The sequence below is a fragment of the Triticum dicoccoides genome, chromosome 1B (assembly GCF_002162155.2).
Source record: "Triticum dicoccoides isolate Atlit2015 ecotype Zavitan chromosome 1B, WEW_v2.0, whole genome shotgun sequence".
In the NCBI taxonomy this organism is placed as follows: Eukaryota; Viridiplantae; Streptophyta; class Magnoliopsida; order Poales; family Poaceae; genus Triticum; species Triticum dicoccoides.
Window position 1 is genome coordinate 708,647,175 of NC_041381.1, and position 72,089 is coordinate 708,719,263.

At 45.7% G+C, this 72,089-nt stretch overlaps 2 protein-coding genes across 2 annotated transcripts; one reads left to right on the top strand and one right to left on the bottom strand.

Moving 5' to 3' along the window:
• Positions 1–29,315: 29,315 nt before the first annotated feature.
• Positions 29,316–34,035, top strand: LOC119349864 (serine/threonine-protein kinase GRIK1-like). The gene is made up of 11 exons (XM_037617958.1): positions 29,316–29,778; positions 30,115–30,192; positions 30,311–30,355; positions 30,436–30,510; positions 31,086–31,173; positions 31,300–31,415; positions 32,466–32,561; positions 32,860–32,926; positions 33,250–33,365; positions 33,444–33,522; positions 33,630–34,035. Exons 1-11 carry the CDS (start codon positions 29,407–29,409, stop codon positions 33,767–33,769), a joined length of 1,272 nt encoding a protein of 423 aa, XP_037473855.1. The 5' UTR covers positions 29,316–29,406; the 3' UTR covers positions 33,770–34,035.
• Positions 34,036–34,481: 446 nt separating this feature from the next.
• LOC119349865 (ELF3-like protein 2) lies at positions 34,482–38,926 on the bottom strand. Its single transcript, XM_037617959.1, has 4 exons — positions 38,307–38,926; positions 36,619–37,571; positions 36,011–36,062; positions 34,482–35,900 (listed from the first exon to the last, which is right to left on the bottom strand). The coding sequence occupies exons 1-4, from the start codon at positions 38,556–38,558 to the stop codon at positions 34,848–34,850; spliced, it is 2,310 nt and encodes a 769-aa protein (XP_037473856.1). The 5' UTR covers positions 38,559–38,926; the 3' UTR covers positions 34,482–34,847.
• Between the last annotated feature and the right edge of the window lie 33,163 nt (positions 38,927–72,089).

The following is a 72,089-nucleotide window of genomic DNA, read 5'->3' on the forward strand; positions in this document are numbered from 1 at the left end:
ATTATGTATGCCATGCTGTGTACCAGACCTGATGTAAACCTTGCCGTGAGTTTGGTAGGAAGGTACCAAAGTAATCCCGGCAAGGAACACTGGACAGCGGTCAAGAATATCCTGAAGTACCTGAAAAGGACAAAGGACATGTTTCTCGTTTATGGAGGTGACGAAGAGCTCGTCGTAAAGGGTTACGTCGACGCTAGCTTCGACACAGATCTGGATGACTCTAAGTCACAAACCGGATACGTGTATATGTTGAATGGTGGAGCAGTAAGCTGGTGCAGCTGCAAGCAGAGCGTCGTGGCGGGATCTACATGTGAAGCGGAGTACATGGCAGCCTCGGAGGCAGTGCATGAAGCAATATGGATGAAGGAGTTCATCACCGACCTAGGAGTCATACCCAATGCGTCGGGGCCGATCAAACTCTTCTGTGACAACACTGGAGCTATTGCCCTTGCCAAGGAGCCCAGGTTTCACAAGAAGACCAGGCACATCAAGCATCGTTTCAACTCCATCCGTGAAAATGTTCAAGATGGAGACATAGATATTTGCAAAGTACATACGGATCTGAATGTCGCAGATCCGTTGACTAAACCTCTTCCGCGAGCAAAACATGATCAACACCAGAACTCTATGGGTGTTCGATTCATCACAATGTAACTAGATTATTGACTCTAGTGCAAGTGGGAGACTGTTGGAAATATGCCCTAGAGGCAATAATAAAAGGATTATTATTATATTTCCTTGTTCATGATAATTGTATTTTATTCATGCTATAATTGTATTATCCGGAAATCATAATACACGTGTGAATACATAGACCACAATACGTCCCTAGTAAGCCTCTAGTTGACTAGCTCGTTGGTCAACAGATAGTCATGGTTTCCTGACTATGGACATTAGATGTCGTTGACAATAGGATCACATCATTAGGAGAATGATGTGATGGACAAGACCCAATCCTAAGCATAGCACAAGATCGTGTAGTTTGTTTTGCTAGAGCTTTTCCAATGTCAAGTATCTTTTCCTTAGACCATGAGATCGTGTAACTCCGGATACCGTAGGAGTGCTTTGGGTGTACCAAACGTTACAACGTAACTGGGTGACTGCACTACAGGTATCTCCGAAAGTGTCTGTTGGGTTGACACGGATCGAGACAGGGATTTGTCACTCCGTATTACGGATAGGTATCACTGGGCCCACTCGGTAGTGCATCATCATAATGAGCTCAAAGTGACCAAGTGTCTGGTCACGGGATCATGCATTACGGTACGAGTAAAGTGACTTGCCGGTAATGAGACTGAACGAGGTATTGGGATACCGACGATCGAGTCTCGGGCAAGTAACATACCGACTGACAAAGGGAATAGTATACGGGGTTGCTTGAATCCTCGACATCGTGGTTCATCCGATGAGATCATCGAGGAGTATGTGGGAGCCAACATGGGTATCCAGATCCCGCTGTTGGTTATTGACCGGAGAGCCGTCTCGGTCATGTCTACATGTCTTCCGAACCCGTAGGGTCTACACACTTAAGGTTCGGTGATGCTAGGGTTGTATGAATATGAGTATGCAGCAAACCGAATGTTGTTCGGAGTCCCGGATGAGATCCCGGATGTCACGAGGAGTTCCGGAATGGTCTGGAGGTAAAGAATTATATATAGGAAGTGTTGTTTCGGTCATCGGGAAAGTTTCGGGGTCACCCGGTATTGTACCGGGACCACCGGAAGGGTCCCGGGGGTCCACCGGGTGGGGCCACCTATCCCGGAGGGCCCCGTGGGCTGAAGTGGGAGGGGAACAGCCCCTAGTGGGCTGGTGCGCCTACCCTTGGCCCCCCCTGCGCCTAGGGTTGGAAACCCTAGGTGGGGGGGCGCACCACTTGCCTTGGGGGCACTCCAACCCCCCTGGCCGCCGCCCCCTTCGGAGATTGCATCTCCCAGGGCCGGCGCCCCCCCCCCCTGGGGGCCTACATAAAGGAGGGCAAGGGGAAGGGCAGCCGCACCCTATGCATTGGCGCCTCCCTCCCCCTGCTACACCTCGTCCTCCTCCCGCGGCAGCTTGGCGAAGCCCTGCCGGAGTTCTGCTGCATCCACCACCACGCCGTTGTGCTGCTGGATCATCATCAACCTCTCCTTCCCCCTTGCTGGATCAAGAAGGAGGAGACGTCGCCCGTTCCGTACATGTGTTGAACGCGGAGGTGCTGTCCGTTCAGCACTTGGTCATCGGTGATTTGAATCACGGCGAGTACGACTCCATCATCACCGTTCCCTTGAACGCTTCCGCGCGCGATCTACAAGTGGTATGTAGATGCAATCTCTCTCCCATGACTCGTTGCTTAGATGAACTCATAGATGGATCTTGGTGAAACCGTAGGAAAAATTTTAATTTTCTGCAACGTTCCCCAACAGTTATCAAAACTGATTTTGTGGCTCTGGTGAAAGACTTTGAAGAAGGCAAACTAGATCTTTATCGTCTTAATTTTGCTTTGATTGTGCTTATCCCTAAAGAACCTAGTGCTAAAGATATGAAGAAATTTAGACCTATTAGTCTGAGTAATTGTGGAGTTATTTTTTTCGAAAGCTATGACAAACAGGGTTTGCCCTATGAGTCACAGGCTCATTTTCTTGAATCAAACAACCTTTATCAAAGGGACGTACATATTAGAGAGCGTAGTGATGGCGCATGAAGTTATTCATGAGGTTAAGAGATCTAACACTCAGGTTCTAGTGCTTAAACTAGACTATAAAAAGGCATATGACAGAGTTAGCTGGGAATTCTTGTTTGATATGTTGCATTCGAGAGGTTTCGGGAACAACTGGATTTCTTGGATTAAAACTACTTTACTTCAAAGCAAGTTTAGTGTGCGTATCAATGATACGGTGGGTGATGTCTACTACACAACCTTCTTCTTATAGACGTTGTTGGGCCTGCAAGTGCACAGGTTTGTAGGACAGTAGCAAATTTCCCTCAAGTGGATGACCTAAGGTTTATCAATCCGTAGGAGGCGTAGGATGAAGATGGTCTCTCTCAAACAACCCTGCAACCAAATAACAAAGAGTCTCTTGTGTCCCCAACACACCCAATACAATGGTAAATTGTATAGGTGCACTAGTTCGGCGAAGAGATGGTGATACAAGTGCAATATGGATGGTAGATAAAGGTATTTGTAATCTGAAATTATAAAAACAGCAAGGTATCAAGCGATAAAAGTGAGCGTAAACGCTATTGCAATGGTAGGAAACAAGGCATAGGGTTCATACTTTCACTAGTGCAAGTTCTCTCAACAATAATAACATAGATAGATCATATAACAATCCCTCAACATGCAACAAAGAGTCACTCCAAAGACACTAATAGCGGAGAACAAATGAAGATACTATGGTAGGGTATGAAACCACCTCAAAGTTATTCTTTCGGATCAATCTACTCAAGAGTTCGTACTAGAATAACACCTTAAGACACAAATCAACCAAAACCCTAATGTCACCTAGATACTCCATTGTCACCTCAAGTATCCGTGGGCATGATTATACGATATACATCACACAATCTCAGATTCATCTACTCAACCAACACAAAGTACTTCAAAGAGTGCCCCAAAGTTTCTACCGGAGAGTCAAGAACGTGTGCCAACCCCTATGCATAGGTTCATGGGCGGAACCCACAAGTTGGTCACCAAAACATACATCAAGAGGCACATGATATCCCATTGTCACCACAGATAAGCACGGCAAGACATACATCAAGTGTTCTCATAAAAGACTCAATCTGATAAGATAACTTCAAAGGGGAAACCCAATCCATTACAAGAGAGTAGAGGGGGAGAAACATCATAAGATCCAACTACAATAGCAAAGCTCAGGATACATCAAGATCGTGCCATAGAGGGAACACAAGAGAGAACACGAGAGAGAGAGAGAGAGAGAGAGAGAGAGAGAGAGAGAGATCAAACACATAGCTACTGGTACATACCCTCAGCCTCGAGGGTGAACTACTCCCTCCTCGTCATAGAGAGCGCCAGGATGATGAAGATGGCCACCGTTGAGGGATCCCCCCCTCTGGCAGGGTGCCGGAACAGGGTCCTGGTTGGATTTTGGTGGCAACAGAGGCTTGCAGCGGCGGAACTCCCGATCTATCTTGATATTTGATGTTTTTAGGGTACGTAGGCTTATATAGGCGAAAGAAGTCGGTCGGGAGGTGCTCGAGGGGCCCAGGAGACAGGGGGCGCGCCCAGTAGGGGGGCGCCCCCCTATCTCTTAAACTCCAAGTCTCCAGGATGATATTCTTCCCAAAAATAACGTTGCCGAAGGTTTCATTCCATTTGGACTCCGTTTGATATTCCTTTTCTTCGAAATACTGAAACAGGCAATAAAACAGCAATATGGGCTGGGCCTCCGGTTAATAGGTTAGTCCCAAAAGTAATATAAAAGTGTATAATAAAGCCCATAATCATTCAAAATAGATAATATAATAGCATGGAACAATCAAAAATTATAGATACGTTGGAGACGTATCAAGCATCCCCAAGCTTAATTCCTGCTCGTCCTCGAGTAGGTAAATGATAAAAACAGAATTTTTGATGTGGAATGCTACCTAGCATAATTATCAATGTAATTTCTCTTTATTGTGGCATGAATGTTCAGATCCAAGTGATTCAAAATAAAAGTTCATATTGACAAAAGAAATAGCAATACCTCAATCATACTAATAAAAGCAATCATGTCTTCTCAAAATAACATGGCTAAATAAAGTTCATCCCTACAAAATCATATAGTTAGGCTATGCTTCATTTTCGTCACACAAAGATGTTCCCAACTTCTATACCCCTGATGACAAGCCAAGCAATTGTTTCGTAGTTAAATAATCTCAAACTTTTTCAATCTTCACGCAATACATGAGCGTGAGCCATGGATATAGCACTATGGGTGAAATAGAATAATGATTGGGGATTATGTGGAGAAGACAAAAAGGAGAAAGTCTCACATTGACGAGGATAATCAACGGGCTATGGAGATGCCCATCAATTGATGTCAACATGAGGAGTAGGGATTGCCATGCAACGGATGCACTAGAGCTATAAATGAATGAAAGCTCAACAAAAGAAAACTAGTGGGTGTGCATCCAACTTGCTTGCTCACGAAGACCTAGGACATTTGAGGAAGCCCATCGTAGGAATATACAAGCCAAGTTCTATAATGAAAAATTCCCACTAGTATATGAAAGTGAGAACTTATGAGACTCTCTACATGAAAACATGGTGCTACTTTGAAGCACAATATATGAGACTCAATAAAGAACAAGGTGCTACTTTGAAGCACAAGTGTGGAAAAAGAGATAGTAGCATTGCCCTTTTATTTATTTATTTTCTTTTTTCTCTTTTTTTTCTTTTTCTTTTTTTTTCTTTTTTTCTCTTTGGCCTTTTTTGGCCTTTTTTTTGGGGCAATGCTCTAATAATGATGATCATCACACTTCTATTGATTACAACACATGAATTACAACTCGAAACTAGAACAAGATATGACTCTATATGAATGCCTCCGGCAGCGTACCGGGATGGTGCAATGAATCAAGAGTGACATCTATAAAAAAATTATGCATGGTGGCTTTGCCACAAATACGATGTCGACTACATGATCATGCAATGGCAGTATGACAAAAGTAATGTATGTCATGATGATGAACGGAACGGTGGAAAGTTGCATGGCAATATATCTCGGAATGGCTATGGAAATGCCATAAATAGGTAGGTATGGTGGCTGTTTTGAGGAAGATATAAGGAGGTTTATGTGTGATAGAGCGTATCATATCACGGGGTTTGGATGCACCCGCGAAGTTTGCACCAACTCTCAACGTGAGAAAGGGCAATGCATGGTACTGAAGAGGCTAGCAATGATGGAAAGGTAAAAGTGCGTATAATCCATGGACTCAACATTAGTCAAAAGAACTCATATACTTATTGCAAAAAATTAGAAGTCGTCAAAAACCAAGCACTACGCGCATGCTCCTAGGGGGATAGATTGGTAGGAAAAGACCATCGCTCGTCCCCGACCGCCACTCATAAGGATGCACAAGCCAGGTACACTTCATGCTTCAAATTTGTTACACAACTTTAACCATACGTGCATGCTACGGCACTTGCTAACTTCAACACAAGCATTCTTTAAATTCATAATCACCCAACTAGCATGACTTTAATATCACTACCTCCCTATCTCAAAACAATTATCAAGTATCAAATTGATCATAGCATCCAATTCACTTCTATGATAGTTTTCATTCAAATTACCATGCTGTTTAAGACTCTCAAAATAATATAAGTGAAGCATGAGAGTTCATTAATTTCTACAAAATAAAACCACCGCCGTGCTCTAAAAAGATATAAGTGAAGTACTAGAGCAAACGACAAACTACTCCGAAAGATATAAGTGAAGATCAATGAGTAGCTAAATAATTGTGTAACTATGTGAAGACACTCTCTCATTAAAGAATTTCAGATCTTGGTAATTTATTCAAACAGCAATCAAAGCAAAACAAAATGACATTGCAAGGATAGCACAACTCATGTGAAGAAGCAAAAATTTAGGCTCAACCGATACTAACCGATAGTTGTTGAAGAAGAAAGGTGGGATGCCTACCGGGGCATCCCCAAGCTTAGATGCTTGAGACTTCTTGGAATATTATCTTGGGGTGCCTTGGGAATCCCCAAGCTTGAGCTTTTGTGTCTCCTTAATTCCTTTCATATCACGGTTTCTCTTTTTATCAAAAGCTTCATCCACACCAAACTCAACAAGAACTCGTGAGATAGGTTAGTATAAAACAATGCAAAACCTTATCATTTTCTACTGTAACAAATTACTAACATTATTATTCAACATTGAATACTAAATGTCTCTGCATATTTAATACTCCCATCCTAAAATAGAATCATTAAACAAGCAAACATATGCAAACAATGCAACCATAACAGCAATCTGCCAAAACAGTACAGTTTGTAAAGAATGCAAGATTCATCATACTTACCTAACTCCAAAAATTATAAGAAAAATATTACGCTGTAATAGATTTATCAGAGATCATTATGCAAAAATATTCAACGTTATATCACTCTCTGACTTTTCTAGGGAATTTTTGCAACAGCGGTAAACTTACTGTTTTCGAACAGCAACATGTATACTGGCAAAATAAGCATGGTAAAGGCTATCCTTGACATTTTTATTGAAAATAAAGATGCAAAACATTATTCTAAATAACATCAAGCAAATACTAACAAAATAAAATGACGCTCCAAGCAAAACACATATCATGTGGCGAATAAAAATATAGCTCCAAGTAAAGTTACCGATGAACAAAGACGAAAGAGGGGGTGCCTTCCGGGGCATCCCCAAGCTTAGGCTCTTGGTTGTCCTTGGATATTACCTTGGGGTGCCTTGGGCATCCCCAATCTTAGGCTCTTGACACTCCTTATTCCATAGTCCATCGAATCTTTTACCCAAAACTTGAAAACTTCAACCACACAAAACTCAAAACTAAACTCGTAAGCTCCGTTAGTATAAGAAAATAAATCACCACTTAGGGTACTGTAATTAACTCATTATAAATTCATATTGGTGTTAAACCTACTGTATTCCAACTTCTCTATGGTCAATACTCTTACATACTAGCCATAGATGCATCAAAATAAGCAAACAACACACGAAAGGCAGAATCTGTCAAAAGCAGAACAGTCTGTAGTAATCTGTATCAAACGTATACTTCTGGAACCCCAAAAATTATGAAATAAATTGGTGGACCTGAGGATTTTGTCTATTAATCATCTTCAAAAATAATCAACCTAAAATCACTCTTCAGTAAAAAAATGGCAGCTAATCTTGTGAGCGCTAAAGTTTCTGTTTTTTACAGCAAGATCATAAAGACTTCACCCAAGTCTTCCCAAAGGTTCTACTTGGCACTTTATTGAAACAAAAGCTGTAAAACATGATTACTACAAGAGCATAATCATGTGTACACACAAAAACAGTAAGGGTAAATATTGGGTTGTCTCCCAACAAGCGCTTTTCTTAAAGGCCTTTCTAGCTAGGCATGATGATGGCAATGATGCTCACATAAAAGATAAGAATTGAAACATAACGGGAGCATCATGAAGCATATGACTAGCACATTTAAGTCTAACCCAATTCCTATGCATAGGGATTTTGTGAGCAAACAACTTATGGGAACAATAATCAACTAGCATAGGAAAGTAAAACAAGCATAACTTCACAATTTTAAGCACATAGAGAGGAAACTTGATATTATTGCAATTCCTACAAGCATATGTTCCTCCATCATAATAATTTTCAGTAGCATCATGAATGAATTCAACAATATAACCAGCACCTAAAGCATTCTTTTCATGATCTACAAGCATAGAAAATTTACTATTCTCCACATAAGCAAAAAAATTCTCATGAATAGTAGTGGGAGCAAACTCAACAAAATAATTATCATGTGAGGCATAATCCAATTGAAAACTAAAATCATCATGACAAGTTTCATGGTTATCATTATTCCTAATAGCATACAAGTCATCACAATAATCATCATAGATAGCAACTTTGTTCTCATAATCAATTGGGACCTCTTCCGAAATAGTGGATTCATCACTAAATAAAGTTGACACTCTTCCAAATCCACTTTCATATTCATCACAATAAGATTCAATATCCTCCAAAATAGTGGGATCAATACTACCTAAAGTTGACACTCTTCCAAACCCACTTTCATCAATATAATCATCATAAGTAGGAGGCATGCTATCATCAAAATAAATTTGCTCATCAAAAATTGGGGGACAAAAAATATCATCCTCATCAAACATAGCTTCCCCAAGCTTGTGGCTTTGCATATCATTAGCATCATGGATATTCAATGAATTCATACTAACAACATTGCAATCATGCTCATCATTCAAAGATTTAGTGTCAAACATTCTATAGATTTCTTCTTCTAGCACTTGAGCACAATTTTCCTTTTCATCATACTCACGAAAGATATTAGAAAGACGAAGCGTATGAGACAAACTCAACTCCATTTTTTTTGTAGTTTTCTCTTATAAATTAAACTAGTAATAAAACAAGAAACAAAAAGATTCGATTGCAAGATCTAAAGATATACCTTCAAGCACTCACCTCCCCAGCAACGGCGCCAGAAAAGACCTTAGTTGACGGGGTGTGAGTGCCGTTTACCTAGCCTCCCCGGCAACGGCGCCAGAAAAGAGCTTGATGTCTACTACACAACCTTCTTCTTGTAGACGTTGTTGGGCCTGCAAGTGCACAGGTTTGTAGGACAGTAGCAAATTTCCCTCAAGTGGATGACCTAAGGTTTATCAATCCGTAGGAGGCGTAGGATGAAGATGGTCTCTCTCAAACAACCCTGCAACCAAATAACAAAGAGTCTCTTGTGTCCCCAACACACCCAATACAATGGTAAATTGTATAGGTGCACTAGTTCGGCGAAGAGATGGTGATACAAGTGCAATATGGATGGTAGATAAAGGTATTTGTAATCTGAAATTATAAAAACAGCAAGGTATCAAGCGATAAAAGTGAGCGTAAACGCTATTGCAATGGTAGGAAACAAGGCATAGGGTTCATACTTTCACTAGTGCAAGTTCTCTCAACAATAATAACATAGATAGATCATATAACAATCCCTCAACATGCAACAAAGAGTCACTCCAAAGACACTAATAGCGGAGAACAAACAAAGATACTATGGTAGGGTATGAAACCACCTCAAAGTTATTCTTTCGGATCAATCTACTCAAGAGTTCGTACTAGAATAACACCTTAAGACACAAATCAACCAAAACCCTAATGTCACCTAGATACTCCATTGTCACCTCAAGTATCCGTGGGCATGATTATACGATATGCATCACACAATCTCAGATTCATCTATTCAACCAACACAAAGTACTTCAAAGAGTGCCCCAAAGTTTCTACCGGAGAGTCAAGAACGTGTGCCAACCCCTATGCATAGGTTCATGGGCAGAACTCGCAAGTTGGTCACCAAAACATACATCAAGTGGCACATGATATCCCATTGTCACCACAGATAAGCACGGCAAGACATACATCAAGTGTTCTCATAAAAGACTCAATCCGATAAGATAACTTCAAAGGGGAAACTCAATCCATTACAAGAGAGTAGAGGGGGAGAAACATCATAAGATCCAACTACAATAGCAAAGCTCGGCATACATCAAGATCGTGCCATAGAGGGAACACAAGAGAGAACATGAGAGAGAGAGAGAGAGATCAAACACATAGCTACTAGTACATAACCTCAGCCTCGAGGGTGAACTACTCCCTCCTCGTCATAGAGAGCACCGGGATGATGAAGATGGCCACCGTTGAGGGATCCCCCCTCCGGCAGGGTGCCGGAAAAGGGTCCTGATTGGTTTTTGGTGGCTACAGAGGCTTGTGGCGGCGGAACTCCCGATCTATCTTGATATTCGATGTTTTTAGGGTACGTAGGCTTATATAGGAGAAAGAAGTCGGTCCGGAGATGCTCGAGGGGCCCACGAGACAGGGGGGCGCGCCCAGTAGGGGGGGCACGCCCCCTATCTCCTGGCCTCCTCGAGGATCTTCTGACGTAAACTCCAAGTCTCCAGGATGATATTCTTCCCAAAAATAACGCTGCCGAAGGTTTCATTCCGTTTCGACTCCATTTGATATTCCTTTTCTTCGAAATACTGAAACAGGCAATAAAACAGCAATATGGGCTGGGCCTCCGGTTAATAGGTTAGTCCCAAAAGTAATATAAAAGTGTATAATAAAGCCCATAATCATTCAAAACAGATAATATAATAGCATGGAACAATCAAAAATTATAGATACGTTGGAGACGTATCAGTGGGCCCTCATTTTTTAGCTGGGAAAGGGCTCAAACAAGGAGATCCTCACTCTCCGCTGCTTTGTAACTTGGTTGCTGACGTTTTTTTCTAAAATGCTTCATAAAGCTGCTAGTCAATGATTGATTTCGGTGCTTCTGCCTCAGGCTATACCCGGGGGTGTTGTTAGCTTGCAATACGCTGACCACACCATCTAGTTTCTAGAAAACTTAGTTGACAAAGCCAGAAATTTTAAATGGCTCTTGTCATGCTTTGAGAATCTTTCAAGTATGAAAATCAATTTCCATAAGAGTGATCTTCTTACAATTAATGTGGAGGAGGATGTGGCACAGGAATTTGCACAAATTTTCTGCTGCAAATTGGGAGATTTTCCCATTAGTTATGTGCCTGAATTATTAGTATTCCTGCATACTTGATGTCCATGATCAAATTCCCCAAGTGGGCCATTAATGCTATTAACTCCCAAATGGCTCATTTTTTCTAGGGAGACATGGATAATCATCATAAGTATCACTTGGCTAGTTGGGGTATTGTCGTGGAATTAACACGTCCGATGTCCTCGTGAAAGGACTTAGTCGTGGAGCCATCGCAACGGGTTAGCTTAGAGTGGTTAAACCGGACAAAGGACACGAGAGTTTTATACTAGTTCGGCCCCTTACGATGAAGGTAAAGCCTACATCTAGTTGTGATGGAATTATTGGGGTCTCAATTGCCAGGGAGCAAACACGCTATGCCTGGCTCTCGAGATGTTGTTTCTTGTCCCTGAACCGCCATCGGGTCGTCCCTATATATACACAGGTTGACACCCGGCCGGTTTACAGAGTCCCGAGGCCGTCTCATACAAGTGTCCGGCTCGGTCTCTCCCTTCCTAAGTTACAATACAAGTTATACAACTATGGCAGTTTACCACTATGGGCCCTATCCGCCGTTGGGCTCTGGGCCTCTAAGCTTTATCAGTAAAGTGCCATCTTCTTTGTCTTCATGGCCTTCAGTATGGTTGAGTGTGAACCGGCCCCTCCTGGGTGGATACTCGGTAGTTATATCCCCAACATTAGGCCCCAAATTGATTTGAACCTGTTCATGTCAATCTTCAATACTTAGAAAAATTCCGTGAACACCTTCTTTCGATTATCGTAAACTGCCATGATGCCTTCTCCCTGTAAACTTTGATAAACCGCCATGACGTCATCTTCTGAAAGCTGCAGTGAATCGTCATGACATCATCTCTGTATAAAAAGATTGTAAAGATTCCCTTCATTAATTATCTTCCAAAGATCGAGGTGACAGCTGCGCCTCATTTTACCGCTTTGGCTCCTCGATTCTCACACTCGCCTTCTTTATCCATTTGCCTTATAAATAGGCTCCTGGGTCTTTTACTTTTCCCCTTCCGCGCTTCTTCTTCTTCTTCCTCTCATTGCTTAAGCCCGACAGCTCCACCACCGCCGTCTCCCTTGAAGCTCTGCCTCATCCCCGGCCGCTGCATCAACCTGAAACGCACCAGAGATTCACGGCTCTCCTCCGCCGCTCCTGGGAATTCAGTAAGCCCTTTTCTCTCAACCCTAGATCTGCACTAGGGTTTCAGTACTTGGCTGTGTTCATCGGTGCTCGTCCAAGCTTTATTACTTCACCCTTATTTTCTTTACTGCCTTGTTGAATCCAGACCAATCTGGCTTTTCCCTCCTGCGGCCAAAGCTACAATCTTATTTTGCCTCACCGTAGTATCTTTAGAACCACGAACAAATCCATCTGGATCCTCTTTACTCTGCTGTCGCCATTTTTAGGGTTCAGAAAATTTCCTTTACTAGGCCACGGTAGATCTAAAATTATAGCATCATCTTGTGAAACCTGTTTCTTCAGCACTTAACGAATTTCAGCTCTGCTGCTTCCAATATAGGCGGTTTAACTTTGTAGAAAATCATAATCTGCCTGGTACCATTAGCCCTTACTTAAACCACCATCTTGAGTTGAGTAGAAGTATCCGGTTTAACTTGAATATATGCTTTAATTAAATCCCCCGGTTTTACACCAGTTTATGCACATCAATCTTGAACCGTAAACCGGCTTTTGCACCTCTTTTACAGTTTGTCTTCTGAAATGGCCAAACAATTCGCCTCTTGCAACTGGGTTCCTTCCCGGATCACAGAAACGCAACTCAATGGATATGTTCTCACCGGCGCTTTGGCCAAGAAGGACGTCCTTCATTGGCGAGTCCCTGGCCCTGAATGCCCTCCTGTACCTCAAGATTGAGAAGTGGTTGTATTTATGCAGCATCTAGACCGGGGGTTTAGCCCTCCCGGATCAAAGTTTTTCCGGGATGTACTTGCTAGCTTCCAACTCCATCCTTGAGACATTGGACCAAACTCTGTGTCCAACATATGCAATTTTCAAGTGTTCTGCGAAGTTTACCTTCAAGAAGAACCAACTGTTGAGCTCTTCCGAGACTTCTTCCACTTAAACCGCCGAACTGAATTCTCTGACGGCCCCAATACTGAACTTGGCGGAGTGTCGATTCAGAAGAGGAAGGAAGTCAATTTCCCACATGCCAAACATCACAGCCACCCTAAAGACTGGATTCAAACATGGTTCTATTGTCAAAACACCACACCTGCTGATGAAAACCCACTGTCGGGTTACCGTGCTCACCGGCTTAGTAATGGCCATCCACTGCCTCAACGGCTCACTGCTAAAGAACGACAGACTTATGCACCTCAACTTGCCAAGCTCCGGGCTTTCCTAGCAAATGGCTTAACCGGCATTGACCTCGTTCGTTGCTGGGTTTCATGGGGTATCCTGCCTTTAAGACGCCGCACGAGGTTGATGCATGAGTATACCGGGGACATCAAGGACCCTCAACGGTACAATGAAATAGAGATAACTGATGATGAAGTCATTGAGTCTGTCAAGAAGATGCTGGACGAACCCATCGCTGAATGCAGTAAAACCTTTTACCCCTCCAACAAACCGCCAGGCGTAAGAATTTATCCTTCTGTTTTTGTAATCCGTCTACTCTTTAGCTTTTTCCTAACAACCTTTTGTTTATCTGTACAGGCCAGAGACCCATTCTGGAAGAGAAAAACGCAAGACAAACCGGCCAAGGCTCAAGATAAACCGGCGAGGGCTCTTCGTGCCAAGAGCAAGGTCACAAAGAGGCCTGCCAAGAAGAAAACCGCCGAGTCCTCTGATCCGCCAAAAGACGTTGATGAGTCAGAACAAGAGGTAGAACTTGACTCCCTTGGTTCATTTTTCGTACACCTTATTGACAATGATTATTTCCAGGATGATGCGGAAGCCAGCCGTGCTGATCATATAGAGGTAATCTCCCTTTCCTCCGATTCAGAACATGTGCCAGTTCAAAAACTTCGCCGTGTAGTTCGGATAGTAAAATACTCTCACCCTCTTGCTCATTTGGATCCACAATTTTCTTTGAAGACAAAGCAACATGAAGGTCGTCGCACAACCCGGCATAGCGGCCAACAGGTCTTCTTCCGGTTTACCGGATACACCAACTCGGAAGCGTCGTCCAGAGGTTTCTTGTTTTTCCAATAAATCTTATCCTTTGGTGGGTTGCTTCCGATATCCGCTTAATCCGTCTAATTCGAATTACCAGGTGACTTCCAATTCTTCATCTGGTGATTCATCAACCACCCAAATGCCTCCTCTCAAAACCGTCCGTGGGTAAGTAGACTGAATTTTTAGTTTATCCTTCTTGCGCCTGATATATGATACTAACATTTGCTTGTTATTTTGCAGTGCCAAAGGCCGGCTCAGCAAGAAAGCAAGAACAGATGCTTCTGCAGAGGATGTTGAACCGGAGAAGATCCAGAAGATGCTGGTGGGAATACTGACACTACTGTGGATGATCTTATGCCTCAAGATCAAGATACTTATGTTGATCCGCCGGAAGTTAACCCGGCTAGTCCTCATGTTGATCCGCCCAGCCCAGCCAGGGATACTGTCAATCTGCCAAGCCCGTCAAAAGGTGGCGATGATGATGTTATTATCACCAGTACTGGTCACACCGCCCCTGGCAACCCGGTTGCCTTATCAAAGCATACTGCCAAGGAAGAGTTTGCTGCTATGGGCAAGGGAAAAGGAAAGACAGATCTGTCCAGCTACGTTAACCTTACTGCCCAGGAGCTTCATTCCGGATTCCTAAACAGCCTATACACAAGCCGGGATCATGACGCCGGTCTGGTGAACATGATGAAGGAGCGCTATGAGGTAATCTTCGAAACATGTTAAACTGTCTTGTTCTGTATACCAACTCCATTGTAGCCCCCAAGGGCCGGTTTATCTCTTGAAGATAAAACGGGACTTTTAAGATCAAGAATACTTCAACTGAGTAGTCCCCAAGGGCCGGTTTACCTTATCAAGATGAACCGGGACTTTTTGTTAAACATTGTGTCCTGATTGATTGCCTTCACCTTTGATTTGACTGATCAATTAGGCATTAGCCCCAAATGCCAAGCTTAATACTTGTATTGAGCCTTGGGACTTTAAAATATCCGTTTTAAGAAACAATCTACATTAGCCCCCAAGTGCCAAGTGTATAACTTGTTATGTGCTTGGGACTTTGAGAGAAATATTAACAGCTTCATCATCTGACTTTTGCAGGCCGATATAAACACCAAAGATTCCCAAATCGCCGATCTTCAAGAAAATATCAAGTCCCAGCAGGCAGAGACCTCTAAAGCCAAAGATGAACTAAAGGGCGCTTTGACAGCCATGGAACAATTGAAGGATGGTTTCAAGAATGAACGTGCCAGCTGGGAAACTGAAAAGGCTGCTTTGTTGAAGCGGGCTGAAGACGCCGAGGCAGCTCTTAAACCGGTAGTAGAAGAGTTAACTGGGCTAAAGCATCAAGTGAATGCTATGACCTCTGCGATATTTGGTAAGTACTTTGTAATAACCTGTCTGAAGTATCTTCGAATTTGCCGGTTTAACATTAAATTCTTAAACCGTTGCAGGTAGTCGCATTGCTCATCTGGGCACAGATATGCGGATAAAGTTGAAGGCAGTCTATACGTTGATTGAGCAACTGTATACTAGTGCACAACGAGTCATCTGTGCGGCTTCGTACAACAAACCGGCACCAATTTTGATCAAGGATACTTTGGCCAGGCTATCAATGACTCCTGCTCAGATAGAGGAGGTGAAGCGATCTGCTGCTAGGGCGGGCGCGTTATCAGCGCTGACTCGTGCTAAAGCTTGGATAGCCGACCTTGATCCGGTTGATATCGCAAAGGGTTATCCTGGTGAACAGGCAAACGGGTCAACATTTGATAGTGAAGCCCTTAAAGCTCTGACAAAGGAGATGCGCCCACTGGCAAGCCAATTGGCTGAAGAGGCTAACTTGTCCACTCATCAGTCCTTCTATGATGCAGATAACAGACGGGTTGATGATGTTGTTAAAGAAGTGCGGAATCTCATCCCGCCAATCCATAAGCACACCTATGCCCCTGACGTTGAACCGTCCAATCTTATAAGTGAAGAAGCTGTCTTACAGGCTTTAACCTGGATTGACTAGACCACCATTGACTTCCAGCCACTAGGTGGAGAGGAGGAGGTTGAACCGACGCCAGAGGATCCATCAACGTCACGTCAACCTGGTGCCAAGTCTTAATCCAGCATCTGGCTTGATTTTCACAAACTGTTCTGTGTGAAGAACAATCATTATTTTGGGCCTCAAAGCGCCTTGTAATAGGCTAGTTTTAATCCTTTGATCTGCTGCACTGATACATGACTTTGTGTGATCCGCCATGATATATACTGTGCTTGCTTATATACTTTGATAATTTCATGCGATCCTTATGTCTGCATAAAAAGAATTGTCCTGGCGGTTTACCGCCGGACGGGTCATAATGCCCAATACAAAGCCCGGTTGATTACCAAGGCTGAATAAATATCAAAAGATGAAACAGATCATACATGTGATATTAAATCACTTACTTGGTTTACCAACTTTGATTGTAGTAAGGGTAAGAAACCAAATCTTGAGTATTGATAACTCCCACCATGCAGTGCTAGTGTATATGATAAGCCATACCGGGTTATGATAAACACGGGATGATCATGCTGGCGACATGTAGTCAAAACTAGTCCGGGTTGTTTAAACACTGGTTTGATAATAAATGTGGTCTAACAACTTGTAGCTGAAAGCCAAGCCGGGTTAACAAACACCGGGTTATTAGGATGACTGAAAGCCATGCCGGGTCAATAAACACCGGTTCAACATAAACTTTATCAAAGGGTTAAAACTTGGCAAAAGCAAATAAAAACCATGTAGTCGAGGCTTTTCAAGGGCTGCCAGGCCCAAATTCAAGGCTTTTCATGGGCTGCCAGGCCGCTGAGTTAAACCATTTTGCAAAGCCTTTTAAGATGGACCTCCAACTAACCAATCGTCGTTTTAACTTTGACAAGTTCAGGGTCTGTATAAGATTGACTTGTCAAACGTTCGGCGGATCGTGCCAGGATTACCTGGATAGGAGTGGCTTACTTGATGAAGGCAGGTTAACCCGGGGTTTTAGGTGAATACACCAGGCTTCCAAGCCGTGCTTGATAGCATATTACAAGGGTCCTTTCAAACTCTTTGTTGCAGTGCACAAAGAGCCCCCAAGTAATGTTGTGAACTGTGCTCAATGGGTGCCTATGTTTGAGATGTCCATAGCATCCAGACTCTCTTTGGCCCCTTGGGTGTGAAGCTCCCAAGCTACATTGTGGCATGATAGCCGGTTTAACAGGCAGAACTCCGCTTTGTCAGCTGAAGCCCCCATGTCACCAAAAGATATTTGAAGAAAACGGCAGAGGCCCTGCTTATAGCAAGGATGCCGGTTTATTATATTGATCATAAATATATACATTGTCAAAATATGTACATAAGAGAAGCCTATGGCTCAGGTGTAATAAGGCCGAAGGAGAGCTATGTTCCACGGTCGCCGGGTCTCCTCCTCAGATTTGCGTGAGTCTGTGTGCTCTCGAACATCAATGAGGTAGTATGATTCGTTGTGTAGATTCTTACTGACCACAAAGGGCCCTTCCCAAGGTGGGGATAACTTGTGCATATCGGTCTGATCCTGGATGAGCCGGAGCACCAAGTCGCCTTCTTGAAAGGTTCTTGTTTTAGCCCGGTGGCTGTGATAACGCCATAAGTCTTGTTGATAAACCGCCGAACGAGCCAAAGCCATGTCCCGCTTCTCATCTAACAGGTCCAGTGCCTCCTGGCATGCTTGCTCATTGTCCGCTTCAACATAATTAGCAACCCGGGGCGAATCATGACGAATATCACTTGGGAGGACCGCCTCTGCCCCGTAAACCATGAAGAAAGGTGTGTAACCCGTTGATCTGTTGGGGGTGGTGTTGATGCTCCATAACACAGAAGGTAATTCTTCCACCCAACAACCCGGCGTCCGCTTTAAAGGAACCATGAGCCAGGGCTTGATACCCTTCAAGATTTCTTGATTAGCTCTCTCAGCTTGACCATTAGACTGGGGGTGAGCCACGGATGCTATATCAAGCCGGATGTGCTCTCTCTGACATAAGTCCTCCATCTCACCTTTAGAAAGGTTTGTGCCATTATCCATGATGATGTTGTGTGGAAAGCCAAAGCGGAAGATGATCTTTTTGATAAATTGAACCGCCGTGGCTGCGTCACACTTGCTTACATGCTCCGCTTCAACCCATTTAGTGAACTTGTCAACCGCCACCAACAGGTGGGTCTTCTTATCCTTGGATCGCTTAAAAGGTCCCACCATATCAAGCCCCCAAGTAGCAAACGGCCAAGTGATGGAAATCATCCGTAGCTCTTGAGCCGGAACATGAGCTCGGCGTGAAAACTTCTGACAAGCGTCACACCGCTTTACCAGATCCTCGGCATCAGCATGAGCTGTCAACCAATAGAACCCATGACGAAAAGCTTTAGCCACCAAGGACTTTGAACCGGCATGGTGACCACAATCCCCTTCATGGATCTCACGCAGAATCTCTTGGCCCTCTTCAGGAGAAACACAACGCTGGCATACGCCTGAAACATTGCAGTGGTGTAACTCGCCATTATGAATAACCATGGACTTTGATCGCTGGACTATCTGTCTGGATAGAACTTCATCGTCTAGTAGCTCGCCCCGGTTCATATATGCCAAATATGGAACCGTCCAATCCGGAATTACATGTAAAGCGGCTACCAATTGGGCCTCCGGATCAGGAACAGCTAAATCCTCCTCTGTAGGCAATTTAACAGATGGGTTATGCAAGATATCTAAAAAGGTATTGGGTGGTACCGGTTTACGCTGAGATCCTAGCCGGCTTAAAGCATCTGCTGCTTCATTTTTGCGCCGATCAATATGCTCAACCTGATAACCTTTGAAGTAACCCGCCACAATATCCACCTCACGTCTGTAAGCCGCCATGAGTGGATCCTTAGAATCCCAAGTGCCAGAAACTTGCTCGGCCACCAGATCAGAGTCTCCAAAGTATCGTACCCGGCTTAAATTCATTTCCTTGGCCACACGGAGACCGTGGAGTAAAGCCTCGTACTCAGCTGCATTGTTAGTACAAGGAAACATTAAACGGAGAACATAACGAATTTTATCACCTCGAGGGGAAGTAAGGACAACTCCAGCCCCCGAGCCCTCCAATTGCCTGGATCCATCAAAGTGAATAGTCCAGTATGTGTTATCCGGTTTGTCCTCTGGTGCCTGTAACTCGGTCCAATCATTGATGAAGTCAACAAGCGCCTGAGACTTGATGGATGTCCGAGGCATATACTTCAACCCATGTGGACCAAGCTCAATTGCCCACTTTGCAACCCGGCCAGTTGCCTCCCTGTTCTGAATTATATCGCCCAAAGGAGCTGAACTGACCAGTGTAATGGGATGGCCTTGAAAGTATTGCTTGAGCTTCCGACTCGCCATAAAACCCCCATATACCAGCTTCTGCCGATGAGGATATCTTTGCTTTGACTCGATGAGCACCTCACTGATATAATAAACCGGCCGTTGAACTGGATATTCCTTCCCAGCTTCCTTGCGCTCAACCACAATTGCCACACTGACAGCACGGGCATTAGCAGCCACATACAATAACAAGGGCTCCTTGTCAACCGGAGCAGCAAGGACCGGCGGTTCAACCAACTGCCGCTTCAAGTCCTCAAACGCCGCATCAGCCGCATCACTCCAGACAAAAGTGTCTGTTTTCTTCAACATCTGATATAGAGGGATCGCCTTCTCTCCCAAGCGGCTAATAAACCGGCTCAAGGCTACAATTCGACCCGCCAGACACTGAACATCATTAATACACGCCGGCTTAGCCAAAGATGTAATCGCCTTGATCTCTTCTGGATTAGCTTCAATGCCTCTGTTGGACACCAGAAAGCCTAAAAGCTTGCCTACCGGAACACCAAAAACACACTTGTCCGGATTAAGCATCATCTTATAAACCCGAAGATTGTCAAAGGTCTCCTTGAGATCATCTATTAATGTATCCTTCTTCCTGGATTTTACTACAATGTCATCCACATATGCATGAACATTGCGCCCAATCTGAGTGTGAAGACAATTCTGCACACAAGCTGATAAGTTGCCTGGGCACTCTTGAGCCCAAAGGGCATAGAAACATAGCAGAAGGCTCCAAAGGGAGTGATGAAGGTTGTCTTCTCCTGGTCCTTAACTGCCATTTTGATCTGATGATAACCAGAATAAGCATCCAAGAAACTCAAACGCTCACAACCCGCTGTCGCATCAATGATCTGATCAATACGCGGGAGAGCAAAAGGATCTGCCGGACAAGCTTTGTTCAAATCTATGTAGTCCACACACATGCGCCAAGTGCCGTTTTTCTTAAGAACCAGCACCGGATTAGCCAACCACTCAGGGTGAAATACTTTGACGATGAACCCGGCAGCCAACAGCCGGGCTACCTCCTCACCAATGGCCTTGCGTCTTTCCTCGTTAAAGCGGCGAAGAAACTGCTTGACCGGTTTAAACTTGGGATCAATATTGAGACTGTGCTCAGCGAGTTCCCTCGGTACACCTGGCATGTTAGAAGGCTTCCATGCAAAAATGTCCCAGTTCTCACGGATGAACTCGATGAGCGCGCTTTCCTATTTCGGATCCAGATTGGTGTTGATGCTAAACTGTTTGGATGAATCGCCAGGAACAAAATCAACAAGTTTAGTCTCATCAGTTGGTTTGAACTTCAGGGTTGGGTCATGCTCAGTGGTGGGCTTCTTCAGAGGGGTCATGTCTGCCGGATCAACGTTGTCTTTATAGAACTTCAACTCCTCTGTGGCACAAACCGACTCAGCATAAGCCGCATCACCCTCCTCGCAATCCAAAGCGATCTTTCAACTTCTGTGTACTGTGATGGTCCCCTTATGACCTGGCATTTTGAGCTGTAAATAAACATAGCAGGGCCTTGCCATGAACTTTGCGTAAACCGGCCGTCCAAACAGGGCATGATACGGGCTCTGGATTTTCACCACTTCAAAGGTCAAAGTCTCTGTCCTGGAATCATGCTCGTCCCCAAACACAACCTCCAGAGCAATTTTGCCAACAGGATATGCCGATTTACTTGGCACTACTCCGTGAAAGACAGTGTTCGACGGTTTAAGATTCTTGTCTGTCAATCCCATGCGACGAAAGGTTTCATAATACAGGATGTTGATACTGCTCCCTCCATCCATGAGTACTTTGGTGAATTTATAGCCTCCCACCTGAGGTGCCACCATTAAAGCCAAATGACCCGGATTATCAACCCGGGGCGGATGATCCTCTCTGCTCCACACAATGGGCTGCTCGGACCACCGCAAGTAACGTGGTACTGCCGGTTCAACAGCATTAACCGCCCTCTTGTGAAGCTTCTGATCGCGCTTACACAAGCTAGTAGTGAACACATGATACTGCCCGCCATTCAACTGCTTTGGGTGACTTTGAAAACCTGATTGCTGCTGATTCCCCTGATTGTGCTGTTGGTTGTTACCACCTTGATTGTTCTGGTTGCCCTGATTATTCTGAAATCCAGAGTTTGAACCACCGCCACCATGAAAACCTGGACCTGAACCGCCCGACGGACCCTGATCATACCGGAAGAGATCAGAGTTTTTGAACTCCTTCATAATGAAACAATCCTTCCAGAGATGTGTTGCTGGAACCTCCTTGGTCCCGTGCTTTGGGCAGGGCTGGTTTAACAGACGCTCTAGATTCATACCTCCACCGCGCTGGAGCGGTTTACCTTTACGACGCTGCATATTGGTGTTAGCCACAAAATCCAAATTATCTTCTTTGCGCTTACCGTTATTCCCATGGCTCCCTTGGTTGTGTTGTTGTCCCTTTGCACCGCCGTTCTTCTTTCCCTTCTCCGGTTTCTCCTCGTCAGAATCGGGATCCTTGGTATTATCAGAATCGGCATATTTAACCAAGGCTACCATAAGTGTTCCCATGTCATTGCAGTGGCGCTTGAGCCGTCCCAACTTCATCTTCAGTGACTTAAACCGGCAATTACGCTCCAATGTGATGATCGCTGAGCCAGCATTAATACGGTCCGACGAATGCAAGACTTCTGAAACCCGACGCACCCAATGAGTTGTGGACTCGTTCTTTCCTTGAACACAGGCATCCAGATCCACAATGGACATAGGTTGTTTGCATGTATCCTTGAAGTTTGCTATAAACCGGGCCTTCAATTGGTCCCATGACTCGATGGAGTTGGCGGGCAGGTTTTTCAACCAAGTGCAGGTTGTCCCTTCTAACATCATGGTGAAGTATTTCACATGCCGCTTCATCCACATCCAGCATTTCCATTACCATCTCATAACTTTCAACCCACGCCTCGGGAGGCTGATCAACGGTGTAATTAGGCACCTTACGCAGACCCTTGAAATCCTTGGGCAGTCGCACATTACAAGAGCCGGAATGAGACACGGCACTCCCCAGGAGCTAAAGGCAAGCCTAGTGCCTCGGTCTACTGACGCTGCTGGCTGAACCAGGGCAGGTTGATGACGACTCGCGTATTGTGCTGCTAAAGCGGCCTCCCTTCGTGCTCTTCCATTATCCACCACGTCCTGAGCATTTGCCTCACCGCGCACCGGATTGGGCCCTTGAGGGGCATTACGGCGCCGCGCACTGCTGGACACCTCCGGTTCATCTATGTGCCTGCTATAACTTTTGCTCGGCCGGGGGGTCGAGTGAATCCTGTCTCGGCTGTATGAGTAAGCCTGCTGCTGCACCATAGCAGTCTGAAGAAGATCCCTGGCCTGCCGCATCTCAACCGCCGCTGGCGACTCACCCTCCATCGGAATAGCTGCCAGCCGGGATGCTGCAGCTATCATGTTGTCCAAAGGAGTGGAGAAGTGACCCGGCGGGGGTGTTGTGTATTGCGGCGGGTTATCCGTTCCTCGAGGTGGGCCCATCACCTGAGGTTGATCCGGCGCTCCGGCCCTTGGCACGGTAGTCCGGTTTACTGCCGCCGGGTTGCTGGTTCCTGCCCCTGGTGTACTGAAGAGATTCATTGCATTGTAATCCGCCGGCAAGCGAGACTGATGTCTCCTCCTCAATACTTCATTCGAGGCGTTCTGATCCAGCAAAAGTCGATAATTTTCGGCCTGTATCCTCTGCGCCTGGGCATCTAACGCGGCCCGTTCCTCAGCCATCCTGGTTTCCTCAGCCGCCAAGTCCTCCTTGGCCTGAGTTATCTGATCCCGTAGCTTTGTGACTTCCGCGTTGTGCCGATCTTGAGTCTCTGGGGTAACTACTGTGGCTAATAACGTTCCAGGCGTCCAACAAACCGGACAGAACTTGAGCCGGCCGGCGCGCGGGGCCTCCTACCCCGGCTGCTGATCCGGAACCCAATGCCGCTGCAGTTGAGTTTCGCAAAGCTGGCTGTGTACCGGCCATAAAGATTGCGACCCCATTTGGCGGTTCAAGAAATTCCCGAATACTGCTGCCGTCGGAATACCCTTCAAACAAGCCGTCTTGAGCTTGGTACAAGGACTCGGTTTCACCGGTGGATGACTCGCCGTCGGAATAAGCGGCCGTCTCACCTTCGGACACCGGTTCAGATCCGATCCCATGGATACATCCTACGAACGCACGCTTCATGGCGGGATGAATCCGGGCAGGACTCGCACGCTGAGCCATTTCAACGAGATCGGTGCAGATGTCCGGCTCAGGGTCCGGTTCGCCGATCTTGCCGATGAAGACGTGAATTCCTCCGAAGGGGACCCGGTACCCATACTTGATTGAGCCGGCGTCGGGGCCCCAGCCTGCGTCGTCGATGTAGAGTTTGCCGCGATGACTCTTGGTCATCCGGCCCATTGCATATCCCTTGAGCCCTTCGAACTTGCCCTCTAAGAACTTGAAACCATCGTGTGATAGCCCCACGGTGGGCGCCAACTGTCGTGGAATTAACACGTCAGATGTCCTCGTGAAAGGACTTAGTCGTGGAGCCATCGCGACGGGTTAGCTTAGAGGGGTTAAACCGGACAAAGGACACGAGAGTTTTATACTAGTTCGGCCCCTTACGATGAAGGTAAAGCCTACGTCTAGTTGTGATGAAATTATTGGGGTCTCGATTGCCAGGGAAGAGCAAACAAGCTATGCCTGGCTCTCGAGTTGTTGTTTCTTGTCCCTGAACCGCCGTCAGGTCGTCCCTATATATACACAGGTTGACGTCGGGCCGGTTTATAGAGTCTCGAGGCCGGCTCATACAACTATCCGGCTCGGTCTCTCCCTTCCTAACTTACAATACAAGTTATACAACTATGACGGTTTACCACTATGGGCCCTAATCCGCCTTTGGGCTCTGGGCCTCTAAGCTCTATCAGTAAAGCGCCATCTTCTTTGTCTTCATGGCCTTCAGTATGGTTGAGCGTGAACCGGCCCCTCCTGGGCGGTTTATACTCAGTAGTTATATCCCCAACAGGTATGATTACTAAAAAGAAAGAGTTTGGGGGTCCGGGTGTTCCTAACATTAGAGATTTTAACATGGCTCTTCTGGCCAACTGGGCGAAGAGATATTTTGATGGTAGAAACAGTGAGTGGAAGAAGATTATTTCCTATAAATATGATACTAATAAACCTAATATCTTGTGGTCTAAGGATGGAGTCGGCTCTACCTTTTGGAAGAGTGCCACTTGGGCGTTTGCTGTAGCCAAAACCTTTTACAAATGGAAATTAGGAAATGGAGAGAATATCAGCTTCTGGTTGGGGATTATTCCCTGAAACCCCAATTTTGGGACTTGTTTAGTATATGTAATCAAAGCGAGTGCTCAGTAGCCCAGGTCTGGGATGGTGTCACTCTGAAACTGACTTTTAGGAGATGCGTTGATGATGAAGATTAACAGTTGGAACCGTCTGACTGAGTTGGTTAGTTCAGCTCAATTGAGAGATGATTGTGATATTCCTATTTGGACTCTGGAGACAAATGGGGTTTTCTCTGTTAAATCTTTTTACAAACAAATTAACTTTGGAGGTGTGGTTTCTTCTCTGGGAGATAAGCTGTGGAAAGTAACATGTCCGCAGAAAATTCATGTATTTTTGTGGTTATGTGTTCATAACAAAATTCTTACCCGGGATAACTTAGCTAAGAGGAGACATGTGGAAGATGTATCCTGCCTTTTCTGCTGTGAAAAAGAAACGATGCATCATTTACTATTTGAATGTGTGGTTGCAAAACAAGTGTGGGATTTCATTTCAGAGTGTTTTAGTTACCCTTGCATTTCTAGCTTTGAAGATGTTTCTGCCTTGTGGCAGAATAACAAAAACAGGGCTGTACTTAATATGGCAGTGGCTGCCTCCTTGTGGAGTATTTGGAAACTAAGAAACATTTTCTGTTTTCAGAGGCGTACCTGGAGAGATGCCAATTGTGTCCTTGCAAAACTAAGATCTGAACTAGTGGAAATTTCTCTGCGTCGACACTCAGGCGGAGCTGCTGTTGCGGTCCATTCGTCTGTTGAACAGGCGTCGTGGAGAACTGCTACAGATTGCGTGGGTGTGATCGAAAAGACCAAGAGGCTGGAGTGTGGGCCTAACTAATTTTATGCTTATGCCTGTGTCGCTTGGTATGTAATAAAGTGAGGCTGCTGATACTAGATAGTTTGATGTTGGGTGCTATGCGTCCCTGGGATTGTAACTTTCTATCTGTTTTTGGCTGAGACGTTTTCGCTTCATTAATAAAATGGGGCGGGGGAAACCCCTTTCATTCAAAAAAAAGATGGCTTATGTACATGCATGCATACCCGAATCGAATCGATCTATTAACGCTGATGCATGTAGGTAGGGCTTGGATGACATACTTCAGAAGAGACTGATGCATTCATATTCATGGACGATTCAATCGAAAAAGCAGGTCCATATGCATGCGTGAGATATTTTTCACAACACGTACGCATGCATGTTTATTTTTCAATTTGCAGGCTGGTCGAGATGATATGTTTATATTAGACATGCATGTACGCATGGCCGTCATGCACAAGCATTTTTTGTTTGCGTTCCAAATTGAGAGCTTTATTCAACAAAAGAGCTTTTGGGATCATCAGCCAGAAGATTGGTGAGCAGGAATGCGTAGGAAAGAGGGTCTAGAATCAGTCCAACTTTCGGTAATCATCCGTGTGCATGCATGTTTTGCACAAAGGTGGGCCATTATATTGACTGACGTGTTTACATATTGAACATCAAAATCAAAAGAAGCAAAAGAAGAAGCTAGCTCTCCAATTTCTAGAAGTACCGGTGCCACAACACATAGGCTATTGTGACGATGTTTCCAGAGATTAACAATCTCCAGGCAGTCTGTTTCCATAAACACATGAGAGAAACCGTGCAGATTAGCAAAAAATCACCCCATCACGCAGCGCCAAAGTCTGCCCAATGAAAAGATCGGTAACCCCAACATGGGGTTTACTCCATGCATCCAACAAGGTCGTGGAAGATCGTGCAACCCCACCCGCGCCCACCTTGTCGGAGTCCATACTCACAGCCACATCAGTATTGATCTTAACCACCCCTAGTTCTGGAGGTATCCATCCATGACCCGGTAGCACCGATGCATGAGAAAGTGGAATATCCAGCACGGCTAGGTCCTCCCTGATGCGCTGAACTGACAAAAACGGGTCCAGTTGATCATCATCATGGGCGATTTGATTTCCTAAATGCCATATGGACCACATAACAGAGACCATTTGAGCCAGTTGATCATCATCTTGAATGCCATCGGTATTGATCCAGCTGATCATCATCATGGACTAAAATTATACACTTCCTCCGGTCCATATTAATTGTCGTTGATTTAGTACAAAGTACATAATTTTACTACACTAAATCAGTGATAATTAACATGGATTGGAGGAAGTACTTCAAAAAAACCAGTACTCAAGTAGCTTACATATATCATATACTTTATACTCCAATCATGAATATATATTTTGTACATATTACCATATTATGTCGACATATTACCCGCAAAAAAAGTTTTGCATTGCAGACATCAATTGACTATGGAGAGAGGGCGCGTACTCCTGTAGGACATACTCTATACCCTAGTTAAGGAGGGTGCATACTCCCGTAGTACATACTTCATTATTTTCACACTCTAATTGACTATGGAGTATGTGTTCTACTTTTTAAGAGTATATAATATCTATGGCATCACTGAGAATATACACTTCAAAATTTGAGGTATAGAGTATGCAAAATTTGGTCTTTTCATGTGGGACGGAGGGGGGCCATTGGTGTGGCCAACTCAGGTGGCTCCGCGCCGCCCGAGCGTCGAGATCTCCGAACGGGGCTTGCAGCTCAATGGTGGTCAGGGCGGCTTGATTGGAGGTCGTCTAGCCGCTAATCGACCTCGACGACCGATGGTGGTGCGGCGGCGACCATCTCGGGTTGTAGTGGGGGCGGCGGAACAACCGGAATCGGCGGCGATGTTTCAAGCTTCCAAAATGATGGTGGGGATTGCATGAGTGGTGACGGCGGCGAGAATCAGATGGAATCGCGCGACGGGAAGGTTTCAACGTGACAGTTGGGTTTTTGTTTTGGACGCCGCTAACTGCCACACGTGTGGGCGTTAAGGAATCTGCCCACACGTTCTGTGTGGTGTCTAAGAGGACCAGCCCACACGTCTGTGTATGGGCAAAACAACTAGCGCCCACACGCCTTTTTTTTCTCTCCCGGTCCCTCTTACACATGTGCGTGTGGGCGAAATAGATAACGCTCACACGCCCGGTACGTCAGGCCCACACGCCCCACGTGACACTTTACCGCGCGCCCCGCAGTTGCCATGGGCCGGACCCTCGTCCATGTTCGTTCAAGTGCAGTTGCCATGTCGCTGAACTACGGTTGCCATGTCGGACAACTACAGTTGCCATGTTTGCTCAACTGCAGTTGCCATCTCAGGTCAAAGTTTCAGATTCCCATTTTTTGGACAACTACAGTTGTTGCCATGTGTGGTCTGGTATACTGCAGTTGCCACGATTTCAAAACTTTAGGAGTTGCCACCTACTAACACCAGGCAGTTGTCATGTAGCGCTACAAAAATAGGCATGGCAAAAAACATGTTCGGGTAAAAAGAGAGAGTTGCCATGTGCTCACAAGCACGCTAGGGCAGTTGCCATTTAAAAAAGAAAGAGTTGCCATCTGCTTACGTGCACGCTAGTGCAGTTTGCCATGTATCATGCCAAACATATGGCAACTGACATGTTCGAGTAAAAAAAAAAGAGTTGCCATCGGCTTGCAATCACACTAGGGCAGTTGCCATGTACACTGCAAAACGCATGGCAACTGGCAGCTTGGGTGTGGGAGAGGAGGCGGGCGTGTGGGCGAGATGGCAAACTGCCCACACACTAGCCCTTGTGCGTGACTGAAACTGATGTGTGGGCGAACTGCTAAACGCCCACACACCGGCCCCTCCGTGTGGTAAAACTGATGTGTGGGCGACCTCTCTCACACACCACACACGCGAATTGTTCTACATGGCATACAAAATCAGCTAATTTGTGCCAAGATTCGTGCAGAAGTTACTGGACGATGATGGAGACGTGTGGGTGAGTTGATTTAACGCCCACACGTGTGGGCGTTAACATTTCCGTTTTGTTTTTTGGGCAACCGCTAGAGTTGATGCAAATTACAATGTATATAAATCATATGTTGGAACATCGTTTTTAGCTCAGAGTTCACTCAACAACTAATTAGGCACGACGACATATTCGGTTCAAAAGTTCAATTACTATGTTCTTCATTCCAATTTTGCATTCGTTCATTCATTCATTCATGGCCTTGTTGTTGTTGTTGTTGTTGTTGTTGTTGTTGTTGTTGTTGTTGTTGTTGTTGTTGTTGTTGTGTGACAAAAACAAATAAAAAAACGAAATTGGTTGGGTTTGGTTTGATTTTGGCCAAATTTTGGCAAACGAAAAACGAAATCCCTCGTGTTTTGGTATCCGTTTTCCTTGTTTCCTTGGCCTCCCGTCCCCTGCGCCCAGGCCAGGCTAGGGTTTCTTTCGCGACAGATCCGCGCCGCCGGCCGTCTCCATCGGGATGGCGGCGGACATGGCCGGCTGCTGCTGCTGCTGCAGCTGCTTCGGCTTCCTCTGGAAGCAACCCCACCGCCCCGCCGCCGGCGACAGCGACGGCGCGCCGTCCAAGGACCTGCTTTTGCCGAGGTCCAACGACGGCGGCAGCTTCTACGCCGGGGACGACCCCGACAACAGCAGCAGCTTCCTCGGCGACGACAGCAGGAGCTTCTACGAGAGGGAAGAGGAGGACTACCTCCTCCGCCAGAGCGACGGTGACGGCGACGACGAGCCGCCCCGCAAGCGGTCCGAGGACATCATACTCTCCCGGGCCCGGAACGGCTTCGCCTGCAGGGACAGCCTCGTCAGGGACACCAGGAAGCTCTTCCGCTCAGAGGTACCTCCCTCCCTTCAGCTCATTACCACCAACAACTCTGTTTTTTTTTTACTACAGTACTAAATTCATTTCATTTCTCCAATGGTTTGTCCCTACAAATAAATCCTCCCGCTCCGTTGGTGAATTTAGCGCGCGCTGAGTCGTTGTGAAACAAGCAAACACGAGCCATGCTCCGCTGAGCATAATTTTAGTACAATGGATTATTTCTAGCCAAGAGTACAATGTGGCCATCAGAATGGTTCATGGCTTGCATGAGAGCATTTTTCTTGTTCTTTCTACCCTTTGAATCGAGCGGCATAATCACTTTGTTCTCTCCTCCTTTTGGCATTGCCTTAGGACGAAACAACCGGCTGTAAGATGATCAACCAGTATGTTCACCTGGGCAAGATTGGTGCTGGGAGCTACGGCAAAGTGGTAACAACAACAGCAGACCTCTGCTTTTTATCTAACTGTGCTACCTATTTATCTACTACTACCACTTCCCTCGCTGATTACTTCTCCTTTGATTTCATTCTAATTCTAAACAAACTAGGTTAAATACCAAAACATCAAGGATGGGAGGTTATATGCGATAAAGGTGATTTTATTCGACATTTCTTTCTGCGCCCGCTGCACAGTGCTATCTATGTCTACTTGACGGAACTCTATCTATTTCAGGTGTTCAGTAAACCCTACATGTTGAAAGTGCGTGTTGTGCGGTCAGAAACGGCCATGACAGATGTTCTTCGGGAAGTGAGTAACTTTGTTAAAGTTGTATTTCCCTGTATAATACCTATCACGTTGCTGTGTTGTTATGGCGTGTGCAAAGTTCTCTGGGGAATGTACTTGCGTGAGCTTTGAAGATATAAATACTGCATGATCTATCTAACATTGGTTAACCAAGTTGATCATACCTTGCAAATCTCATTCTGTTAGTACTTTCTCTATAGGCACACATTATTTACAGCTAACAGAAGAAATTTATTTGGGAGTGTGTACCATTTAGTATGCGTCTTTTTTGTTTATTTCAAGATTACCTGTGACCATTTTTCTTCGCTTCAGTTTCACTGGCTCTGATGTTTGTTATCAAGAAGCTGAATTGTGCTAAATTTGCCTTGGGATGCTCCAAAGGATTTTGCCATACCACTATATAACTGTACTAAAAAATTCAGTTATTTTTCTGTCAGAAGGCGGAAGCATATTATTAGTAGCATTTGTCAAATGTTGCATATATACAGTGTACCACATCCTGATTTTACTTGAGAATCAACTACCGTATTTGTTTTCCAAGTTCTCTTATTAGCTTCCCTTTATTGCATCGGATACAGGTATCCCTCATGAAAATGTTGGATCATCCCAATATACTAAATCTCATTGAGGTGATTGACGACCCAAACACAGATAAATTCTACATGGGTATTTATTGATGCTCTCATTGTTTTGCTTTATTATTCTAACATGGCGCTATTCTAGCAGGCTTGTTGTCATCTTTGTCATTATTTTACACGATTGCAATTTACTCTTTTCCCTTCCCATTGGCAGTTCTTGAGTTTGTTGAGGGGAAAATGGTGTGCAATAACGGTATAGGTTTAGGAGAAGCTACTTCCAGGAAGTACTTGCGGGACATTGTCTCTGGTGTTATGTATCTTCACTCTCATGTAAGATTTTTTTTTAACTTTTCACCAAGGAATGATTCATCATGGTTAATTCTGTGCTAATAATATTATAATAGTGTCTATTTCATTAGCACTTTGATCATGTCAAATAGAAATTTCAACAAAGATATTTGAAGAGCTCTAAGTTTTGTAGACAATGATTATTTGAAGCATCATGTTTTAGCTTTCACATATTTTTTCCCTTCCACTGAACCTAGTTATGTTGGCGTGAAGCTGACCAGCAAGCTCAAATGGTTGGCGTAAATTATCTTAGTAGACAGATTTTCTGTTCATAGTGTTAAGCTGTTAGTCCATGTTTGCTTAGCTACTGACTGAGTTGTTCTGTCTCCGAGCTACCTGATTGCACAGGCAAACATTAGCTTGGGCTTTATAATCAATGCTCACATCATGCTTTAGGAAGCTTCATATATCAGTCAAATGTACCGACTTGCGTATGAATAGTATGCTTGCTGCCTTCATAGCAATGTTTAGGTAGTTTTCAGCTTCATATTTGTTAATACAGTGCTTGGTTGTTGAGTTTCTTGCATAGAAAACCAGAACCCTATTTAAAGCCAATGATAAAAAAACAGGGGAGATGTGAAACATGCTTTCTTCTAGAGTATAATGCTTGTGGTCTTGTTTATGGTTTTAAATATACTTTTCTGATTGTATTTACGTATAAATGTGGCATCTAATAAATAGCTAGGGCGGCGATATGCATCAAAGCATGATGTGTTTGTTGCCATATGAAGCTCACTTATTCGTAGTTGGCATATTCCACCGTTGAATTCTAATTAAGTACATGTGTTTATGCACACACTTTGGTACATAATGGATCGTCGGAATATGTTTCTACCAAAACTTAACATTCAATGTCACAAATTTTACACTTCTTAAGCAGGTGTTTGTTGATGTTTCATGTTCCCCTACTTTCACACATTTGCACGCTCTCATGGATATACATGTGGTTCTGGCTGTTCATTTGCGCTATATGTTATGCATTTTGCACTGTGTGCTTGATACAAAACTTAATTTTCTTGTGTTTATATGCAGAACATTATTCATGGTGATATTAAACCGGACAACCTCTTGGTCACAAGTACTGGCAATGTGAAGATAGGGGACTTCAGTGTTAGCCAGATATTTGAGGTCCTCTTTTAATATTGTAGTTGTATTTTTTATTTATTCCAGTAAGTTTATTCTCACTGGCAGGGTAAAGTTTTTGAGTCTAGCAAAGTATAATCTTGGGCTTCACAATTTGTTCTTCTAGAAAATCTGAGATTGTAAATTGCATACGCGAACGATATCGTCACTTACTCTGGGAATTTTGAACATTAGTCGAGGGACAATGTAGTCTGATGATTCAGTGTTGTAAACCATTTTTAGTAGGGTTGTTGAGCCTCCTAGCTTGGTGCTTTACACATTGCGGTACTTGATTATGCTGCAGGATGACGATGATATGCTTTGGAGGTCTCCAGGTACTCCAGTTTTCACTGCACCAGAGTGCTGTCAAGGTACAGTTACATGACTTTGATTTGAGTTATAGAAGGCGGCACACACATTCAGCCAGTTACCAAAGCATCCATCTGAAGTACAACACCAGTGGTTTTTGGAATATTTGTAGCATGGTGCTGTAGGTGTTTCCACAGCTAAATGATTGCACAACTGCAGCAGATTGAGATAAACAAACCCATAGCCCCAAACAACTGTAAGCAACAAAAGGGGTTGGGTTGTGGGTGTGATGCCAATAAATATAACAAGTTGCTAAAATATTCTCTGGCCATGGCATGAGCTTGCTTAATGTGATGAACAATTTTCCGCCTCCCTTGCGCTGCAGGTTCAGCCTACCATGGCAGAACAGCTGATACCTGGGCAGTCGGTGTTACCCTGTATTGCATGATCACGGGGAAATATCCATTCCTTGGAGAAACTCTGCAGGAAACTTACGACAAGGTGCGAAATATACGTTACTCCCTTTTCAGTTTACCTACCGCAGAGACTCACCAAGGTCGCTCCGCTGCTGTGGGACAGATCGCCAATGATCCGGTGGAAATACCCGGCGACACGAGCCCCCAGCTCGCCGACTTGATGCAGAGGCTACTCTACAAAGGTGTTCCTTGCTGGGTTTTTTTTTCGCAATCATCCAATCTGGGTCTTTATGCATCGGAAGGTGTGCTTGCTGTGTTAACAGTGGTGTTGCTTGTGCTTTCCTCGCAGATCCGGGAGATCGTATGACCCTGCAGGCCGCGGCCGCGCATCCCTGGGTCGCCGGGGCCGAGGGCCCGGTCCCGGAGTTTGTGTGTAGGTGCGGTTTCGGTCGCAGGAACAGGAATGATTCGCAGGAGGCGGTGCAATAACAGAGAGCCAGCCTTTTTGGTCATTGCTGTGGTGCTAGCCTAGTAGTGTGTGTGTAGATATAACAGATGAAGTGTGTAGTAGCAAAACAATCTTTGTGTTTTGGTTTTGGGTCCAGAATAGAGCGCCAGTTGATTCTTTTTTATATCGCAAGCTTTACGCACATCGCCTTGTGTCCCGGCGGCGATTGTTTTATTCTTGTTGAATCAATCCAATATAGTGAGAAAGCAGATGTTCCTTTTTTTCCCTTCTTTTTTTGATGGGAGCAGATCTTCCTTTCTGAGAGTGTTTTTATTCCATGGGTGAATTTTGAATCTGATGTGTTATAAAATCTATGTTGTTTTTATGGGAAGAAGAATAACTAATGTGTTTTTCAGGTATATAAATGACTTGAGAAGCTACAAACTAGTATTATTATTGTTAGGTTGGAATAAGAATCGCGTTCCCTTTCACTAGAAAATAATTAATGACAGAACAATTAGTTTAGTCTACATCTGACCTGTCATACAAATCAAAATGTGGTAACTGTGTCTGGAAGTTGTAAAAAATTCTCAAATACAATATGCTACTTTCAGCATTTGGAAATCCAAGTTCAAACACAAATCTAAAACTGTAACAGTAAGGTAGTGGCTCACTTCCTGGGATTGGCAACAATCATCTGGCAGGTTGGCCCAATATATATACAAAAATAAATAATACAGTACACAATGGGCAAAAAAAAGAAACATACCAAATTTCTTTTATAAGATATCAGCAGGCAATATAGCTGCACATACATAGACAATACAGCAGAGACATCACTCCCAGGTTTCACTTCTTTTTGCCTGAGACATACACCTAAAACTAACAGTTACAGTTTTCATTGTGGCATAGATAGATAGATAGATAGATAGATACAAGTCCTGCTTTGCTTTGCATATTTACAGTCGCCAAAAATTCGCTTTTACCGACGCCGAGGGACAAATATATAGGAATGCTATTGCCTGCTCAAAAATAACAACATACTCCCAAGCGCTAATTGGCTAAGCTTTCTTCCTTCCTTTTCTTTGTGCCGGCCAAGCACCGCATGCGGTCGCTCGGTCACGGGCCGTTCTGCTGCCTCTCCATCTGGATCGTCCGGAAGATGCGCGCCGCCGACTCCGACGCGGTGCGCGCCGTGTGCGGGACCACCCGGATCACACGGGCCGCTGCCGCCACCGGGTTCTCCTGGCTGCTAGAGGAGACCTGGGGCTGCTGGGCCGCGTTCCCGTTCCCGGCTGACGACGTAGGGAGGGGTGCCGCAGGTGCGGCCGCGGCAGGGCCCCTCGCCTCGCCCTGGCCCTGCTGCCTGTCGAAAGGGCTGCTGGCGGCGCTGCTCCCTTGCAGCTCGCTGCCGCGGGACGAGTGGAACCTCCAGACGCCGCCGGCCGACACGGCCTCGTTCCTCATGTTGCACGAGCTCCTCGAGTGGTGCTCGACGTGAGTGTTGGGTCGCGCTGCGGCCACGCGGCTCACCTGCTCCACTGCGGAGGATGAGACCACCGGGTTCATCACCGGCACGCTGAAAGGCGGGAAGTACATCGGAGGCATGGCTGGTGGGCCTCCGACGCCCATGTGTTGCGGCTGGTGAGGCATAGGGATGCCGTATGGAGAATTCATGAATTCCCCAGCTGTAGATGGCAGGCTCAGAGGAGCACAGCTTGCGTAAAACGGGGCCAAGATGCTTCCTGCCGGGGGGCACGGCCCTGTGTATGGTTTGTAGACGAACCCTTCCGACGGAGACATGACGGGAACGAGCCACTGATTCTGAGGCGGAGGAGCACACCAGTTGTTCTGCTTGTTGTCGGGAGGAGCAGGCATAGCAGGAGGGTTACTGCTAACCGCACCGTTTGATGCAGCTTGGTTCTCATGCCGGACCTCGACTACGTCATTGTCTTGAGATGGTGAAGCCTGGTTTCCTTCAGTGTTATCTTTCGAGTACTCCGCCTGCTGCAGGGTAAGCTGTGCATCATCGTCATCTTTGCTTTTAGCTGACAGAAGCTGCTTTTCCACATTGGCTGCAGCCGTCTTCTTCTTGCTTGTCACAAGGGCACTGCCAAGGCACGGATCCCCTTCAATAAGTAGGTGTGGAGATGCTGCAATCAACTTCTGCACCTGCTTGCAAGCCCATACATAACATGGCTATATCAGCATCCCAACACAAAATATATCAATAAGCTAACCACCCGCTTGTGGTTACTATATATTTGGTGGCGCAGACTCACTTTGATCAGTCGATGCAGCTCGAACACTTGGACAGCAAAAACCCGCTGCTGACTGCATCGAGTTCAAAGAAAAGTGATTACTAAACAAGAAAGGAAGTTATAGTGATTAAGAGAGATACTCCCTCCTTCCAGAATATAAGGTGCATCAGTTTTCGTGCAAGTCTAACTTATGTACGTTTGACCAAGATTATAGAATAAAATACCAACATGTACAATACAAAAATACTTTTCGTCATGGATCTAATGATACAAATTTGTTATTGTATATATTGATACTTTTTTCTAAAAACTTGGTCAAACATGCACATGTTAGACTTTTGAAAAAACTAATACACCTTATATTTTGGAACGGATGGGAGTACTACATTTAAGCATCAGTCTGTCAAAAAGGAAAAGAGATGTTCATAGAATGCACATGACAAATGTGCATGTGCGTTTGTGTTTGCACGTGCACAGTAGGGTGATTTGAGATGATACAGCATGTAGAAATGGGAAGATCTAATCCGCTCGACTGCCTGGCTCATTTGCTGGGCACCAAGCTTATGTGCACACAGACCTTTCAAAAACACGAAGACAGAAAGGACAAGACCTAAGTGGTGAATACTTACTTGACAATAGCTCTTCTTGCTTTCCAGAAATGCTTTGGACCAATAGCACCGACAACATCATCTGGAGAGATCTCCAGATCTGGCAGAGATTCCACGGAGGAATCCGAGGAATCATCCCTCTGCACATCGTGATGTCCGGTTGATCTTTTTCTCTTTTCACCAGTCTCTCTTAGGCCTTTCTCCGACAGATTAGAAGCGCCGTTGCATGCGACGTCAGTAGAGTATGGCCCATTTCCAGCCTTTGCAGCATTCTGAGACTCAGCAGCATTCTCATTCCTTGTTCTAGCCTGATGCCCCTCGTTTCGGGAATGTTGCTTATCAGAAACATTTATACTGCTCGTCTCTTTTACCCTACTATACGAAGAACCTTTGTCATCTCTTTTACCCATTGTCTTCTCTGCAGAAAATTGGAACGATGAAGTCCTCTCTTCAGTTTCCAAAAAGTTTGTCGTTGTGTTTGCTGGTGCTTTGTCCCTGATAATACTTGGAGAGTCCCTTGATCTCGTGTCCGACGCGTTCCTTCCTTCCAGGTACCTCTTGTCGGTGTTGGGAAATTTTGCAGTTGGTTTGGACACCGTAGGCCCACTCTTATACGGACTTGTAGCTGGGAAGGGTGTGGCATTCTCTTGGATCCTCACTTCCTCATGGTTGGAACGAGGGCGCGCTCCAGAGCAGAAGACAGAAGGAACCGTAAAATCATCATCGTTAGTCAACTTCTTCCCAGAAGAATTCTTCATGCTATTGTTGTTGTTGTCTCTACGCTGTGAACTACTACACTCAGCAGTCGATCCTGCAGCATAGGCGTCCTTGCTCTTAAGCTGGGTGGAAAGCCTCCCAGATATAGCCTGGCCATCCCGCCCACTCGAGTTGGTCTTGATGTGTTCGGGCAAACGCACAGGTTCATTTGAAGGCACGCAAAATGATGGAAAGAGAGGTCTGTCGATCCCACCAATCTACAAGAAAAAAGGTACAAGTTAGTAATAAAGACATTGCCCAGTCGTGTCTCACTAAAAAACTCATCCGTGCAACAAGCAACTTGAATTATTCGTGGACATTCTTAAATAATTTAGAACAAACTCAGATAAGTTTGTGTGTCAAACAATAATACGTAGGCTCCATCTCATCATCTTTGTTGTGTGCAACTGCAAACAGAAGTGACAGACAATCTTCCAATTCCACATCCCTGATGCCACTCGCGGGAATCATCAACGCTGTGCCCGGATGCGCCCCATAATCGTCACTGCACTAGCGTTCAGAAAAGAAAACCGCCAAACTCCGGAAAGCGATAATCAACGGAAGATATCTAACAGATAAAGAAGCAGTGACCATTTCCGGTCACCTCAGTCAGATACCCGACAAGCAGTCGTCGAGAGCCAAGCATACGTAGTACATAAGCATCTCATGGCACTCGTAATCATACAAAACGGGCGTTTCATCACCATGCGTGTGTCGCTAAGTTTGCATACATGAAAAGAGCATCAATAGAGCGGCAAGGCGAGTCAACAAGCCAAGCCAATAGAGGCATCCTAGTCTAACACTGAGCACAGCAGTAATCGCCGGCGGCCATGGCAGGTGGAATCTAGGTTTCCAATCCAATCCAATCCAATCAGCGGACAGGATAAAAATACATACATACATACATACAGGCAAAAAAGAAAGAAAAAGGAGAAGATGGGTGAGAGGGAAACCTGTCCGGCGGAGGCGGAGGAGACGGCGGCGTAGCTGGCGGCGGGGCGGTGGGCGGCGGCTGGGGCGGTGTTGGCGGCGTTGGCGGCGAAGCGCTGGGAGGGGACGCTGAACTGCTCGTAGAGGGCCATCTTGTTGCGGGGCGGCGCGCGCGGGCCGCCGCCCTTGAGCGTGGTGTCGTTGACGTGGAGCCTGGGGAAGAGCGGGCCCATGACCTTGTCCTCCCCGCCGTCCTTGCCGCCGGCCCTCCTCATCGCCGCCAGCCAGCTAGGCCGCCATCATGCGCGCTCACTCGGCCGGGGGAGGGAGGGAGAGGGGACGGAGAGGAGATCTCCGAATCAAGAAGAGGAGGAGCGGAAAAGGGCGGATTTTTCGGGGTCTCCGGACCGGGCCGCGGAGCACGGGGGCAGCGGGATCGGGCGGCGAGCGGGATTCGGATCCCGATCGGTTGGGGAGAAATATCTGCCGGCCGCGGCCCGGGGACGGAGGAGGAGGAGGGGAAAAGCGGAGGAGGAGGAAGAAAGGGAGAGGTGGTCTCTGCTCTGCTCTGCTCTGGTGAGGTCCGTCTGGTGGAGGAGACGCCCACGCCCACCACAAACAAGAGTGTGTGTGTGCTGGGTTGGGGTTGGGGTTGGGAATGGGGATGACATGGGATCCTCATCCACAGACAACACAACACCACTGCAAATGAAAAACAAAACAAACATACTACTACTCCCACATAGTACAAATTTCAACTAGAACCCATGATCCAATCCCCAAAACGAAAATGTAACAAAAAAAAACTTCAAGGAAAACCCTTCTCTCCCCGGCCGTCGTCCACCCTGGCTTGAGCGTCAGGGCATCGCCTTTCTTTTTCGCGCTCAAGATTCATTCATCATTTGTGCATGTTCTTTTCCCCACACCTGTGTCGCCATACATGTCTAGACATGCTTCATATCTCAACAAACGGCGATATTGAAACATACATCAACACTCGATTTTGGTTGTATCTCCGGCGGGGGCAAATACCAAGCGCGCCACAAAAGGTCATCGAATTTGTCATCACATCCAGCTTTATCCAATACGACCCCTTTGTATGGGTAAACACACACATGCATCCATCCTGTATCTTGTGTAAAGCTCTTCCAAAAATAAGAAAACGTGTTCAAAAGTTGGTGGGTGCAGCTAGGCTCTTGTGAAATTTCACCAATGAGGAAGGGCTATAGTTGAGGGAACGGTTTCATGTACTATTCACTTGCTATGTGTGTGTGTGTATGTGTTTTTTTGCTAGGCATGGGCAGTTACTATATCCTTTTTATGCATGTGAACCCATGTCTATATTTTCCTTTTTAATTTTTCCATGCATTTAAAATTTCGTATGCAATGAAAAAGAGCCGGGGTTGTCTTTCGACACCGATGCGGGGTAGGCATTCCCATGTCCGCATAGCTCGTCTTACCTGGTGCTTCTCTCCCGGTCTCTCCACAATCATTCAACATTGCTAGGTCGCTTTGACGGCGCTTTAGACCTAGTATATATATTTTTTTATTTTGAACACAGGGAGTGCCCGGATGAACACAAATGTATCATTTATTATCAAGTTGTGGTACATAGCATCTAACCACATGAGTACATGACTCAGACTAAAAAACTAAAAAAAATTGCCCCTGATTTATGCTAAGAGGCCACCAATTGGCGAAGAAATTGCAATTGTGTCTGAAACAACAACAGACAGAACGAAGCATGCCAACGTCGGGGATGAATAATTTGTCTAACGAGCACTCCACAACTACAAGCCATGGACTTCGCACAAAAGTTGCATTGTCTCCCATGGGGCATCGCGGTCGAGGGGGGGGATGAAAAAAGGTCGTCTTTCAACCATAGGATTTGACGGATCGCCGGAGAGAGTCGGCTTTCAACCACCACTACGGTTGCCATGGCCTCTCCAAGTCCATCATTGATCAGACTTGGCCAGACGGGCCAGCCCGGCCTGGCATGACCTGACTTAGCCTAAACGAGCCAGGCATGACACAGCCTGGCTTAGCCTAAACGAGACAGACACGACACAGCCCACCCAGGCATGCCTAATACGCATGCGATGCTAGGCCGACATTCATGTCATGCTCCCTGGCCCATACACGGCACAACAAGGAAACGGGTCGACCCACCGGTACGTTTAGCCCACCAGGCCACATGATTTTGGGTTTGTTCTGGGCCTATCTAGGCTGTTTGGGGGCTAATATATAAAAAAAACTATTCGTGCCATGTCGGCCCTCGTGCCCAGTCTTGCGACCCAGGCACAACCCTAGACGGGCCACATGCTGGCATGGCCCGATTATAAATGTGTCGGGCTAGGCCCACCATGGGTCGGGCATGTGGGTTATCGGGCCAGCATGGTAAGACCGACCCATTTGGCCACCTTTGTTGTTGCCCGTTGATTGAACGCACTATCCCCATCTGCTTCTTCTTCACTGCTTCTCTGTACAACTTGCAACACATGAAGAAGCTAAAGCACATCTTTGAGATCAGGGACGACTTCACCCTCGCCGGAAGCTCTGACCCGGCGAGGTAAGGCACCGACGAAGAAAGTCACATCAGCCGCCTCCCCCACCATTGTCCCTTCTACCACCAGGACCGCAGGGAGGAAATTTGGGGGGGGGGGTCTTCACGACGGGTTGGGGAATCAAGGGCACCCTCAATGGGGAAAAGGAGGAAGTGGGAGGAAACAAGATAATATAATGTGCAAGCCCTCTCCTGACCTAGTATAAATAGCCAATACTCAATTATGGTCGAGTATATAACCTGGCTTTCCATAGTAAACCAAACGATATGGATCTAGTCCTTTTTTCCTTAAAAATGAACAAGGTGCCTCCGCTCCTTATATTGTTGCTTGCCCATTTTTGTCTAAGAAACATGATACAACCTGAAACCGGGGGACACATGTTGCAGTTTTGTGTTTTTGGTGAAGTTTTGTTGCTTAAGTAGTCCACGATTGTTACGAGGGATAGGGCGGAAGGAACGTGATTCTCCCATACATACTCTTATGTTGGAGGATATACTTGACAAGTACATTGAAGTGTCCAACAATTGCTATGCTTTAGAAGCCAAAGATGGTGTGGCATTGTCGTCAGTGTTGGTAGAGATTACTGAATAAATCTTGCATTGTTCGAGGTGGAATTTGACTGGAATTCCATGCTATCATCCAGTTGCATGTATGAGGGGAGGAGACTAAATCATGTAGATTCTGCACATTCTTTATACTCAGTGGAGAGTTATAAAAAGGCTTATGCTCACATGATCATGCCATGTAGAGACATGTCAGAGTGGGATAAGATTGCAAACTTCCCTAATGTCAATCCTCCAAAAACGAGAAGTAAGTTGGGAGAAAAAATAAAAACTTCAAAAAGCAATCTAAAGAGAAATCTAGCAGGAGGGAGGGTTGAAGTCGTCAAAGCATGGTGTAATCATTCATTGTAGCCACTGTGGCCACCCAAGGCACAACAAAGGGGGTTGCGAGTCCTACAAGGCAGGTAAAACACCTAAGAAGCAAGCTAGGGAGAGATTCAGAGCAGTTGGAGTTGAGTGAGATGCGGAAAAGGTAGAGCCTTTCATAACAGATACAATTGTATGTATTCTATATATAGAATAGAGATTTTCACAGTGAGAATCTTTAAGTATATTTATAGATTTCTACGGGGGTCAATCCGATGAAGGAAGATAAGTGCCTGGACATATGCACCACAAACTCTATACTCGGGGAAGTAAAATGTTTTCACTCTTACTAAGAGAAAAAGAGATATTTTAACAATCACTAAGCGCGATGAGGTAATTGTTGACTCAACTAGGGTCATATTTACTATCCCTATGGGTACTCAAGTAATATCGAGGATGCTTTATTACATCCTGGTTTAACTCGTACCCTACTAAACTACAGAGGTATCCGTCAAAATAGTTTCCATAGAGAAACTTATGATGACAACAAAGAGAAATTTTTCTCTTCACTATATACGGATATGCCAAACACATATTCTTATCATTCGGATTGCACTATATACTACAAAACATGTAGCACATGTTGCGTACAAGACAGTTTTCTAGAATGTCTTTTGCATGACAAACTTGGCATACTCGTCTTGGTCATCCTGACATTGGGTTGAAACAAAAACTATCAGCAATTCCATTGTTTATGATTAAAATGATGCTAGATTCTAACAATATTTGGATTTCATGTGTATGTGACACAGGGAAGCTGATTTTTAAGGCTCGCGCACCTTAAAGTCTACACTGAACCACTCAGACTCCTTGAGCACATCAAGTCGAGGTGAATGGCTCTTCCCAATCATTTACTAGACTATTTAGGTATTCGTGGTTTAAAATACACATCTATACGATGGTATCAAGTGTGATTTATCCACATGAAACAAGTGGCTCATTATCCTGACATAAATTTCAATCAAAATCGAATGGATGGTATTGCAGAATTCTCCTTGCGTGCCTTCATTATGGCCCTAGGATTGAAGTTTATCACTTTGTCCTAATGTCTAGACAGAAAATGGTTTTGTGGAATAATTTATCCAAAGAATTAAACTTATTGCATTATCTTTACTTTGGAATTGCAACTTACCAACTTTATGTTGGAGTCATGAAGTTTTACACGCTGATGACCAAACTGCATAATATTATTCCCCTATATCTTTGATACGTGAACATCTACCAAATATTTCCCATCTGCGGCAATTCGGTTACAACCTGATATCACCACCCCGGCATACATCATTGGCCCCTCAGCATATATTAGGGATCTATGTGAGGGATAACTGTATTACCGTCAATACCTCAAGCCCCTTACATGGGAAGTTATTCAAGGCTAGTATGATGATTCAATGAGGAACATTTTCCATGCATTAGGGGGAGATTTAAAGCACCATAAAGAATGCTAGGAAATTAGTGCAACGTTTGACATATTTCTGCCTCAAATACATGTACTCAAAGATCTGAACCATGCGTTCAGAAGTTTTGCAACACATTGCAAATAACCTGTCAGATTCATTTACTGACTATAACGGTGTCACACAATCCTAGAATCCTGCAAAAGAATGCCTGAAAGAGTGAAGGTACCAACAAAATCCACTCCACTCCCCGTTCGAAGCAACAGGGGGAGATGTATGGCAAAAGTACATCAGGATTCAGCTTCTGACAAGCAAGGATATCGAGGCCTCTGAATTAGTAAATGCAAGTCAACTTCACGTTGACAGACACCTAATGGGTAGTATACACCCAGTGGATGGGAGACCTCCACCAACTTAGGTCATACACTACAAGAAATATGTCAACTTGTGACCACCACTATTGGTCACTGAAAGGTCACAAATTTCCATTTGCGACCTTTTTGTGACCAAAAACAGAAGGTCAAAAGCTGGCCGTCATAAACTGACCATAGCGACCTTCTCTGTGAGAAGGTCGTGGACGTTTACGACCAAAATATTCCTACTGTGGCGTTTTGGTCACTAGCAACCTCCCCATGCCACGTAGGCATCCAGCGTGGCAAGCTGATGTGGCACAAGATTCAGCCCAGTCCAATTCAATTTTCTACATGGGCCTAGCCCAACAATTCGGCCTTTTTACTATATATTTTCTCTATTAATTTTCTCTAGCTACATGGGCCTGGCCCATTTTATTTTCTAGGACGTGGCCTTCTATAATTCATTTCTTTTTTAGGCCTCAGCCCTTTTACAATCCAATTTATTTTGGGCCTCCACAACATACATTTAGATGCTTGACATCACAAGGGCAGCTATTCCAGCTTGACATATCAGCATGTACGCATGTATCCAAACCATTTTATTTCTTTCAACAACCACAGCCACAGAGTAGATAGTAGATACATTCAACAGACTGAATTAACATAGAAATGAAGCAACAAAGGGCAGCCCGAGTAGAGGTACTACATGGTACTACAACTACATGGGACTACAACTACCATTTCTATTTCTACCAGCAGCAGTAGGGACTACCAAGGAGCTAAACGAACAGCGACCGAGCTAAACTAACAGCGATCATCCATCATCAATCAGTGACAGTAGCAATGACTGGCAGCGGCGACGTTCGAGAGAGCCCCTCCCCTGCTGCTGCTTGGTATCCCTGCTACTGCTTGGTGTGCTGCATCACTAGTCACCCTGCACATAGCAAGAATTTTAGCTTTACATAAGGTTTACAAGAACAAGACCCTAATACATGAGATTGACATTCACAAGCTATTTGCATTTATATTTAGAACTGTGTCACACCATTTACATTACTAGTTATGTATTGACATACTTATCTAAAAGAACATATATAGAAACATATGGATTTTATTTCTGAATACCATTACAGAAGTACTAAAAAACAAGAGCTCATTACACAAGAATCCAGGAAGAACCCATCAATTCTGCGCCGGAGCGAGAGATGTGCAGGTAGATCAAATAGTATATTCGAGCAAGAAGGATGTACTACCTGAAATGGGAAACTAGGAGGCCGATCTGACGAGTCCCACCCAAACTATGGAAGGAGCAATAACAGCAGCTGCAGAAGGACTCGACGGCCCAGACGCCGTCGTGGAACTAGTATGTGACGACAATGTGGTAGCGGTGGAAGCCGCCGTCGAGGCCGACGGCGCCTGCGGTGTCCTCATCGTCCTCGAAGGCGATGACGATGGATGTGTCGGCGTCAAAGCAGGTGCGCTGCAGGCCACATCATCATATTTGAGCATTAATATTTCTGTATTACTACACAGCAACTACAGCACTAGGAGTACACAGCAACTACTAGCAGAACTAGAAGAAATAACCAAATTGAGTGTACACCAATATCATCAGGAACATGAGTATAACAATCATCTTGCTTTACTGGGATACAGTGACATAATAGAATTACTAGGATACAGTAACACATACACATTGTTAATTTAACACGTTCAGAAATAGTCTAGTGTGTATATTGTACTCTGCAAGGCTTGATTTAACACACTGAGGAACATTATTGATTTAACACATGTCCCAAAAATGAACCACTCCTGCAAATCTCAGAAGAGCATAAGCACACACTACATCTACTCCCCAAAGAATCACTTGCCAAACTCAGAAGAGCATAAGCAAAAGACTAGTGCATATTACCCAAAACAATTTCTTCAGTACTCAGGCATCACAAGGAAAAAGAGCAGTGCATCACTAGTGACTAAGTACAAACTAGTTGGATCTAGATGATTTCCCTAGTGCCTAATTATTTTCTGCAATGATATCAAACCAAAGCAAATCAGACACATCAAATTAAGGAGAAAGTGATACAGCTAAAGAAAAAAGATGGAAGGAGGCAAGATAGAGAAGCAGCAGCCAACCTCATACTGCTCAATCCACAGGCTGGTCCCAGTGGCCTGCTGGTAGCGGTCGAAGATCCCCTTGATGCTGCAAGTAGCACATGAAGAAGAAGAACAAAACAAAGCTGCCTTAGAGAGGTAATCAAGCAAGCAAGCAGCTAGGTGGTGATGTTGGCCAAGCAGCAAGAGATAATCAAGATAACCTTACTTTGCATCATAAACACACGCAGTAGCATTCACACAACAGTAGAAATTTATGTTATGAATGAGTGCTGTAATGCAGGGGCATAATTTTTGTACTAGTTAAAACTGAACATGGTTTGTACTTCTCCTGGTGAGCAACCTTTGCTGTACACATATCATTAGATCACTACTTAATGGGAACAAACTTTTCACCCTCCACTTACATTAGATACACCATTGTCTGTAGCACAACGAAAACAAAAGTCACATACTGCATGCTACTCTGTATTTAGTAAGATCAAAATCACCCGACGATGTTTTAGCATATTCAAGTTGTCTTAAATTTGTTTCCCGTGCTGATGTTGCTGCTTATTATTATTATCTTCATTGCTGAGAAACTGTACGCACAAGATTATATATGATGTTTCGCTCTAAGGACTGAGAACTTGTTCATACATGTAGCAGCAGTACACACACAGAGTGGTTAATATTTTCTATTTCACAAGCGTGGTTACTGATTCGGACTCCAGTGAATACAATCAACAAGTACAAAAGAAATCACGCACTGTTATGACTGACGAGACATCCTTCTCTAGGTTCAGATTCAGAACAATTGGACAAACAACTCAAGTGTAACACAAATTTCGGTAGTGAAGTCATGGAATTGAACTAAGAACTAGCAGCAAGGGAACAAAGATTTGCACCTCATCATCTGCCACCTCCTTCTCATCGTCCGGCCCTTCGTCCTAGAAAATGGCAGAGCATTACCAAACCAATCCATCCAAGAATTAAACTAATTATAGGAACCTACGACCGCGGCCGATGCTACAGCCAGCCAAGAGCACATGTCCACCGCGAACTGTGCACAAGAGGGAGGGAGGGAGCGGGCACTGACCTGGAGCGCTCCGGGGTGGCGGATCCGGCCCCATTCCCGTCGGTGAAGTCGGATCTCCCGGCGGCGGCCTCAGCAGCCTCCCCCAGCAGCTCCCCCGTGGTGTAGGGGCGCCAGCCGTCAGCGTTCGTCCCCGCACCCTTGGACGGCTCCGATCTCGACGGGACCTCCTCCACAGCCGCTACTTCCTCCTCTGCCGCTGGTGCGGCAGCGGGCGACGCCCGCTCCGGCTCCGGCTGGTCCGGGTCCCCGGCGCCGTTGGGGAGCTCCGGGTCGGCGGGCTTGGGCTGCGTGGACTCCTCCATGTAGAGCGGATCCCCTGCTCGGAAAACCAGCGCCGGCAAACATCAACGACCAACGAGGAGGAGGATTGCAGCCGCGCTGGCCAGATCCGGAAGGCTGCGTACCTGCAGAGGGGGCCTGCGGCGGCGCCACGGCGGCGGGCGGCATCTGCTGCTGCTGCTGGCCGGCGGCATGGCCGGAGGAACCCTAGCCGCTGCCATGGGGATGGAGCACCAGGTCCAAGCCCTTGTAGATTTGGGAGCCGCCGCCGCCGCCTGACCTACTCGCGTGCACGATCTCTCTCTTCTCTTCCAGTGAGGTGAGGTGAGGGGAGGGAGGGGGGAGAGGGGGAGCGCCGGTGGCGAGGACGGAGGGAGATGCGGCAGCCAGGATCTGGTGCCGGAGGTGGCGGCCGCAAGGGAGGAGTGCAGCGCTAGGGTTTGCGCGAGCGAGAGAAGGGCCGGGTGGGGTTCGCGCGAGAGAGAAGGGTTGGGTGGGGATTTGCTGCCGTCGGATGGGATGGATCGATGGACGGATGGATGGACTGATTTTTGCCAGGTCATCGATCCAAGCCACCGGTGATTCCACCAATCAGAATTAAGCTTAAATACTTTTTTTGTTTCTCTTATAATTTTCACCCTCTAATTCAGGGTAAGCATTCAACATATTAACCACTTATAGTTTGCTAAAATGAATCAATAGTGTGCACATATGTGTATCTTGGGATGACAAACAATGTTGATTTGAGGAGTTTTCACTTTCATTGCACAAAAGAGTCATTTTCCATTTTTTGAGTGCCCCAAATGACGTTTTTTTTGAAGAAGCTACCAAATAATTATTGCAAAATCGGACCAATTCATTTTTCTAAAATACTAGGACATATTTAATGCACAATTGACAAAATGGTTGGGTGTAAAAAGTTTTGATCCACCTCTCGTGAAAAAGACAAATTCCCGCCGATTCGGTTGGAAGCGGGTCAAATTTGAACTGCAGGTGCCTCATAGTTTGCTATTTATTTTTTCCAAAAATCATTTCTAGGTACATAAGTATCTATTTAATCAGAGAAACACCAAAAGTTTTCCAAGATTCAACCACTAGCTAGGAACGGTCAAGCCCGCCGTTTTGACCGCATTTTGAAACGGGCATAAAAAATTCAAAAAAAATCATAAAATTGGGAAACCTTCGCATTGTGTCATTATATGTGGCCAAGTTCCCAAGAAAAATAACAAACTTGTAATACGGCAATTATTTTAAAAAAGTGTTCTCAGAAATGAGCTATCATCTCTGAAGATTCATGGCTTTCAAGCCAAATGATCAATCTTATGGCCACATTCATGGCATAGTTTGTTCATATGATCTTATATTGTGCACAAGGGTGCATATTGGAATGACAAACAATGTTGCCTAAGGAAGTTTTCATTTTCTTTCGACGAAAAAACCATTTTTCATTTTCCGAGTGCTTGAAATGAGTTTTTTTTGTGAAGGAACTACCAAATAATTATTGCAAAATTGGACCAAATCAATTTTCTAAAATACTAGGACATATTTAATGCACAATTGACAAAATATTTGGGTGTAAAAAGTTTTGATCCACCTCTCGTGAAAAAGACAAATTCCCGCCGATTCAGTTGGAAGCGGGTCAAATTTGAACTGCAGGTGCCTCATAGTTTGCTATTTATTTTTTCCAAAAATCATTTCTAGGTACATAAGTATCTATTTAATCAGAGAAACACCAAAAGTTTTCCAAGATTCAACCACTAGCTAGGAACGGTCAAGCCCGCCGTTTTGACCGCATTTTGAAACGGGCATAAAAAATTAAAAAATATCAAAAAATTGGGAAACCTTCGCATTGTGTCATTATATGTGGCCAAGTTCCCAAGAAAAATAACAAACTTGTAATACTACAATTATTTTAAAAAAGTGTTCTCAGAAATGAGCTATCATCTCTGAAGATTCATGGCTTTCAAGCCAAATGATTAATATTATGGCCACATTCGTGGCATAGTTTGTTCAAATGATCTCATATTGTGCACAAGGGTGCATATTGGAATGGCAAACAATGTTGCCTAAGGAAGTTTTCATTTTCTTTGGACGAAAAAACCATTTTTCATTTTCCGAGTGCCCGAAAGGAGGTTTTTTTGTGAAGGAACTACCAACTAATTGTTGCAAAATTGGACCAAATCGATTTTCTAAAATACTAGGACATATTTAATGCACAATTGACAAAATGGTTGGGTGTCAAAAGTTTTGATCCACCTCTGGTGAAAAAGACAAATTTCCGCCGATTCAGTTGGAAGCGGGTCAAATTTGAACTGCAGCTGCCTTATAGTTTGCTATTTATTTTTTCCAAAAATAATTTCTAGGTACATAAGTACCTATTTAATCATAAATACATGGTACGATGGCGAGGCATCAAGGTTTGGACGGTGGCCGAGGACCCCAACTCTAGAGCGCGTAAGCTCGCATGCCCGCCGCGTGGTCACCGCGTGACCGTAGCGTTGCCATGTGTTCTGGGCGGCCTAGGCATGTCTAGTGGGTTGGGCACTCCCCATGTAGGTGCTAGGAAGAAAATCACAACATAACATTCTCACGAGGAGACCGATCGATGCTCAAACATGAATTAGCAGCCAAGTGTTTGATTAGTGGTACGGGAAATGTACATGGCTAATGGGCGTGAGTTTTGGCTGAGGATGATCAGTTACTAAGAAGACCGTCTTCACAAATTTGCAGCTCAAAAGGAGGAGCCTAGGTGGTACTTGCTTTGCAACCTACCACACTGGACATAAATACAAATGTTGAAGCTCGGCTCGAAATAATGAATGGATTGAGCTGCGATTTGGTGGAGGATGGTTATTTGGGCATAGGAAAGCACTGTAGAAAATGAATACTATTTAGACATGCCAAAGTGGTACTTCCTTCACAAACTGCTGCTCTGAACAGAATAGGAAAATGAATATTGTTGAGTTATTTTTGAACTAGGCAAGGAAGGTTTTTGACATATTTGATGAAGATATGATCCAAACAATTTATGAGATTTTTTTGGGAATTTTGGGAATGACAGAAATATATGTTGCTTCATAACCTAGGGCAAAAACTGCCACATGGACATGACACATAGGCAAAACTGATGAGGTGGCGCCTAGTCATCACAACCAACCACAATCTACAAGTATATGACCATCTATTTTGGTCGTTAACAACTAGAAATAAGGCAGCGGCCAGCCCTGTTTGCTTTGTGACCATTTGGTGTAAGGAAATTACGACCTTTTTGACCAAAATGTTCGCAATGGTTTAGGGTTTGGAGCCCCCCGAACAGCTTTTGACCAATTGGTCTGAAATGGTCATAAATTTATGACCAATTCTTCGAGGGTCACTGACAGAAGGTCATAAGTTGACATATTTCTTGTAGTGATAGTGCACACAATGACCAGGACATCGGAATACCCGACTCAACCGCATTGGGAAATCGCGGGCAGTCACCATGGGTAACGATATTTCCATCAACTATACATATATAGATTCTGGAGAAACATATAATCGGAAGTCTACAATTGTCGATATACATTTCTCAACTAGATTGTGAACCTCTCAAATGATTCATATCCAAAGACCATGGTCATGGCAAAGTGTGAACAACACTCGGACTGAACTCAAGCAAAGGGTATAATCTAGGTAGAAATAATCTTGCTCGATATAGGGAAGGTATTCACATAAGCAATACCTAGAAATTTTTCCTTCTAGAAACAGAATTGAGAACAACGAGGTGGTGAAACATAGAGCAAGTATTATAGCACAAGGGTTCACACATATACCCAACAACTCTCTAGAGGTGGAATCTCAACTTATATCATTGGCGATACAAAATCATCTATCTATGCAGTTGGTAAATGTAGTGATTACATATTCATGTGGATCACTAGATTCAAACATAGATGGTTCCCGATGGAATCTCACTTCTAAATCGAAATGCAAAACGCAACATACATTGTGTAAAAAATCAGTAAGTCACCATACGACTTATTGTTGTCGGTACATTTTGGTACAACCGACGTAATGAGTTCCTTATGTACAAGGATTACTCCTACAACGATGATTATCTATGCATGTCTGCCATACAGAGGGATTACTCCTGCAATCACGAAACACACAATCATTTTAATGACGGATTTTGAGATGAAGGATTGGGTAAAACCTCGAGCACCTTCACTCATACATTGTGGGGCACTATGTTGTCTATATCCAGATTGTATTGGAGAAATTGATTATGGACAAGCCTTATCCATCCATAATTCCCATGTTGTTCGTTCTCTAGATGTAGAGAAAGATTCATTCGGACCATGAGGAGATGGAAATAATGATGTTGGGACCTAGATTTCCATATCCTAGTGCCATTGGACCCACTAAATATAATTGGTTGGCACACAAGAATATCTTTTGATATCTCCAAGGCATCAAACATCTTGTACCATTGGATACATCGATCAGATCCCTACTATGTCAGATCATGGACAAGCTTTGTGTTCATGCTATGTGTGGTAGCCATCCCATAAAAGTCTTCCAAATAAACCTCGTGGCTACATCCACCAAACATTATCTCAAAGATAATGTTGCTTGTGTTACCCGGATGCAAACATGTTAAATACTAAAGCAATATTGCTATATTGCGTATCTTGCAAGTCAAATCATTCGTTTGATTTGTTCCCCATGTCTCTACAAACTTCTACATTCTAGAAATATGTTCATAGAATTGGTATATGACGGCTTCAAAATTTGCAAGAATCAGGGGAAGTATCTTTCTGAATTTTTCATGTTCAATGCATCATATTATACTCGTTTTCCCTTCATGAGTTTACTATACAAGTTCTCATAAAGGTTTTTAATGAGATAATATCAACATGAAATCATATGTCATACTTTCTGTTTTCCCCACCGGGGTTTTTGGAAAGTGTATACGACATATTTATTGTTCTCTAAACTCTATAGGTTTTCTCGTATTGAGTTAAAAGAGACAATAACCATTATATGTTGTGTCATTTTTCTCCTTATTTCCCACTAGGTTGGCAGGAGTTTTAGCAACATATCAAACACTTTGCTACTCACATTTTCCCACAGGGTTTTGAAGGAGTCTTTAATGAAGATGATGATATTACACTAAACAAGCACAAATTAGGGAGAGTGTTAGGATTTAATTAATCATGTTAATCCATGCTTAAGGAATAGATGGTGGTTGCCATATGGAAACCGACGTCGGTTCTCGGTGCCCTCTCGAACAGGTACCTTTTAACTTGGTGCCCTTTATAACTCTATATATTAATGCACACTCCCCTCAGGCAACTAATAAATCAGGAGGATGGACAAGACCTCCTATGGGTTTTGTTAAGCTTAATGTTGATGCCTCTTATGACCATGATTTACTTAGGGGCACAGCTGGAGCTGTTCTCGGATGATAATGGAAGATTCATTGTTGGTGGAAACTGGAGGATTGAGTGGTGTGCTGATGTATTAACAACAGAAGTTTTGGCTCTTAGATTCGGCCTATTCCTTGCACAAAAGGCGGGGTGCAATCGTCTTGTCGTTAATTCTGACAATACAGAGGTGATTGAAATAATGGAAAATGGAGGACATTCGGTGGGAGCGGCGGCGGCAGTGTTCGATGATTGCTATTTAATAGCTTGTGATTTTCCGCTTGTTAGATTTGAACATTGTAATAGGGAAACAAATAAGGTGGCTCATGAAATTGCTAGGCTAGCGAAATTTTCAGTTACTACTGACTGGTTTGAGGAGCCTTTGAGGGACATTGTACATTTACTTATTGACGATGTAACAATTATTTCTAATAAATAAAGTACATGTTTATTTCAAAAAAAAACTCTATATATAGATGTATTCATCATCAATAAAGATCACCAGATTCACTTTTACATCGTTGTTGATTTCTTTCTCGCTGAGTTCAAACAATCATCAATACTAATTATGTCAACATGTGTGCTTCCACATCATCAAAATTATTGTAGCACTTAGATTTACTAGTTTTGGTCCAGTAGCATCCGTCCGATGTACGCATGGAAATTCTCTATCATGCAACATAGATTAGTGCATTGTAAGTAAGTTTTCATAGTGCATTTGATGTGACATGCACAACTTTTCAGGTTAAGTTTTTTTTTTCGTATGTAGAAATTTCTCAGATAGTTTAAATTATATTGTCTCAGTTTTCTTCTTCGAATGTATATATAGACGCATTTTATTGTATTTGTTCACTCATTTCAGTCTATATGTAGTTTATATTAAAATATCCAAAACATTTTATAATAATGAACGATAGGAGTACATCATATTTAGAAACTACTCTTTCCGTCTCATAATGTAAGATGTTTTTCTGACCCTACATTAGTGTCTGAATTATGGGACGGACGGAGTATATATTCAATTCCACTACAACACAGAGTATCTTCCAGCATAAAGGAAACATGAGCGTTTCAGAGTATTTAATGTTGACCCGCAGATATGAAACACAATCAAAGTTTCCCAAGGCTCGCATTTGACCACAACGAATTATTCAACGACATCGAAAATACGAATAAGACTCTTTCCGACTATTCCTGGATGCAAAATTTGCACAGTGGGTTCAACATCGTTGTTGAATGTAGAATTTGTCCAACGGGTTCAGTATATACATGGAGAAGAAAGAAAAACCACTCGAACTATTTCTAGACTAAAACGCTCGGGTACTTGACCTAGACCACCGCCGTCACCAAAAAGCTAAGGTTTTCTCCCTCCCGCCGGCGCCGGTGCCGGTCCGTTCCGTCTCCGGTGGCCTTAGGGCCATGGAGGCGGAGTGGATCTCGGCCCTTGCCGGTGGGAGGGCTCCATTTTTAGATCTTTTTTTAAGCTTTGTTAGGGTTTGTGTCCTGTTCAGGAAGGCGAGACGGTGGCGGCTCCCTGAAGATGGAATAAAGGTCTCCCTGCCTAGCCCCCGTTCCGGTGATGCGTCTAGCATCATCGATGGGCGTGTGGAGGTGTGTCTCCAGCAGATCCGTCTTTGGTGGATTTGCTCGGATCCGTTCGTCTTCGTTCGTGTATATTCAGGTTGGATCCTTTTAATCTACACTCTTCATCTGCGGCGGCTGTTGTTTTTGGTGCGTTGGTTCTATGGGGCCTCAGCACGACGACTTCCTGACTGGCTACTACAACAAAGTTTGCCCGGCTCTGGCGAGGGAGGGGATGACAACGGTGCGCCTTCGGCTCGCTTCAGTGCTTATAGTCGTCGCTAGGTGGTCTACGGATCTGGATGTAATTTTTTTTATCTTTAGTGTTTGTTTGTACTACCATGATTGAAGATGAATAGATTGGAAGTTTTCTCGTAAAAAAGAAGAAGAAAGAAAAACCAAACGTTTCAATAATTCACACGTGCATGATATATGCAATATATATGTATGAATGAATATATTATATATAGTTGCATTTCGCATCTAGAAAGTGCCTTTTTGCTATGTCGGCCGATTCGGTTGAGAGGGCCATGACGCGGCCACGTAGCTCCATCTTCTGAATGGAAGAAAGCTCGCGGCCATAGTACTACTTTACTTGAAATTATTCTCTCTTCTTTTATCTTCCGTGCTGTGTATTGGTTTGTTTTGGTTGTGCCGCCTGGCCTATTGGGAGAGTTCGGACATCTGCCATGTTGGACTTCTGACACTGATCCCTTTTGGGACCGACTCTTTCATTTGAATATAATACAACCATAGTTGCTTATATACACATACATATGCTTATTTCATTATCTTACAAAAACATTCACTCATTTTTGTGAACACACGCACGCATGTCCAACCCTTATGAGCACTTCCAAAATACCGAGCCAGCACACACAATATCTTGAGATTGATAAAGTCATCACATGTGTCCCATATTCAACGGGAGCGTCTCCTTCCACTAAACACTCGTCACCAAAAAGTCTTACATAAATCCAAAAAATACGATCACCAGTCCAAGTCTAGGATTTTCCGGACGGCTTTAGAACCCTCCACTTCACACCGCTTGAGAGGAACTTTCGCTCCTCCACCTGCTCCAACTATTTAAAGCCGACCAACCACCCCCAAACCCCACCTCCAAGTCTATTCTTCCACCGTAGAAGCCTCCTAGTTTGCATCGGGTGTCTCTGTCCACCGGCTGTTAGCTCCATGGTCCGCTCCAAGATCACATGGTATAATATGTTGAGCCGAAGCGCCGCACTAAAATTCTGGCGAAAGTACGTGCCATGGATGCCCGACGGCAAAGTTGCATTACGGCGGGCCAACCTCCAAGCTAAGCATGAGGAAACAGAATAGGAGCAAGAGGAGGGCAATCCCCATGACCATGAAGAAATTCATGGAGGAGTGTTAGAAGGGATAGAGAGGGATCGGTGGAATCGTTGTTTATTGCTTAAGTCTCGTGGGCATATATATAGGAGTACAATGATCAACTTAGAGTACAAGACAAGGCAGGAACAAATCATAGTTTATCCTATACTTTCTAATAATCATAATACTCAACATCCCCCGCGGTCACAACGGCAGCGACGCAGACGCTAAGACTAGAGAAGAATCCGAAGGTAAGTCGATGGACATCCCCCCACAATCGTAACGGTCGACACATCGCGGAAGTTGTGGCTGAAGTGGAAATCGACGAGGTTGCTCAAGCAAGGCGGTAGCCCTTTGTGCCATTGTCGAGGTAGCCGAGAGCTTAGGGTAGTCTAGTTGTTGTCGAGGTAGCCGTGCGAAAAATGTCGTGGTCGATGTTGAGTCGGGGTAGTCGGTGCGGAGGAAGTCGTCGTGGAGCCGTGGGCGCAAGGAGGCGCCGAGTTAGTCATGGGTGCAGTGGTGTCGAAGTAGTGGTGCACTGGGAGGAAGACGTTGTTGACGACGCGTCACGCCGGATTTACCAAGCCCGGGGACACATCATGGACGAAGGCACACATCGGTGTTGCCAGCATCGGGCATGCATAAACGAACGAAGACGAAGTTGACGAAGCGCCGCACCAGGCCCGGGGACACGTCATGGATGAAGGCACGCATCGGTGTTGCCAGCGTCGAGCATGCGTAGACGAGGGTGTTGGGGAACGTTGCAGAAAATTAAAATTTTTCCTACGGTTTCATCAAGACCCATCTATGAGTTCATCTAAGCAACGAGTCATGGGAGAGAGATTGCATCTACATACCACTTGTAGATCGCGTTCGGAAGCGTTTGGGGAAACGGTGATGATGGAGTCGTACTCGCCGTGATTCAGATCACCGGAGATCCTAGCGCCGAACGGACGGCACCTCCGCGTTCAACACACGTACGGAGCAGATGACGTCTCCTCCTTCTTGATCCAGCAAGGGGGAAGGAGAGGTTGATGATGATGGCTCCAACAGCAGCACAACGGCGTGGTGGTGGTGGAACAGCAGCACTGGCAGGGCTTCGCCAAGCACGTGACGGAGGAGGAAGAGGTGTAGCAGGGGGAGGGGGCGCCAGGACTTCAGGGTGCGGCTGCCCCTCTCCCCCCTCCCTTTATATAGGCCCCTGGGGGGGGTGCCGGCCCTGGGAGATCCAATCTCTCAAGGGGGCGGCGGCCAGGGGGGTGGAGTGCCCCCAAAGGCATGTGGTGCGCCCCCCCCCCACCCTAGGGTTTCAACCCTAGGCGCAGGGGGTGGGCCTAGGGGGGCGCACCAGCCCACTATGGGCTGGTTCCCCTCCCACTTCATCCCATGGGGCCCTCTGGGATGGGTGGCCCCACCCGGTGGACCCCCGGGACCCTTCCGGTGGTCCCGGTACAATATCGGGTGACCCCGAAACTTTCCCGATGGCCGAAATACCACTTCCTATATATAATTCTTTACCTCCGGACCATTCCGAAACTCCTCGTGACGTCCGGGATCTCATCCGGGACTCCGAACAACATTCGGTATACTGCATACTCATATTCATACAACCCTAGCGTCACCGAACCTTAAGTGTGTAGACCCTACGGGTTCGGGAGACATGCAGACATGACCGAGACGGCTCTCGGGCAATAACCAACAGCGGGATCTGGATACCCATGTTGGCTCCCACACGCTCCTCGATGATCTCATCGGATGAACCACGATGTCGAGGATTCGAACAACCCTGTATACAATTCCCTTTGTCAATCGGTACGTTACAAGCCCGAGACTCGATCGTCGGTATCCCAATACCTCGTTCAGTCTCGTTACCGGCAAGTCACTTTACTCGTACCGTAATGCATGATCTCGTGACCAAACACTTGGTCACTTTGAGCTCATTATGATGATGCATTACCGAGTGGGCCCAGAGATACCTCTCCGTCATACGGAGTGACAAATCCCAGTCTCTATCCGTGTCAATCCAACAGACACTTTCGGAGATACCTGTAGTGCACCTTCATAGTCACCCAGTTACGTTGTGACGTTTGGTACACCCAAAGCACTCTTACGGTATCCGGGAGTTACACGATCTCATGGTCTAAGGAAGGGATACTTGACATTGGAAAAGCTCTAGCAAAACGAACTACACGATCTTGTGCTATGCTTAGAATTGGGTCTTGTCCATCACATCATTCTCCTAATGATGTGATCCCGTTGTCAATGACATCTAATGTCCATAGTCAGGAAACCATAACTATCTGTTAACCAACGAGCTAGTCAACTAGAGGCTTACTAGGGACGTATTGAGGTCTATGTATTCACACGTGTATTACGATTTCCGGATAATACAGTTATAGCATGAATAAAAGACAATTATCATGAACAAAGAAATATAATAATAATCCTTTTATTATTGCCTCTAGGGCATATTTCCAACAGTCTCCCACTTGCACTAGTGTCAATAATCTAGTTACATTGTGATGAATCGAACACCCATAGAGTTCTGGTGTTGATCATGTTTTGCTCGCGAGAGAGGTTTAGTCAACGGATCTGCGACATTCAGATCCGTATGTACTTTGCAAATATCTTTGTCTCCATCTTGAACATTTTCACGGATGGAGTTGAAACGACGCTTGATGTGCCTGGTCTTCTTGTGAAACCTGGGCTCCTTGGCAAGGGCAATAGCTCCAGTATTGTCACAGAAGAGTTTGATCGGCCCCGACGCATTGGGTATGACTCCTAGGTCGGTGATGAACTCCTTCACCCAAATAGCTTCATGCGCTGCCTCCGAGGCTGCCATGTACTCCATTTCACACGTAGATCCCGCCACGACGCTCTGCTTGCAGCTGCACCAGCTTACTGCTCCACCATTCAACATATACACGTATCCGGTTTGTGACTTAGAGTCATCCAGATCTGTGTCGAAGCTAGCGTCGACGTAACCCTTTATGACGAGCTCTTCGTCACCTCCATAAACGAGAAACATGTCCTTTGTCCTTTTCAGGTACTTCAGGATATTCTTGACCGCTGTCCAGTGTTCCTTGCCGGGATTACTTTGGTACCTTCCTACCAAACTTATGACAAGGTTTACATCAGGTCTGGTACACAGCATGGCATACATAATAGATCCTATGGATGAGGCATAGGGGATGACGCTCATCTCTTCTTTATCTTTTGTCGTGGTCGGGCATTGAGCCGAGCTCAATCTCACACCTTGCAGTACCGGCAGAACCCTTTCTTGGACTGATCCATTTTGAACTTCTTCAAAATCTTATCAAGGTATGTGCTTTGTGAAAGACCTATGAGGCGTCTTGATCTATCCCTATAGATCTTGATGCCTAATATGTAAGTAGCTTCTCCAAGGTCCTTCATTGAAAAACACTTATTCAAGTAGGCCTTAATGCTGTCCAAGAATTCTATATCATTTCCCATCAAAAGTATGTCATCTACATACAATATGAGAAATGCTACAGAGCTCCCACTCACTTTCTTGTAAACGCAGGCTTCTCCATAAGTCTGCATAAACCCAAACGCTTTGATCATCTCATCAAAGCGAATGTTCCAACTCCGAGATGCTTGCACCAGCCCATAAATGAATCGCTGGAGCTTGCATACTTTGTTAGCGTTCTTAGGATCGACAAAACCTTCCGGCTGCATCATATACAGTTCTTCCTTAAGATAACCGTTAAGGAATGCCGTTTTGACGTCCATCTGCCATATCTCATAATCATAGTATGCGGCAATTGCTAACATGATTCGGACGGACTTAAGCTTCGCTACGGGAGAGAAAGTCTCATCGTAGTCAATCCCTTGAACTTGTCGATAACCCTTAGCGACAAGTCGAGCTTTATAGATGGTAATATTACCATCCGCGTTCGTCTTCTTCTTAAAGATCCATTTGTTTTCTATCGCTCGCCGATCATCGGGCAAGTCAGTCAAAGTCCATACTTTGTTTTCATACATGGATTCTATCTCGGATTTCATGGCTTCAAGCCTTTTGCTGGAATCTGGGCCCGCCATCGCTTCTTCATAGTTCGAAGGTTCACCGTTGTCTAACAACATGATTTCCAGGACAGGGTTGCCGTACCACTCTGGTGCGGAATGTGTCCTTGTGGACCTACGAAGTTCAGTAGCAACTTGATACGAAGTACCTTGATCATCATCATTATTTTCCTCTTCAGTTGGTGTAGGCATCACAGGAACATTTTCCTGAGCTGCACTACTATCCCGTTCAAGAGGTAGTACTTCATCGAGTTCTACTTTCCTCCCACTTACTTCTTTCGAGAGAAACTCTTTTTCCAGAAAGGATCCGTTCTTGGCAACAAAGATTTTGCCCTCGGATCTTAAGTAGAAGGTATATCCAATGGTTTCCTTCGGGTATCCTATGAAGACGCATTTTTCCGACTTGGGTTCGAGCTTTTCAGGTTGAAATTTCTTGACATAAGCATCGCATCCCCAAACTTTTAGAAACGACAGCTTAGGTTTCTTCCCAAACCATAATTCATACGGTGTCGTCTCAACGGATTTAGACGGTGCCCTATTTAAAGTGAATGTAGCTGTCTCTAGAGCGTATCCCCAAAATGATAGCGGTAAATCGGTAAGAGACATCATAGACCGCACCATATCCAATAGAGTGCGATTACGACGTTCGGACACACCGTTACGCTGAGGTGTTCCAGGTGGCGTGAGTTGTGAAACGATTCCACATTTCCTTAAGTGTGTACTAAATTCGTGACTTAAGTATTCTCCTCCACGATCTGATCATAGGAAATTTATCTTTCAGTCACGTTGATTCTCTACCTCATTCTGAAATTCCTTGAACTTTTCAAAGGTCTCAGACTTGTGTTTCATTAAGTAGACATACCCATATCTACTCAAGTCATCAGTGAGAGTGAGAACATAACGATATCCTCCGCGAGCCTCAACACTCATTGGACCGCACACATCGGTATGTATGATTTCCAACAAGTTGGTTGCTCGCTCCATTGTTCCGGAGAACGGAGTCTTGGTCATCTTGCCCATGAGGCATGGTTCACATGTGTCAAATGATTCATAATCGAGAGACTCCAAAAGTCCATCAGCATGGAGCTTCTTCATGCGCTTGACACCAATGTGACCAAGGCGGTAGTGCCACAAGTATGTGGGACTATCGTTATCAACTTTACATCTTTTGGTATTCACGCTATTGATATGTGTAACATTACGCTCGAGATTCATTAAGAATAAACCATTGACCATAGGGGCATGACCATAAAACATATCTCTCATATAAATAGAACAACCATTATTCTCGAATTTAAATGAGTAGCCATCTCGTATCAAACGAGATCCAAATACAATGTTCATGCTCAAACTTGGCACCAAATAACAATTATTAAGGTTTATAACTAATCCCGTAGGTAAATGTAGAGGTAGAGTGCCGACGGCGATCACATCGACCTTGGAACCATTCCCGACGCGCATCGTCACCTCGTCCTTCGCCAGTCTCCGCTTATTCCGCAGCTCCTGCTGTGAGTTACAAATATGAGCAACGGCACCGGTATCAAATACCCAGGAGTTACTACGAGTACTGGTAAGGTACACATCAATTACATGTATATCAAATATACCTTTAGTGTTGCCGGCCTTCTTATCCGCTAAGTATTTGGGGCAGTTCCGCTTCCAGTGACCCTTCCCCTTGCAATAAAAGCACTCAGTTTCAAGCTTGGGTCCATTCTTTGACTTCTTCCCGGCAACTGGCTTACCGGGCATGGCAACATCTTTGCCGTCCTTCTTGAAGTTCTTCTTACCCTTGCCCTTCTTGAACTTAGTGGTCTTATTGACCATCAACACTTGATGTTCTTTCTTGATTTCAACCTCTGCCGACTTCAGCATTGAAAATACTTCAGGAATGGTCTTCACCATCCCCTGCATATTGTAGTTCATCACAAAGCTCTTGTAGCTTGGTAGGAGCGACTGAAGGATTCTGTCAATGACCGCCTCATCCGGGAGGTTAATGTCCAGCTGGGACACACGGTTGTGCAACCCAGACATTTTGAGTATATGCTCACTGACAGAACCATTTTCCTCCATCTTATAACTATAGAACTTGTCGGAGACTTCATATCTCTCGACCCGGGCATGAGCTTGGAAAACTAGTTTCAGCTCCTCGAACATCTCATATGCTCCGTGTTGCTCAAAACGCTTTTGGAGCCCCGGTTCTAAGCTGTAAAGCATGCCGCACTGAACGAGGGAGTAATCATCAGCACGAGACTGCCAAGCATTCATAATGTCTTGGTTCTCTGGGACGGGAGTGTCACCTAGTGGTCCTTCTAGGACATATTGTTTCCTGGCAGCTATGAGGATGATCCTCAGGTTCCGGACCCAGTCCGTATAGTTGCTGCCATCATCTTTCAGCTTGGTTTTCTCTAGGAACGCGTTGAAGTTCATGTTGACATGAGCGTTGGCCATTTGATCTACAAGACATATTTGCAAAAGTTTTAGACTAAGTTCATGATAATTAAGTTCATCTAATCAAATTATTGAATGAACTCCCACTCAAATTAGACATCCCTCTAGTCATCTAAGTGTTACACGATCCGAGTCGACTAGGCCGTGTCCGATCATCACGTGAGACGGACTAGTCATCGTCGGTGAACATTCTCATGTTGATCTTATCTTCCATACGACTCGTGTTCGACCTTTCGGTCTCCGTGTTCCGAGGCCATGTCTGTACATGCTAGGCTCGTCAAGTTAACCCTAAGTGTTTTGCATGTGTAAAACTGTCTTACACCCGTTGTATGTGAACGTAAGGATCTATCACACCCGATCATCACGTGGTGCTTCGAAACGACGAACTTTAGCAACGGTGCACAGTTAGGGGAGAACACTTCTTGAAATTGTTGTAAGGGATCATCTTATTTACTACCGTCGTTCTAAGTAAACAAGATGCATAATCATAATAAACATCACATGCAATTATATAGTAGTGACATGATATGGCCAATATCATATAGCTCCATTGATCTCCATCTTCGGGGCTCCATGATCATCTTGTCACCGGCATGACACCATGATCTCCATCATTGTGTCTTCATGAAGTTGTCACGCCAACGACTACTTCTACTTCTATGGCTAACGCGTTTAGCAATAAAGTAAAGTAATTTACATGGCGTTCTTCAATGACACGCAGGTCATACAAAAATAAAGACAACTCCTATGGCTCCTGCCGGTTGTCATACTCATCGACATGCAAGTCGTGATTCCTATTACAAGAACATGATATCATACATCACAATATATCATTCATCATTCATCACAACTTCTGGCCATATCACATCACATGACAATTGCTGCAAAAACAAGTTAGACGTCCTCTAATTGTTGTTGCATCTTTTACGTGGCTGCAATTGGGTTCTAGCAAGAACGTTTTCTTACCTACGAATAACCACAACGTGATTTTGTCAACTTCTATTTACCCTTCATAAGGACCCTTTTCATCGAATCCGCTCCAACTAAAGTGGGAGAGACAGACACCCGCCAGCCACCTTATGCAACTAGTGCATGTCAGTCGGTGGAACCGGTCTCACGTAAGCGTACGTGTAAGGTTGGTCCGGGCCGCTTCATCCCACAATACCGCTGAAGCAAGATAAGACTAGTAGCGACAAGCAAGTTGACAAGATCTACGCCCACAACCAAATTGTGTTCTACTCGTGCAATAGAGAACTACACATAGACCTAGCTCATGATGCCACTGTTGGGGAACGTTGCAGAAAATTAAAAAATTTCCTACGGTTTCACCAAGATCCATCTACGAGTTCATCTAAGCAACGAGTCATGGGAGAGAGATTGCATCTACATACCACTTGTAGATCGCGTTCGGAAGCGTTTGGGGAAACGGTGATGATGGAGTCGTACTCGCCGTGATTCAGATCACCGGAGATCCTAGCGCCAAACGGACGGTACCTACGCGTTCAACACATGTACGGAGCAGATGACGTCTCCTCCTTCTTGATCCAGCAAGGGGGAAGGAGAGGTTGATGATGATGGCTCCAGCAGCAGCACAACGGCGTGGTGGTGGTGGAACAGCAGCACTCCGGCAGGACTTCGCCAAGCACGTGACGGAGGAGGAAGAGGTGTAGCAGGGGGAGGGGGCGCCAGGACTTCAAGGTGCGGCTGCCCCTCTCCCCCCTCCCTTTATATAGGCCCCTGGGGGGGCGCTGGCCCTGGGAGATCCAATCTCTCAAGGGGGCGGCGGCCAGGGGGGTGGAGTGCCCCCAAAGGCATGTGGTGCGCCCCCCCCCCCACCCTAGGGTTTCAACCCTAGGCGCAGGGGGTGGGCCTAGGGGGGCGCACCAGCCCACTATGGGCTGGTTCCCCTCCCACTTCAGCCCATGGGGCCCTCCGGGATGGGTGGCCCCACCCGGTGGACCCCCGGGACCCTTCCGGTGGTCCCGGTACAATACCGGGTGACCCCGAAACTTTCCCGATGGCCGAAATACCACTTCCTATATATAATTCTTTACCTCCGGACCATTCCGAAACTCCTCGTGACGTCCGGGATCTCATCCGGGACTCCGAACAACATTCGGTATACTGCATACTCATATTCATACAACCCTAGCGTCACCGAACCTTAAGTGTGTAGACCCTACGGGTTCGGGAGACATGCAGACATGACCGAGACGGCTCTCGGGCAATAACCAATAGCGAGATCTGGATACCCATGTTGGCTCCCACACGCTCCTCGATGATCTCATCGGATGAACCACGATGTCGAGGATTCGAACAACCCTGTATACAATTCCCTTTGTCAATTGGTACGTTACAAGCCCGAGACTCGATCGTCGGTATCCCAATACCTCGTTCAGTCTCGTTACCGGCAAGTCACTTTACTCGTACCGTAATGCATGATCCCGTGACCAAACACTTGGTCACTTTGAGCTCATTATGATGATGCATTACCGAGTGGGCCCAGAGATACCTCTCCGTCATACGGAGTGACAAATCCCAGTCTCGATCCGTGTCAACCCAACAGACACTTTCGGAGATACCTGTAGTGCACCTTCATAGTCACTCAGTTACGTTGTGACGTTTGGTACACCCAAAGCACTCTTACGGTATCCGGGAGTTACACGATCTCATGGTCTAAGGAAGGGATACTTGACATTGGAAAAGCTCTAGCAAAACGAACTACACGATCTTGTGCTATGCTTAGAATTGGGTCTTGTCCATCACATCATTCTCCTAATGATGTGATCCCGTTGTCAACGACATCTAATGTCCATAGTCAGGAAATCATAACTATCTGTTAACCAACGAGCTAGTCAACTAGAGGCTTACTAGGGAGGTATTGAGGTCTATGTATTCACACGTGTATTACGATTTCCGGATAATACAGTTATAGCATGAATAAAAGACAATTATCATGAACAAAGAAATATAATAATAATCCTTTTATTATTGCCTCTAGGGCATATTTCCAACAGAGGGACCTACAAGAGCTGTATGAAGACGAAGGGGGTGGATGGGCGACGGCAGTGGCTGCGGGGGTAGCAGCGACAGCTAGGTTAGGAGCGCAGCGGTGGTGCTCCAAGTAGGTGAAGAACCCGACAACATGACAAAGATCGGGGCGGACGGTGGCGTTCCCGCACCAAGGGAGGCGGCGCGGCGCATACCATGGGAAGTCAATGCACCGGGACGATGGAGTGGACCGCAGGACGCGGCACTACGGCCCGAAGGGGCGACGCGGATGCGGCAGACGGGTCAGGGCGACGGCTTAGCGAAGAAAGGCGCGGGACCGGTTGATCTGACTGACGACGGCGCTATACGTGCCATGGCAGGGACGACACGCAGATCGGAGTCGATGGCGACGTTGTCGGTGATATCCTGGACGATGACGATGAAGACGAACCGGCAATGGAGACCACGCGGACGAGCGGCCGGCAGCGACACACGAAGGCGTCCCTTAGGCGGCGCGTCTAGCCTTGCCGCACGGTGGATGACGAAGTGGCCGGTGTAGTCGATGTCGATGTCAGAGTAGAGGCGCGGGGTTCGACGGTGGTGGTGGGCGGCGCAAACTGATCTTAGATCGAAAAACCAAATAGTAAACACCAATCAAAGTGACCGGAGAGAGAGAGAAAAATCCGGAGCAAGGGCTCAGGAAAAAGATTCTCTAGGGCAGTCGGTCAACACGATCGGCGGATGAACCCTAGGTACGGACGGCGCGGCCCGTGGTGGCGGACATGGAGGCCGACCGCCCCGGGGACGGCGCGCAGTGCGGAAGCGGCGGGCGGCGGCTAGAGTTGAATCGGTTAGGCTAATACCATGTTAGAGAGGATAAAGAGAGATTGGTGAAATAAATGTTTATTGCTTGAGCCTCGTGGGCATATATATAAAAGTATAATGACCAACTTAACTTGAAGTACAAGACAAGACAGAAACAAATCATAGTCTATCCTATACTAATCATAATACTCAACAAGGAGGCTACCGTGTGTCGGAGATGCCCTTAGAAGAGCAAGTTAAGCAAGTTCCATCTATCTTCTATTGTTAGGCCGCCTTTTTCTTGAAGTCAGCAAGTGAAATACCTTTGGTGCACGTGCAGACATGCATCCACGGACAATGAGGTGGGCTCGGAGCTTGCAACTAATGATGTTCAGTTAAATGAGGTGGCTACTGATATTGTGCTTGAGAACACTAATGCTGTAGAGCCACCGCAGAAGGCAGATTTCACCCTGTCAGTTCTTCTCTCACAAGAAGGAGAGGAAGCTTGGAAGCATTTTTTCTGTCCATCTGATGATCAACAGGACTATCACTGTTCCAGGTTCTTGGGCAGATTTCATCACTGCGAAACTATTAACTCCTGCTGATTTTGACTGGGCCAAGTCAATACTTAGATCCAGCATTTGGAAAATCATTGTCGAAGGATATCAAGGTTCTGTCTTCAGGCAATTTGTTATACCACCTCGCTGCCCTGTGGCTGCACCCCCGATCTGCTTCCTCTCCACTGCAGCAAGTTTGAATGCCAGCACGGGATTTTCAACACCTCAAACAGTCAAATCTATTGGGCCTACCCACGTCGATCTGCTCACCACATCTGCAGTTTATAAAAGGAAAAGGAATAAGAAAACCCCACTTGTTATTTCTGAAGTCCGGAGGAGTCACAGAATCAAAGCAATCCAGAAGGGCTACAAAGGGAAAACCTGTTTTGACAGAAACTGCCCGGCCTGTTCTGCAGATGCGCCTCCTTTGAACAAGAAGGTGGTTAGGTGCCTTGCTGATAAATTTGGTCTAGCTGATGATCAGTTGCCAAGCCCGAAGAAATCCAAAAAGGGAGCCAAGAATAATGAGGATGATCAGAAACTTGAGAAGCCCAAGAAGAAGTGAAGACTTGCTGCTGTCCTCACTGCCAATAAAATACTTTCATAGCTTTGTAATTTATTTTACGCCTCTAAAACCTTTGATGGCTATCAGTGTGTGGTTTTCCTTGAAGTGGATTAATACTTTGGGGCCTTTTTATTTACCATGTGACCTCATATATGGGTTATCTTTCCATGAGCAATTCTGCTTTAACTGGGCTGGTCATTTCCATGGTACAACTTATATGTCCTTTCCTGAGTAGTTTAGCCTTCTAAGCTGCACACATGTCCAGATTTCCCCAATTCAGAGCACCATGGCCTGTTAGGGCATCTCCAGCCGTTGGCCCCCCGGGAGGGGCAAAAAATCGCCCCCGGGGACGCACCGGCGCTAAACCGCGCACTGGGGCCGTGATGCCCCCCAGTCGCGGCGCCCACGGTTAGTAAAAAAAGACAAATGCGGCGCAAAAACGACTCAAATTTAACACAAACATCGGCGAGTTCATTCAAACTTAAACATATTTTACAAAAAAATTGAAAAAAACTACCGCGGGCTACCCCCGCCGTCCTCGCCGCCCACCTGGCCGCCCGCCCACGCGGTTCTACATGCCGAGGAGGCGGTAGAACCGCGTGTAGTCACCGCCGCCGTCGTCATCGTTGTCGTCGTCGTCGCCGCCGCCCCCGCCTACGCCTCCGCCGTCCCTGCTGCATCCCTCCCCCGGTTGGCACGGCGGGTTGGACGGTCCGAGGGCGTCGTCGTCGTCGTCGCTGTCGAGGACCACGACGCCGTGCTCGTCCTCGCGCCCACGCTTGCGGGCGGCTATCTCCTCCAGGGCCCGGCGCTGCCGGACCATCTCGTCGCGGAGGTAGTCGTCCCGCGCCCACCGCATGGCGTCCTCGTCGGAGATGCCGCGCCGGGCTATCTCCTCATACTCCGAGGGCAAGCCGGGCTCCGGCTTGGGCTCGACGAGGACGAGGCGGCCGGCGGGTGGAGAGGCGTTGGCGCCGATGCGGACGCCGGAGCTGCGGGTGCGCGCGCTGACCGGCGCGCCCTGGGGCTCCGGCTTGACGGGGCGGAGGCAGGGCGAGCCGCCGGACGAGGAGGAGGACCCCCGGTCTCCATGCGCCTCGGGGTCCAGGAGCTTCCCCGGCGGCGTGAGAAAGAAGGGGGAGCGGGGTACTCGAGGCGCGGTGTGTTGCCGCCCTCGATGTACTCGAGGACGGCCTCCAACGTGCGCCCGGGCACGCCCCACCACCGACGCCGGCCGGCGGCGTTGAGCCTGCCGGAGGGCTCGACACCGTTGGTGGCCTCGAGCTGCTGGGCGTGACGGCGGCGGAAGTAGGGTTCCCAGAGCGGGCTGTCGGGGACGTACCGTGGCCCCTCCCTCGCCGCGCGCGGCAAATTCGAGCGAATGCGTGCGATCTCCGCATGCCGGGCCGCTCCGGTGGGTATCGGGGGCACCGGCACACCGCCCGCGCTGATCCTCCACGCCCCGGGCACCCGCATGTCCGGCGGGACCGGGTACTCGGCCTCGTAAAGGAGGCGAGCCTCGTCTTCATGAAGGTGGCGGCGGCCGAAGCCGTTCGACGCCGCGCTGTTGCCTGGGAAGCGCTCGGCCATGGGTGGAACTGGAGACGGCGAAAGAGAGGAGAGGAGAGGGAGAAATGACGACGGCGGGGAGAGTGCGATGAGTCGCCGAGTGCGTCGGGGCGCGTCATATATAGGCCGAGGCGCGCGTGCCACCGTGTGTACACGTGGCGGGCGAGGGAGGAGGGCGAGGGACGCGCGTCGACCGGTCTTCACTGCGCCGCCCGTGAGCACCAATGGCAGGCTGACCGGCGCGGCAACGCGCGGCATTGATTCGCCGCGGGAAACGAGGCGATGAGGACGACGAAGGGCCGAGAAGAGAGCCGTGTCGCTGACGCGGCGGGCCCGTGGCTTTTTCGCGCCAAAACAGTTCGCCCGGCGCCCCCGGGCGCCCCCCAGCGCGCCGGGTTCGGGTTGGGTCCGCCGGCGCTGTTTTCAGCCCAAGCCGGCGAAAATCGGGCTCCTGGGGGCGCGACTGGGCCGTTTTTTCGGCGCCGGCGCGAAAAAAACGCCTGTGGAGGCCTTCCTGGGGGCGCGGCTGGAGATGCCCTTATCACCCTGTGAGATGGAATATTCCCAGGCATTTATATCTGTTGGCACTATGGCTGGGGTTTAAGACCTCAAGCATATGGTTGGTTATATTCCCTCTCATTACATCATGGGCACACAATCCTGGAAGGTGCTAAACTGGAACATTAGAGGTCTTAGTTCGCCTGATAAGTGGCTTCACGTACAAAATAAAATCACTGAAAGTGAATGCTCTATTGTCTGTTTCCAGGAAACCAAAAAAGAGCACATTGACATGGCTCTTGTCAAGAAGTTTTGTCCTCCTAGGTTCGATTCTTTTGCTTTTTCACCATCTGTGGGTAGATCAGGAGGAATTCTTATGGTTTGGTGTTCTAGTCACTTCAAAGGAGAAATCTTGACTCAGAATAACTATGCTGTTTCTGTCCTTCTTCAATCAACAAGATGTGGAAGTTGCTGGACCTTAACCAATATTTATGCTCCCTGCCAAGATGATAAAAAACTGGAGTTTTTAGCTTGGTTGGATGGTACACACATACCAGAGGATGCTGATTGGCTCATTGTAGGTGACTTCAACCTTATCAGAAGCCTACAAGACAGAAATAAACTAGGAGGAAATATCTCTGAAATCATGCAATTTAACGCTGTTATTAGCAACTTGGGCCTGGTTGACATTCCACTAAAGGGGAGGAAGTATACATGGAGTAATATGCAAGACGACCCTTTGCTAGAGAGATTGGACTGGTTTTTTACGTCTGCCTCATGGACCCTCTCCTATCCTAATACTCTTGCTTTTCCTTTAGCAATGACCACATCCGACCATGTGCCATGTGTGATCAAGATTCAAACCACAATGCCCAAAAGTAATATTTTCAGATTTGAAAATTGGTGGCTTCAGCAAGATAGTTTTATGCCCCTAGTAGACTCCATTTGGAAACAGAGCATACATTATGCTGATGCAGCCAAGAGGACTAATGCCAAAATGAAAATCTTAAGGAAGGGCTTAAGGAAATGGGCTAAAACTTTATCCAATCTCAAAGACGACATTTCTGATGCCAATGCTCTCATTGAAATGCTGGATGCTATTGAAAATTTCAGATCCCTCACACCTTTGGAAGCTGATCTCAGGAAACGTATGAAAGCTCAGCTAGACAAATTACTACAGCAACAGAAAGCTTACTGGCAGTAGAGAGGGAAAATTAAGTGGGTTACCCTTGGCAGTGAAAATTCCAAATTTTTCCATGCTATGGCCACAATACAGCATAGAAACAATTCTATTCCTTCTTTAATTGGACAAGATGGTACTGAGGTGACTAGCCATGGGGCTAAAGCTACCCTTTTACATGAGGCCTTCAAAGAAAGATTGGGGACATCAGAACATTATAATATACCTCCAGATCTACTTAACCTCCTCACTCCCCATAATGACCTTTCTTTCCTGGAAAAGGAATTCTCCCCAGAGGAAATTGATGCTGTTATCAAAGACATGCCCTCAAACAAATCACCAGGTCCGGATGGTTTTAACACAGATTTTATCAAGAAATGCTGGCCAATCATTAAACAGGATTTCTATGATCTTTGTCACCAATTTCATAAAGGGGACCTATGCTTGCAAAGTATCAACAATTCCTACGTCACTCTCATCCCCAAGAAACCCGGTGCTTCCTCTGTTAATGATTTTAGACCAATCTCCTTGCTCAGCTGCACCATCAAGTTAATTATTAAGTTACTTGCCAATAGACTACAATCCATAATTCTGGAACTAGTACATGTCAACCAATATGGATTTCTCAAATCCAGATCTATTCAGGATTGCATAGCATGGGCTTATGAGTATTTATTCCAATGCCACAAGAGCAAAAAACCTACTGTGGTACTTAAATTAGACTTTGAAAAGGCCTTTGACAAAATGGAACATGGCATGATCATGGATATTATGATAAAGAGGGGTTTTGGTAACAAATGGTGTTCATGGATTCAGCAAATTATGAGCACTGGTACATCTGCTATCCTCCTAAATGGGGTCCCTGGGAACTACTTCAAGTGCAGAAGAGGGGTTAGACAAGGGGATCCTCTATCCCCACTTCTCTTTGTGCTTGCAGCTGATTTTTTACAAACAATCATAAATGATGCAATGCAGAAAGGTCTGCTATAGCCTCCACTTCAGTTTGCTTCCTGCCCTGACTTCCCCATTCTGCAATATGCAGATGATACTTTGATCATTATGCCAGCATGTCCTCAACAACTTGAACAAATGCAACACTTGGTGCATCTGTTCTCCCAAGCTTCTGGTCTCAAGGTAAATTACCACAAATCCAGTATGCTACCTCTGAATGTACCCGAGGACACAATGCAGCACCTCTCAACCTTGTTAGGCTGTACTATTGGAACTTTTCCTTTCTCTTACTTGGGCACACTATTGGAATTTTTCATGTACCTGATTGAAAGAATACAGAACAGACTCAGTGGTTGCTCCCAATTCTTGAGTTATGATGGCAGACTCCTCATGGTCAATGTTGTCTTCTCCTCCCTACCCACCTTCATAATGAGTTGCCTGCTCCTTTACAAAGGGATTATTGAGCAAATAGACAAATACAGGAGGCATATTTTCTGGAGAGGGAAAGATTTGGAAAAGAAAAATCCTCCTCTAGCTGCCTGGGATATGATATGTCGTCCAAAGGATAGAGGAGGCCTCGGAATTTTGAACATGTCCACACAAAATACATGCCTGCTATTGAAGATGGTTCATAAGTTCATTAATCATCATAACATACCCTGGGTGAATCTAGTGTGGGAAGTATACTATCAGCAAGGCTTCCATACAAAATCAGCTGCAACAATGTTCATTTTGGTGGAGAGACTGCATGAAGCTCTTCCCAATCTATAAGCAGCACGCTTCTGTCAACATGAACAATGGCCAAACACTAGACTTTTGGAATGACACTTGGGATGGTACCCCCAAGACTGAACTCTGGCCCCACTTGCACTCTTTTGCTTGGAAGCAAAATATTTCTGTCGCTGACATGTATCATACAGAGGAACTTCCAGATCTCTTTCATCTACCACTGTCAGAGGAGGCCTTTACACAGTTTCAAGCCCTCGAAGAACTTTGTCACAGACTTGAGCTCAACGATGGCCCAGACCATTGGCAATTACCAGCTGGAGCGCAGCATTATACAGTCTCAAAGGTTTATAAAATCCTAATGCCTGCAACCGACACTCTTCCAGTTTTGAGATGGCTATGGAGCACATGCTGCCAACTCAAAC

Excerpts from the sequence above, each read along its gene's own strand:
- LOC119349864 (XM_037617958.1), top strand. The coding sequence starts at position 29,407 with ATGGCGGCGGACATGGCCGGCTGCTGCTGCTGCTGCAGCTGCTTCGGC. Across the intron at positions 29,779-30,114 it reads GGAAGCTCTTCCGCTCAGAG|GACGAAACAACCGGCTGTAA; the intron begins GTACCTCCCTCC and ends GCATTGCCTTAG. Across the intron at positions 31,174-31,299 it reads CACAGATAAATTCTACATGG|TTCTTGAGTTTGTTGAGGGG; the intron begins GTATTTATTGAT and ends TCCCATTGGCAG.
- LOC119349865 (XM_037617959.1), bottom strand. The coding sequence starts at position 38,558 with ATGAGGAGGGCCGGCGGCAAGGACGGCGGGGAGGACAAGGTCATGGGC. Across the intron at positions 37,572-38,306 it reads CCTCCGCCTCCGCCGGACAG|ATTGGTGGGATCGACAGACC; the intron begins GTTTCCCTCTCA and ends TTTTTCTTGTAG. Across the intron at positions 36,063-36,618 it reads GCAAGAAGAGCTATTGTCAA|TCAGCAGCGGGTTTTTGCTG; the intron begins GTAAGTATTCAC and ends AACTCGATGCAG.